The following is a 72,089-nucleotide window of genomic DNA, read 5'->3' as shown; positions in this document are numbered from 1 at the left end:
TGCACAAACACATCACCATCACCAAAACACAAATTTGTCATGAATCCATCTGCTTCCTTTGTTTAATATTCACATAGACCAAGGTGAGCGACACAGGCTCTTTAGAGCCTCTAGTTTGAAAAGTGCAAATTTAACAAAGACTAATAGGGAAAAATCAATGGTTGTATTACACCTACATCTATTAAGAAACTATGCGGGCATCATTTCCATAGAAATACCCAAACGAGGACATAGCTTATAAGAGCACTAGTGGTAGGGTGAAGTAATTGTTCTTCTTTTAATGTATCCTTGATATTTTCAGACACACCTTGGTGTAATTCTGAAAGTCTTAACATAGACTTCAATTTTTCTGCGGCAGATAAGGCATCCCCTATATTGAGTTCAGAGCTAAACTCTACATTTAATATCCCTTTGCCCAACTGTGTCTGCATTGTAAGGTGTCACAATATCTAGTTAGTTCTGGAGTTTGGTAAGCATTAGAGACAATCGTGGGTAAAAGTGATCGGTAAATGTAGAGGATGGGCTACATGAGAAAGGCTTTTTCTTATGGAAGAGCAAATTATCACTAACAATCGTTATCAATGAACTGACAGCAAGTTCAAATTCTAATTTTTCAGTAACTGTTTTACCTATTTGCACAGGTGTTGACTTCAATACGTACTTGGTAATGCATGGATAAATGATTACTCACATTAGTTAGCACAACTTAAAAGACTGTCAACACGTTTAGAGGACCCAGTTTTGTGTAGTTTTCTGGATATTTTTAAAAAGTTTTCTTTTTACACAAAAAAACTGTTTTCACATTCAAACTACAATGAAGAAACTGGGCGCGAGATTGTATAAAAGTGTCAGGTTGTGAGGATACATGTCGATCAGTTTGGTCACATATATGGATTTCTGTTGTTTCTAATTTAAAGTTCCCCAAGGGTGACTGGGTAAACGAAATATGGTCACTTTGTCTTCTCCCGACCGGCAGTAAAATGAAGTGGGGCGTCCGTTTGGCTGTGCGGGATGTATCAAGTTCGCAGTCAAGTCCGGTCAGAATTGGGACGTTAACTCTGTGTAAAGAAAGTGCAACGTTCTTTGCACGTTAAGAACCCTTGCAACAACTCTTTTTGGGATCCGTAGGTGGCCTGTTGCAATGGAAAATTTCTGTCCCAATCCAATATACCATCATTTTCCAGTGGCAGTCCAAATTTTCGCGACCATCATCCCGAATGGCGAATAATATGACAAGACCTACCTATTGTTTTGTTTGTTAACGTGTTCTCAGCCTGAACATGCATGAGATATTTGCCACTGGACGTTAAGCAACCAACAATCAATCTAATTTAAAGACGCAACAATTTTGGTGCAAGTACATGTAACATCACCATGATTTGCCCATGGAAAGTAACATATCAAGAGAAGTTGGTTGTAGCATCACCTTGTCACACACCAAATCTCAAAAGTACTTTTCCCCGACTTTTTGCATGCATAATAATTGCTCTGAGGTTAAACATTGACATACAATGTATTTTCACACAATATATGGTCATTATTCGAAGGATTTGGTTAACTTTTATAAAAAGTTAAAATTTTATTAACAAAAATATAACTTATTTACAGAAATAACACGAAAGAACTACTATATATATATATATATATATATATATTCAAATCACTCAAAAATAAATTAACTTCAAAATCTACATAATCACATCGGAACTATTAAATTCATAGTGAAGGAAAAAATAAATGGTGGAGCTGATTGACGGGTAGGAAATTTCCGTAATTTAAAAAGGTACAAATGATGTTTTTATTTTAGAGTTTTTGACAAATTGTTTGGAAATTGCCAAACAAAATTTGCATGCAGTATCGCAATAATATGTTTTGTCCTCTCAAATGTCAAATAATGTTTTTGAATCATATGCTTTCTCGTTTTCAAAGAAAAACGCGTTAAATTTCTATCTAAAAAAACAGACAATTTTAAGTTTGAAAGTTTTACTTGGAGATGGTATTATATTTATGTCTTCATCATCCCGATGATCCTTGATGATATGTGCATAGAAAATATTTACGAAAATAGCGGGAAATTTAACCAAAAAATGTATTTTTGGTTAAATGGGAACTACCCAAAACCGTAAATTGAGGGGTACCCCCATGAAAGGGATAAAATACAAAAATGTGAACATAGAAACTTTTTACGACCAGACGGAAATTAAAATATAGATATTATTCTATCATTTAAAACAATTTGCAGCCGTGTGTTATTCCGGACCATTAAATTCGTTAACTAAGCGCCTTTTTCGATGTCAGTTGCAGTACTATTGCACTTATTCCTCGAACGCCAACATAATTTTACAGGTAAAATATAGGTAGATCAAGGGATGTTGCCATTCAAGAAATAAACCACTTTGTAAATGTAAGTCTAATTAAAAGTTTCATCCTTAATATAAACAGCTTTGTTTAATTTGAGTTGAAAAGTTCATCTTGTCTTTTTTTTTTATCAATCTCAGTAATAGGGTATTGTATTCTTCTTTTTGAATATCTTCAGATCATATAAAACATCATAGCATGAAAAGCATTATGATTAATGACTATGATAGAAGTTCAGTTATGTTCTTCGTATGTGGTATTCATTTTTGTCTGATTTGTGATATTGAAAATGAGAGATGTATAAGGCGATTGTCATGGAAATACTTGTAGTCAACCAAATACCAATTAAACAATAAGTTTGTGTAATCATTCATTATAATTTGAGTATATATTTATGATTATTATGCTAATAATTCTATAATTTTTCGGTCATTGTATGGAGTAAAAAAACATTCAATGGCGGCGACATAAGACATTATCTTATGATGTGGATTTGACGGTAAATGTAAGCCAACTAATACGTTTCAACATGAAAACAGCATTAGAATAATGAGTTGGATGTTTACATTTATTTAAGGTTATTGTATGGAATAACAATGTTGCAAGTGATGAAAGTAGTTAATTTTGGAATTGTTGCTGTACTGCTGTTTTTTCATGGTTGCTCTATTTACATATTGGCTAGTACAAAAGAATTAAGGAAAAATCGTTTCATTGTGTTAGTTTTATACCTAAGTCTCAGTGATATAGCATTGGGTCTAGAATTCATCTATCACAATGTTCTGCGTTTAATGGATTTGCAAGGTGCGACATTCCAATATCAGTGCATGGTGATACTGCACCTAGCTTGTGGAACATTCATTTGGTCTCTTATACAGACTTTGTTGATTTGCCTCGAGCGACTTAACGCTACATTTACAATAAAGAAAGGATTATTGGTGCATTTAACCAGTAACAAATGTGTGGTATTTTGTTTTACACTTTGTCACTCCATTGCTGTGTTGAGAATTGGTATAGACATGATTGATGGACCAGTACCGTGTGACCCTAAAAACTCCACTATTCCATTGATTCTTTTTACACAGGATATTCCTTGTGTTGGTGTTGTGGTTTCAATTATCTCTTGTTACGGTGTTGTGGTTTACCGGATGACCCATCCGCATAAAAGTGTTCAAACAAGTGGAGTGACCACTAGTCAGTCGGCAAAGAAAATGGCAGACAAAATAAGAATGCGCAAAAGTATAATTACCCTTGGTTTGATTATAGCACTTGTTGTGGTGGTACTTCTACTACGTGGTATTGCTTTATTTATGTTCTACATGGGAAATGAATCTAAAATAAATGATACTCTATTTATGATTATCAACAATGTGTTCATTATGCTAAATCCTTTGCTAGATCCCGTTATCTACATTTTGAGGATCAAGACGTATCGTGACCATCTTCGATGTAAATGCATAAAACGAAATTCGGTTTCTGATGTGAGCAACTTAGCTACACATTCTTAAAATGAGTATACTGATTAAAACGAAAGCATCGGATGAACTATCTTACAAAACCAACGTGTTTTTTCTTCTTCTGAAAATATGGATTTCATAAGATTCAAAAATAAAATAAAAAAACACATTTAGAAAGTACTCTTGGCTTAACTGATGTTTCAAATATCTGAAAATCATAAAAATGCAAGAAAGGAGCGTCAAAATTTATATGTAGTGGCAATAGGATACATATACAATATACAGCCGTTCAAGTCAACCGTTTAATAACATTAATTGAATAACAAGTAGTGGTGATAAAAGACATATACGATATGAAGCTGTTGAAGTTAATTATTTGATAGCACCTTCTAGAGACTATCTCCCGAGCCGACGTAAATGACGTATTGACGTTGAAAAACGAAGGTGTAATTAAAGAGGAACAATGTTTGCACTATTTCCACGACATACTGTGCTCGCAAAAGAAAATAAATACAATTATATAGAATATAACCCAGCAGGCACTCAACGTTTAATAAACGTTGAAATGAGGTTGAAATGTGATCAACGTATATTCAACGTTGAAACAACGTAACATTTTCAACGTTGAGGAATGAACCAACATTCAACGTTGAATTAACGTTGATCATTTCAACGTTGTAATTGAAACGTTGATTCAACATTGAATCAACGTTAACTTATTTACTCATAGTAGGCCTATATAAAAAAATCATTATCAGAAGGCAATATATGCATAACTGTAGAAGTATATATTTATAAAGAAAAGAATGAAAAAGAGTTTCGGGTTTCACAAAACAGTATAGTACTAACTATTGGTCACTATTTCAACTTGAGTTTTGGGTCACCGTGACGGTATGAGAAAATGGGGGGGGGGGGGGGGGGTTAGTCGTTTGATACTAAATTTCTAGGGAATAAGAAATATAATTTATTAATTTCATTTCACATAACTTTAATTTGAACATAAAGATAACATGTAAAGAAATTTAAAATAGTTGATTATCAACATTGATCGCGATTTCTTTCATTCATATTTTCGCGGGATTTGAACAGGAAGTTAGATTGCCTATGCGCATTATTCAAACACGCACCTTTCCTGTATTTGAAAAAGAACAACAAAGGAGGCCCGAGACCACAATTAATTCCTCTATTAGTTCTTTATAACGTTTTGTCTCATAAAAAAAAATTGAACTGTTCTTTTTGGCAGATCTTTTGTGTGTGTAATGTACAGTACAAGTCCAAAAATATGTCCAAGTTTCAGAAACATTGCATGTTTACAACTTACAAATTTAGCCAATACACATCCATACCCCTATGGACAAGTCAAGAGATGTTCCGAAAACTGTAAATATCACCTTTTTGCACCTGACCTAATCACTCTTTCCATATCAAAATCAGTTAAAATAAAACATCTAAAAAATTATTTCACCTTTCTTCTTTCATTTTCACCTTATAAAAGCTAAGAAATGTTTGAGAAAAGGAAAGAAAAAAATTTAAGAAGAAATACACTTAAATTAAAGGGAACTATATTCGTGAACAACGAAAAGTGGGGTCATTAATTGTGGTCTTGGGCCAGGACGAAGTCGAAAGAGAAACTTCCCGTTTATCACGTATATTTATGGTATGTAGATGTTTGCATGTGGCTATCACTGTTTGTTATAGTTATGAATTGTGTTTAGAAACTCTGAATTGGTATCATATTGCACAATTAGAGAAAATTATAAAGTCAACATTGTATTCCAGAAAACAGATGAGAACACATGGAAGGTCCATCATATAGAATTTCCCCCGAGGAATTTCCTCCAATTATACTATTTCTAAGAGCATTTAATGTGGAAAGCATATTTAGTTTCATTTTAAAGTTTAGGTAAAGATTGTTACAATTATTATGCTTAAAGATTCATATAAGAAAAAGGGGGGATAAGCAAGTGTTTACATTATTTTGCTCAGGTAAATTTCCCAACATGTTTACTTTATAGTTTATACTATATATATGCGATAGTTTTAGTTTAACTTTAAGTCTTGGTAAACCACATACTTTTTGACGATCATATTAAACAATGAATTTCAACTGGACAACAAAGTATTGAATTTGAACGATCATGGAAAATTGATACTTTTATTGTTTTATTTTTACAAAAACAAGTCAGTCTGAGCCTTAAATGATCTTCAGGTGATCTCTAACTCTGTGTAATATGAGAAATGCTTGTTTACATTAATTTGTACGTAACCTGGTTTTGAATGTTATAGCAGTCCATTATCTGAGTGATATCATGAACATGTATTATTTATTTTACAGAAGCTTGTCAAACAGATCAATGGCTAAAAGGCATGACGTGGAGCAAAATTAAAATTCAGTTTTGGGAATTCCAGTCTTTAAAATCATCAAAGGTAGGTTTTTTGTCTGTATAGCTATATACCATTTGTGTTCAAAGATTAATCTTTTGTTTATTCTAATTTTGTTTACCTTACATACTATATTATGTTTGTCTTTAATTATACCAAAGCTATTCTAGTAGAGCTCTTTATTTTATGTTAATGGAATTGTGCAGTCATTAATAAAAAAAACCGTTTTACTTAGGTAAGGAGTTTTCATTGTTATCAATAACATAGTGAAACCCACAGTCTTACAAAACTCAGGTTAAAGCTTCTTCATTAACAAAAAAACTACTAATAGTAAACATTAATGTATATATTTTTATTAATGATTATCTTATTACAATATGTGCTTCGTCATTATGGTTTTATTTATTTTCAATGCTTCTAGAAACAAATTGAAAGTGGCTCAAATTTAAAATATTTTTTCAGGACATACAATTTATATTTATTATATATATATATAATCTGATTTTTTTCAGAGTTTAAATATACTGCAAGAGTAAAAAGATGTCACTTGGAAATACATATCTGATAAAGACCTCTCCTGCTTAAAATTTACCGCTGAAAGATCCCGAGGTGGTGGACGAATGATGACATGCAATAAGGACAAAAAGAGACAAATATAACAAATGAATTTATAAAATAAATCTTGTATCAAAAGAAATATCATTGTATTACTATTTTTGATATTATTGTTCCTGAGTGAATAAGTATTAATGTAATGGTTTTTGAGGGTAATATCTAACATATATGTATATATAATCAAGGACCTTTGTTTTTTGTGGATAGTTGTCTGGTTAGCAGTCATGCAGCATCTTCTTATTTTCGTAAATTTTGCGATCAACCTGAACACACATTGGATCTAATAATGTCTTCACTCTTCCTAGATATATATTTATACTACTTTCAAGAAGGGTTTAACATTGGATGGTCGTTTAATAAAAACTACTTTGAACTTGTGAGAATTGTTTAGAACTATTCAACATCTTCTTTCCTTTCTGTGGTGTCAGGGAATAAAGTGTATGTCTTAGTTTTTATGAAAACTGTGCAAATTCATTGAATGATTTGTCTTTTTATAGCTATTCACAACAAGAAAAACTATACAAGTAAGAATATATCAAAAATGATAGGTGTCCACTTATAAATTAAATAGATAATTATGTCTATAGTTATTGTTAAATACAAGTGGACACACACAATCATTTCAGCTATTCCTTCTGCCAACAGGATTTTAAGATGTGACTTTTATGGTCTAGAATTTTTACTTTGTACACACACCAAATGTTGTTTAAAGTAACAGTTGATGTATTTATTTAGATGTCTTCCATTTAACTTATCTATTTTGTTCATATGTGTATTGGTGAGAGGGAAAAACATTAAAAAAAACATGTACACACACACTGCCTGTTTACCATCTAACAACAGCAAAAATTTGGAAAGCAGGTAAAAAATGTGGTGTTTGTAGCTTTATCAACTACTATTCAACCTTGAATCAACGTTGAATGGATGTTGAAACTTCAACGTTGAAATGACAACGTTAATTCAAATTTTCAAAATCAAACATAAATTTGACATTGTTTCAACGTTGAGAAACAACCTTGTTTCAACGTTGAATCAACGTTGAGTGCCTGCTGGGAAGACACAGATGATGCCCCTATTTGCAAGTAACATTATAAAGGAATATAACTAAATTGAATTTCGTACTTGCTCTCCGGTTGTGGTAATAAGCATTATGTATAAGTTTCAAAACATTTGGTTGGGGCAAACTTGCATTAGAGAATGGAAACGAAAAATTCATCAACTTTCCATTTGCAAAGGGACAATATTCTAGAACAGAAAAGTTACGCCACCAAAATTCAAACTTAATCTGCGTTTTGTGTTAATAAAAATCGTGTGTATGATGCATGACAGTCTGTTGAGACAAACCTAAGTTGGAGAACGGAAACAAAATATTCCGCATATTTTTTTTCAACTTTTAAAGGGACATAACTCTAGGACGGTAAATGTGACAACATCCATATTTATTGTTATATATCAATATGTATGGTCAGATTATGTTTCTGTTTGTAAGAGAGAGTTGTTCCCCTTTTGTCAGTATTTTGTATCTATGTGTGTGACGTCATCTTTGTCTGATTAAAATGTAGAAAATGGAGATGTGTTTTTATGTGTCCGTATGTGATCGCCTCCGTCCATGCTACACGGGGTATTCCCCTAGTCTGTAATATGGTGGGGACCCTAAACGATCGGTGGATAAAGATTTATACGTTTTTTGGAGTTTTATTTTTTTTGGATTTTGATATTTTTACATTCGAAGTTGACCGACCGTTCCTGATGGATCCTGATCTATGCGGTCCGCCATGATGCTAGCATTGAACACTTTTAATTAGTTTTACAAATTTACAGCTGAACGTTTATTATAGTTTTTATTACTATTGTACCAAAATTTAAATTCATTATTGGAAAGAAGCAGAACAGACCATGTCTCGTCTCGTGTTCGTACTGTCTTTGTGAATTATTTATGAATGTCTACATGTATTCCGTTCGCAACTAGACATCACGTGAGATTTATCTCATTGTATCATACATAATCTATTTTTGTAATAGTTGGACCCTGTTTATAAAGATGCTACTTTAAAATGACTAATTATAATATTTAATTTGTATCGGTGATAACTGTATCTCCATGCATTCTCAAGTTTCGATTTCACCAGAAGAGCCAATTTTACTGTTTAGTGATGATTTATCCGTTGAACTACACGTGTGGTGTGTATTCCGTAATGTTGACTGTATTGCTGTTGTGTTTCATTCCACCGTAACCTATATTTGACTCTTTTAAAAACGTATTTATATTTACTATACTGTGTTTTGGTGATAACTGTATCGCCATGGTTTTGAAGAGTTCCAAGAAGACCTATTTTAAAGAAAAGCTAATGAATTTATTCTGTACGACAGCTATTTATAATGATATCAGTTTGTCTAGTAGGAAATGCCATTGTTATGTGTGTATCACTGTAATTGATTGTGTGAAAGTAATGAGTGCATAAGGTCATCCGAGGGAGGAGTCTGAGATGCCAGACTTTCGGTTTTGCAGCGTTGATACGTTTGTTTTAAAATGGTTACTAGAGTGTGACAGATTAACTTTATTCATGTAACCTTTCAATTTTTTAAAACACATCAACATATTGGCCATTGTAAAAATTTAGTAATTTTTTGTTGTGGGGGCGGGATGTTATATATCAATATGTATGGTCAGATTATTTTTCTGTTTGTAAGAGAGAGTTGTTCCCCTTTAGTCAGTATTTGTATCTATGTTTGTGACGTCATCTTTGTCTGATTAAAATGTAGAAAATGGACAAGATGTGTTTATATGTCCGTATGTGATCGCCTCCGTCCATGCTACCAGAGCTATTCCCCTAGTCTGTAATATTATACCCGATTTTTATACGACCGCAAAAATTTTAATTTTTCGTCGTATATTGTTATCACGTTTGCGTCGTCGTCTGCGTCGTCGTCTGCGTCGTCGTCGTCTGCGTCGTCGTCGTCGTCTGTGTCGTCGTCGTCTGCGTCGTCGTCGTCATCGTCGTCGTCGTCCGAATACTTTTAGTTTTCGCACTCTAGCTTTAGTAAAAATGAATAGAAATCTATGAAATTTTAACACAAGGTTTATGACCACAAAAGGAAGGTTGGGGTTGATTTTGGGAGTTTTTATCCCAACATTTTAGGAATTAGGGGCCAAAAAGGGCCCAAATAAGCATTTTCTTGGTTTTCGCACAATAACTTAAGTTTAAGTAAGTAGAAATCTATAAAATTTTGACACAAAGTTTATGACCAGAAAAGGAAGGTTGGGATTGATTTTGGGAGTTTTGGTTCTAACAGTTTAGGAATTAGGGGCCAAAAAAGGGCCAAAATAAGCATTGGTTTTCGCACAATAACTTTAGTTTAAATAAATAGAAATCAATGAAATTTAAACACAAGGTTTATGACTACAAAAGAATTGTGGTATTGATTTTGAGAGTTGAGGTCTGAAAATTTTAGGAATAAGGGGCCAAAAAGGGGCCCAAGTAAGCATTATTCTTGGTTTTCGCACCATAACTTTAGTTTAAGTAAAAAGAAATATATGACATTTAAACACAAGGTTTATGACCACTAACGGAAGGTTGGGTTTGATTTTGGGAGTTTTGGTCCCAACAGTTTAGGAATAAGGGGCCCAAAAGGTCCAAAATTGAACTGAGTTTGATTTCATCAAAAATTGAATAATTGGGGTTCTTTGATATGCCGAATCTAACTGTGTATGTAGATTGTTAATTTTTGGTCCCGTTTCTAAATTGGTCTACATTAAGGTCCAAACGGTCCAAAATTAAACTAAGTTTGATTTTGACAAAAATTGAATCCTTGGGGTTCTTTGATATGCAGAATCTAAAAATGAACTTAGATTTTTTATCATTGGCCCAGTTTTCAAGTTGGTCCAAATCGGGTCCAAATTAAACTTTGTTTGATTTCATCAAAAAATGAATAATTGGGGTTCTTTGATATGCCAAATCTTACTGTGTATGTAGATTCATAATTTTTAGTCCCGTTTTCAAATTGGTCTACATTTAAGTCCAAAGGGTCCAAAATTAAACTAAGTTTGATTTTAACAAAAATTGAATTCTTGAGCTTTTTTGATATGCTGAATCTAAACATGTACTTAGATTTTTGATTATGGGCCCAGTTTTCAAGTTGGTTCAAATCAGGATCCTAAATTATTATATTAAGTATTGTGCAATAGCAAGAAATCTTTTGCTTTATACAAACTAATGTTTAAGAACGAAAACACATTTGAAGGACAATTAAGGCTAAAATTTAATGTTCCCACCGCTACGGTGGGCGCATAATCTGAACTGTTTCTATTACAAACATATAATATATAATTTTCCTATTGTTCATAATTATATACTTGTTGTCATCTTGAAATTTTGTATATTGTATTTATTTGGAAAGGATTATGTTAAGTTGTTATAGCCAATGTAATTCATGTTAATTTAGACATTAGTATAATAAAATATGTTTAAACTGAAAAATAAAACTAAATTTGTTTGAATCCTATTTTTTATTTCTTTGAAGGCCATCTTTGAAACGCGCGTCTGGCGTAAATATATAGTTTTAATCCTGGTATCTATGATGAGTTTATTTTTCTATACCTCATTTGGATGTTTACAAAAATAGAGCACATCTTATTTTACGATAATTACTGAGCATGAAAATGAAATGAAGTAGATGTCGGCATTTGTTATACATGGAACTAGATAAGGGACGGATTTCACGTATATAACCAGTGTGAACTTTATACATAGATTTGATAACAGAAGTTCAAAGAGTTCGGTTTAAAGATATAGACATATGACTGTGTAATTGAGAGATCAATCATGCTAATAAAAGTTGATTGGAATAGTTTCCTTTTGGGTTCGATTTTTTTTATATAATTAAGTTGTCTTGAAAAATATGCTTTAGACTTTTAATTTCTCATTTCTAATTGATTTTTTTTTACCCCTTTTCAAGCATGTATTTTCCAGGCGTTTGACTCCCTAATTTAATTTTAATTTAAACAGATTTATTTATAGTGGATTAGGAAACAAGTTTTGCAACTTATATTAATCCCTTTCCACTTTGCGGGTGCGAGTGCTGCCTTGTAGCGACATTAGCCTGTTCTTTTTCGAAATCTACAAGGGTGTCTTTAACGTGCAAGAGATACGGCTCTCTCTTTTAACACGGGTCAGCCATTTATCGTCCCCTTCCGACAGACTATCATCGCTTCCTCAAGACCATACTCGCAAATGGTGTCAAGGGAGAGCCGAAAAGTTTGACTCCCTTGAAAGCAATACCCTGATCCTCCTTTTCCAGTTTATTTTGTTTTTCATTTTTAAATATTGAAAGGTTCCCGTTTGGGACACCACACATTGACATCGTTTTTTTTTTATCTTTTTCATAATGCTTTCTCAAAAAGACTCGTACAGTCAGCAGCATCGGTTATCCTGTTAATGTGTAAAATTTTAATCTTTTAAAGAGACCTGTAAGTAAATCAAGGCAACAGTAGTATGCCGGTGTTCAAGTCATCAATCGATTGAGAGAAAACAAAAAACCGAAAGAAAAACATCAACTATCAGAGGACAACATAGGAACAAAACAGGAACATTGAAGTGCAACAAAAACAAACGCCAACATACATATAAACGAACTATTTGATAACAACTGCCATATTCCTGACTAAGTTGAAATGACATTTTAAGAAAATATCGTGGGATGAACCTTGTATTAATTGATGGCTGTTTTTGCTGACAAATTGATTCCAGCTGTTTGTTAAAAGGATTTCATTAACTAACTTTTGTTTGATGTAAATTGATCACTAATAATGTAGCTGTCATGTTTGTTTAATTTGTGACATCTACGATTGAACAGATCCTAAGTTTAAATTACGGAATTTCAGATTTTATGAGGGCGCAAAGCGCCCGAAATGAAATATTGATTATATGATAAGATTAGAGTGAGATATAATAATGCATTGACCTTCAATTCTAATCAAATAACAGCTCTTTAAAGTACACCCCTGAATAAAAAATGTTACAATCCAGGTAATACCTTACTGCGCATGCCCATAGGTAACATCGTATACCTCGGGCTACAATAGATTGACTTTCAATGAAGCCAAACCTTAAACCTCAAACAATTATGTTTGATATAAAACAACAAAACCAATATCTGAACCAATAAAATATCATGTTCTTGTTCAAAAGATCTGATACGAAAGTAACCGATTCAGTAAACAATGGATATAGTTCACCATAGACATATTTCTATGCATCTGGATAATGAATAAACAAATTGACACCCAAAATACTAATTATCAGATCACTAAGCAAAAAGCAAAATCCAACATCTGACCAAACATCTGAATACTGAACTGTTTGGAATGAATAGATATAAGGCGGTTACTTAAAAAAATAACTACAGAAAATAATCATTTGTATTATCAAATGTACATCAAAATATTTCACAGAGTATACACGTTAAAGTCAGTAATTTCTTTATAGTCCACGAAAAAACTGCATACGAATGTTCTATATCATATTCCGCCACACTGCTACAAAACTGCAATTATTGTTTGGAATACCAGTCATATTCAAGTCCATCCAACTCTATCCTTTCTGAAAAATTTAATGATATAGATGTATATTTCAAGTTAGCATTCGAGAATAAACATTCTGTGTAATATTTCATATTTTATTGAATACTGCTTAGAAATACTTAGATCAAGAGTCGTCTTATTGTTATCATACCACATCTATTTGCAATGTATTTAATTTCTCTATAATAATGCATTTGGGTGGGATGGGTGGGAAATGCATTATTATATCTCACTCTAATCTTATCATATAATCAATATTTCATTTCGGGCGCTTTGCGCCCTCATAAAATCTGAAATTATATTTCTAAGATTTTCGTGAGATATAATAATGCACGTTTAAAGCAAGCTTACCATTTCTAAAACTTTATCTGCAAAACCCGCTTTTTCATTAGTCCTAAAATAAAATTTATTAAACGTTCTAGCGTTGGACCAATCTGCCATGGACATAATATCATCCATACTGATGCCACTCATCGCTGCCTTGCTAGTTGAGACCATGCGACAAGAATGTGCTTGAAACAATGAGATGTCGATTCCTGCCTCCTTCATAACCCATTTAATCCAATTTCCAACTGTCTGCGAAGATAGACCTTTAAAAGGTTTCTTAGTTGACCTTAATAAAGGATCAGGTTCATGTTTACTAACAGGCCTTAAATGTTCCGTTCTCAGTTCATATTCATGTATACAAGAAATAACACATAATTTTTTCTTTGAAAATTTGCAGTATTTCACTGATCTGTTATTGCAATCTTTTTGTGTTTTAGACAGACCCGGTAAATGAAAAATTATACTACTTTTGTTTCTGGACATGAATCTTCTGTCTAACCTTGCAATTTCAGATATCCTTTTCGGCGCTGCCAAAGCCAATAAAATTGATAATTTTTTACCTAAAACTGAAAAATCAAGTTTTTTGTTTATTGGTAAAGCGGATAAATATTTAAGAACAATATCCAAATCCCATGAAAATTGGTATTTTGGTAAAGGTGGGTTATTTTGTAGAACACCTTTCATTAATTGTTTTACTATAGGTAATTGACCAATTGGGACACCATCGATATATGGCAGGACTGAAGATATGGCCGAACGGTGAACATTTAAAGTTCTGTATTGATACCCCTCTTTATACATCCAAGTCAAAAAATCTAAGATAGCGGCCAAAGGTGCTGAAAAGGGATCAATTTCCCGTGAGCTACACCAGCTAGACCACTTATTCCAGGCACTATCGTAAGAAGATCTTGTTCCCGATTTCCAAGACCCAAGGAGTAATTCTTTAGTTTCCTCTGAAATTCCAATTGAGTTAAATGATCTCCGGAGACCGTCCACCCTGCTAGTTTTAATGTTTTGTTCAGAATCAGTGGGTGTGGCTCTTTCATGGGAGACAATACAATGTTGTGACTCATGGGAAGTAACACTGGATAATCTACTGACATTTGAAGTAACAGAGGGTACCAAGCCTGGGATTGCCAAACTGGAGTTATCAGAATTATCTGACTGTTTTCCTCCCGAGCTTTCGCTAGACACGTACTTATTAGACAGAACGGGGGAAAAGCATAACCCTTTATCTCTCTCCAGGATTGGAGAAGGGCATCTACCGCTTTCGCTTGGGGATCTGGCTTCCAGCTGAAATATTGATTCAGGTGAGTATTTGACCTGTCTGCAAACAGATCTACATTGCAAGGACCTATGCGTTTCATGAGACTTTTGAAAAGTATCGGACTTAACCGCCAATTGCTGAAATCCGCATAATGCCTGCTTTCCCAGTCTGCTATAACATTGCTTTTTCCTGGGATATAGTCCGCAGTGATTGTTAATTGCCTTTGAAGACACCAATCCCAAAACTGATTTGTTAGGGAATTTAGTCTTTTTGACACCGTTCCCCCCATTTTGTTTACATATACAATTGCTGTTGTGTTGTCCATTTGTATAAGAATATGCTTGTTTTGTAGATTTTTGGCATAAGATTGTACTGCGAACATTGCTGCTTTTAGTTCGAGTTGATTTATATGGAGGGATTTTTCCTCGTCTATCCAAAGCCCACCTATACTTATCTGTTGACATGTTGCTCCCCATCCCGACAGACTTGCATCCGACTGAATGGTTAAATGGGGTTCTGGTCTTAGTAACGCTTTCCCGTTCCAAGACCCCAGCTTGGTTACCCACCAATGCAACTCGTTCTGAACTTCCTCGTTTAACTGGATTTGGTGATCGTAATGGCCCCCCAAATGCAGGGCTTTTGTTTTCAATATTTGTAAACTGCGATAATGCAGAGGACCTGGAAGGACAGCTTGATTGGTTGCTGTTAACTGACCTATCAACTGAGCTAAATCTCTTGCTGACACTTTCTTGTGTTCTAGCATTAATTTTGAACTGTTCTTTATTTTCCCTACCTTCTCTTTCGGGAGAGACAAAGTCAACAACTTTGAGTTTACTGTATAACCCAGAAACTCCATTGTTTGTGAAGGTTCCATTACTGACTTGTTTGTATTGATCAGAAAACCTAAGCCCCTTAATATTGACAAAACTGTTGAGAGATCTGACAAAATTTTCTGATTTGACTGATTCATTATTAGAATATCGTCTAGGTAAACTATCAGACGTACACCTAAACGTCTCAATAAAGTCATGGGAACCTTCATCAGTTTTGTGAATATTCTTGGGGCTACTGCAATCCCAAACGGGAGGGACCTGAATTCCATTATTTTTCCCTGCCAAAAAAATCTGAGGTATTTTCTGTGTTCTTTTGCTATTTGCAATGTCAAATATGCATCGGTTAGGTCTATTTTTACCATCCAATCGTTCTTCAAAAGAAGATCTTTTAACAAATGAATTCCCTCCATTTTGAAATGTTCGTAACGTAAAAAAACATTTAGGCCTTTTAGATTTATAACAGGTCTTTGACCCCCTCCCTTCTTTGGTACCAGAAAAATGTTGCTTATGAACGAATCCTTTGTTAGGAAAGACTGTGTTATGGCCTTCTTGTTCAAAAGTCCTGTTATTTCTTTGTTTATCAAATCCTGATTCTCTTGATTGAAAAAGGCCTGATTTGGTATTTGATTTTGGAAAGGTGTTGCTAAGAAATCTAATTTTATTCCTTTTACACACTGGAGAACCCAAGGATCTTTTGTAATTGAGTTCCAATTCTGTAGGAAAAGACTTACTCTTCCCCCTACAGGAATAGAATTTTGATTTATTATGCAATTCATTGGTAATTGGAAATAGTTTTGTATATGACTGAAAGTTTTCTCTTGACCTACCCGTTCTATCGGTTTGCAGGTTTCTTGAACACTTGGTTGTTCTGAGGTTGAGTCTGGATTTGGTTCTGGGTCTGGTTCTGGCGCTGATTCTGGCGCTGACCATAACTGTTCCCCTGTCTGTTCTGTGACTGGTTTCCCTGCCAAGGTCTCTTCCCTGAAACTTGTGGATGGAGAGCTTGTCTGCCGCCCACAGACTGCAGGTTGTTTGTGGGCCCCTGCTGAAAAAACTGATCATTTTTTCTATTAAAATGAGGTTTACCAGCATGTTTTTTCTTGTTAGAAAACAACAACATTTCTCTAAGTTCTTTGTTATCCTTGTTTTCTTTAACCAAAGACTTTAGAAACTTATTACCAAAAAGTTGACCCTTAGATTTTGCCAAAGCTTTCTTGCCTTTCTTCTCATTTAAACCAGGTGCTCCGCAGGGCGCAGCTTTATACGACCGCAGAGGTCGAACCCTGAACAGTTGGGGCAAGTATGGACAAAACATTCAAGCATGATACAGCTCTGAATTTGGATTGTGATCAAATTTTTGACATTACATGGTGTTTTTTTTACACAAAACAAATGCCAAGATTTTACAAATCAATTAAAGATTTCTTCTTCAAACTTTTTAAATCTAAAATTAAATAGTTGACACAGCATAGGTTTCTGACACAGAATGAATGTGGTCTAATGAACTTAAAAGTTTTTTTTTGCCTTTGAGCAAATCACTATGCTGTTGAATATTAATCCTCTCAAAAAAATGTTTGAAGAAATTTTCTTTTTATTTATGAAATCTGAAATGAGAAAAATTTAACCCCCCCCCCCTTTTTTTTCACATCCCTGTTTCCCTTTTTCAAAACTGATATCAATTCAAATTTCTAATGGAGTTTGCAACAATAACTACTCATTTAAATACATCATAAAATATTAAGATGTAAAAAAACTGCTTGTTATCACTGAATGGTAAAGATTATTTAAATTTATCAGTTGGTAGTAAAAAGTGTATATACATTGTATATTGTATATAACAAAGATTTAAGTTGATTCTGGACAAAGAAAGATAACTCCAATTAAAAAAAATTCTTGCTATTGCACAATATTGTGCAATAGGATATTTCTTGCTTACTATTCTGGACAAAGAAAGATAACTCTAATTAAAAAAAAATTTGCTATTTCACAATATTGTGCAATTAGATATTTCTTGCCATTGCACAATACTGTGCAATTGAAAAGACTTGCTATTGCACAATACTTAATATAATAATTTTAGATCCTGATTTGGACCAACTTGAAAACTGGGCCCATAATCAAAAATCTAAGTACATGTTTAGATTCAGCATATCAAAGAGGCCCAAGAATTCAATTTTTGTTAAAATCAAACTTAGTTTAATTTTGGACCCTTTGGACTTTAATGTAGAATTTGAAATTTGAAAACAGGACCAAAAATGAAGAATCTACATACACAGTTAGATTTGGCATATCAAAGAACCCCAAGGATTCAATTTTTGATGAAATCAAACAAAGTTTAATTTTGGACCCTTTGGACCTTAATGTAGACCAATTTGAAAACTGGACCAAAAAACTTCAATAATCAAGAATCTAAGTACATTTTTAGATTCAACATATCAAAGAACCCAACCGATTCATTTTTTGTCAAAATCAAACTAAGTTTAATTTTGGACCCTTTGGACCTTAATGTAGACCAATTTGAAAACGGGACCAAAAGTTGAGAATCTACATATACAGTTAGATTCGGCATATCAAAGAACCCCAATTATTCAATTTTGATGAAATCAAACAAAGTTTAATTTTGGACCCTTTGGGCCCCTTTTTCCTAAACTGTTGGGACCAAAACTCCCAAAATCAATACCAACCTTCCTTTTATGGTCATAAGCCTTGTGTTTAAATTTCATAGATTTGTATTTACTTATACTAACATTATAGTGCGAAAACCCAGAAAAATGCTTATTTGGGTCCCTTTTTGGCCCCTAATTCCTAAACTGTTGGGTCCTAAACTCCCAAAATCAATACCAACCTTCCTTTTGTGGTCATAAACATTGTGTTTAAATTTCATAGATTTCTATTTACTTAACCTAAGGTTATTGTGCAAAAACCAAGAAAAATGCTTATTTGTGCCCTTTATTGGCCCCTTATTCCTAAACTATTGAAACCAAAACTCCCAAAATCAATCCCAATCTTTCTTTTGTGGTCATAAACCTTGTGTCAAAATTTCATAGATTTCTATTAACTTAAACTAAAGTTATGGTGCGAAAACCAAGAAAATGCTTATTTGGGCCCTTTTTGGCCCCTTATTCCTAAACTATTGAAACCAAAACTCCCAAAATCAATCCCAATCTTTCTTTTGTGGTCATAAACCTTGTGTCAAAATTTCATAGATTTCTATTAACTTAAACTAAAGTTATGGTGCGAAAACCAAGAAAATGCTTATTTGGGCCCTTTTTGGCCCCTTATTCCTAAAATGTTGGGACCAAAACTCCCAAAATCAATACCAACCTTCCTTTTATGGTCATAAACCTTGTGTTAAAATTTCATAGATTTCTATTCACTTTTACTAAAGTTAGAGTGCGAAAACTAAAAGTATTCGGACGCCGGACGACGACGACGACGACGACGACGACGCCGACGCCAACGTGATAGCAATATACGACGAAAATTTTTTCAAAATTTGCGGTCGTATAAAAATCTAGACTATCTGGCATTGTTTTAACTAACATTGCTTTTCTCCTGTCAGTGTTATAAACATAGTGAGCATTACCTGCTAGCACAATAGCCCTCTGTGTTAACTGAATTACATCAGAAGGGTCCATACCTTGATTATCTTTCTTAATCCTATGTGCTTCAGACCATAAATGGGACAGAGGACCCATAACATCTAGAATGCGTAGCTGTGTGTTAATTTTACTTCTCTCTAATCTAGCATTCCATTTTCTACCTTGAAAATAATTTTTCTTAAAAAATCTATCTGTTTCAAGAGCCTTTAATCCTTTAGACGAAGGAATAGGCCAATTCAAAGACATATCTTGTCTCGTCTTTTTACTTATACCCTTTAGAGCATACTTCTCTATATATTTGGTTACATGAGATGGTACTTTTTCTTTTTTATCTTTAGACAAAGAAGGTTCTGGGTCAAACGCTTCATTGTCTTCTGAACTCTCTGATTCAGAGTTACTAGAAGATGATTCACTGCTACTAGTATTTTCAGAGGAACTGCTAGAATGATTAACAACTTTCCTGTGTTTAATCTTACCTTTTCTGCTAGGTACGGAGTCGTCCCGTTTCCGTTTAGGGTTTTTGGTATCTAGGTCAGACCAGCTCTGTCTGACATCTTCTTCTGTCCCGTCGACTAACGACATTTCATCATCTTGACGAGAAGAGATATTTCTCCTCGCCTTGTGAGAAGAGCCCAAAGACTCGACTACCTTATCAGTTTCTACCGCCACTGCGGTAAAACTTACATTTTCATCAATGACCCTATGGTCTTCCGAATCAAGTGCACCGCTCTCTCGAGACGGTGTAGCCATCCCTAACGGAATGTCATTGAGTTGGGCGTTAGCTATGCTAACTAAAATAATAAACCCACTAACCTTTAAATAATTTGGAAAAAAACGTCTTTACTCAAAGAGAGCTAAATTGAAAGTCAATCTATTGTAGCCCGAGGTATACGATGTTACCTATGGGCATGCGCAGTAAGGTATTACCTGGATTGTAACATTTTTTATTCAGGGGTGTACTTTAAAGAGCTGTTATTTGATTAGAATTGAAGGTCAATGCATTATTATATCTCACGAAAATCTTAGAAATATAATATATATTCCCCGTGCAAAGCTCTGATAACTTTCCATATTTGGCTATACTAAATGACTTTTTTGGTTTGATCTGCTTTTTAACATTTATATGAGATTTTAGCTATTCAAATATGTTGGCCTGAACCTCATCACTGATGAAACATTAATTGTCGAAATACACATCTGGGGCATTAACATTTGTATCGTTTATAATAGTACGGCGGCTTTGTGAAAAATTGTGCACATCCTGCTACAAGCATGAAATTTGGCATAGACCTTCCTCAACTATTTCTCTTTTATTTCAGATAGGGAGGCATTTGAAAAAATTGCTTCACTTCCGGTAAAACCTAAAATGGCGGACATCATACTTAAATTAGCCCAATATCGAAGGCTAGTATGTGCAAAGGTGTTATTAACATGCTACTATCTTAATATTTGGTACAAACCTTTGTTTTGTACTACTTTTGGATATATGATATAGATAAGATGTCTTCGAAAACCCTACTTCCGGTAAAATCAAACATGGCGGATATAGTACTACAATAAGCTTATTTTTAGGGAGGAAAATTAAAATGTGTTTTAAAGTATTGCTACTATCATTATATGGTGCAGGAACATTTCTTTGGTGCTTCTCATGGATACAATGAATAAGACATATGTCTTTAAAATCCTTACTTCCGGTAATATCCAATATGGCGGACATGGAAATATTGATAATTTTTCATTTTTATATTCAACTTTTTTCAAACTGTAAATAAAATGATTTTTTTGGGGTTGTCATTAAACTTTTGGCTTTAAGTCATCCTCAAAACCACTAATTCTATTCAGCTGCATATGTTTCAATACAAAATTAACACTTCCGGTAAAAAACAATATGGCGAAAATTACAAAGATGAGACCTCAATCCATATATTCGATGTAGAGTTTTTGATAGATTTATTAAAACAAAATAAAATCACTAAAGTTGTTAAACATCTTTAGAATGACTTATTTATGGCCGCATATACATGTTTACTCACAATCGGAGAGCTTATTTTCCAAATTTACAAAGATCGTGGTATTGTTTCCTACATCTATAATGTACAAGCTCCTGATAAGATTAAGAGGCCTCAGAAAATAGTTGTTGAAAAGGGTGTCATGGATAATGTTTCCCCCTTCGCCATTCATAAGGGATGGACTAGTTAGAAAAGGAACCAATACCAAGCTTGTTACTCATTCACATCCGCCATTGTATATTGCACGTTTTACTTGCTGAAAAAGACTAGACCGAGTCGTGGGAATAGCCTCAATAAGTATTTCCTCTTCCAAAAACACATGTTTTCTTGCTTCGTTAACCACATCTGATAAGTTTGTTCGATCGTACAACAAAACCACGTATCGTTCTATCAATGACTTTGTCAAATCCATATCTGGTGATGTTGGCTGATCAATCATCATTTTAAATGATAGAGTCACATCTTTAAACACCATCCATGTCACCGAAGCAGTTCCTTTTCCAGCAAACGTGTAATATCTCAATGCCTAGTGTATTTGAAAGGTCATGGATAGATATATATCTGAAGCTTTTCCCACTTCCAAATGCAAGCCAAAGTTTGTCTGCCCCTAGGTCACTGAAAAGCGAAACCGCAATGACAGCAACATCAGTATCGAATGTTAGAGTCATGACTCAGTTAAGTCTGTGTTTCACTGCATCAGACACATGCATCTTGATTCAAGTGTCAGCCTCTTTACGTGAACATGATGCTAAGCTTGAAACATCACCATGTGATGGATAGCACAGAACATCCTGAGACAATTGTTGCTACAACTACCTTTCCCTCAAAATCTATTGAGCAAGCTGTTGCGAATGAAAACTTAAAAGTCCTTTCTTATTGTCGTAATCTTGTTTTGACTCTTGATTCGTCAGTGTATTCCCTTTCCCCTAAATGCAGCGCTTGCTTCTTATAACAAATGCTCAGGATATTCTATCTTATCTACCTCGAGATGTATTTCAAGTTTATCACCATGTTCACATTTAGAGGCTGACAATATAATCATGGTGCATGTGTTTGATGCAATGAACCACAAACTTACTCGAGTCATGATTCGAATAGTCGTTATTGTTTCGCTATTCCGTGACAGGGGTAGACGAACTATGGATTGTGTTTGGGAGGGCAAAAAGGTTTGGATAAATATATTTACAAATGCACCTGGCAATGAGTGATTACACACACTTATTGTGCTCCATGTCTTTACCAGTTGTGATATGGTTCTCTGATTGCTTGAAAAGGAAAATAAGACTGCGTGGGAGACATTGATGGCATTGAAAGATGTGATTTTGACATAAAGAATGATGATTGATCAGCCTAAATCACCGAGGCGTAACTGTAAGATCACACAAACTTATTAGATGGGGTTAACATGGTTAACGAATCAAGAAAATAACTATTTGCGCAAAAGGGAAGACTAATTGAGGGTAAAACGTGAAATATACTAAGGCAGGTGTTTAGGGGGACGAACTTGGAATTGACTCTTATGATACCCAGTTCAAGTGCTTATGAATGGCGAAGGGACAGAGAGGATAACTTTTAAATAACTCTTTCTAAGGCCTCATCATTTTGTCAGAAGCTTGTACATTGTGGATGTACTTGGGAATGTGGTTCAATGCCAAAACAGTCTACATCCTAAGCATCAGAAACAAAAGCCATAAAATCTACAGTTCAAATGGACACATACTACAACAAGTCAAGCATAACCCGTACCTATGCCTACAAATTTCTGAAGACCTCAAATGGACCACCCACATATGAAACGTGGCAAAGAAAGTAAATTCAACACTAGGCTTTCAAACAAGAAACTTGAAATACTGCCCACAAGATTGCAAAAAACAGCTTACATCTCGCTCGTTGGTCAACGATGGAATGTGGAGCCATAGTATGGGACCCAACATGGTAACAAACATAAATAAGCTAGAAAGGATACAACGTCAAGGGGCAACATTTATCACCATAGGTTACAAGTCAAGAGAGTACGTGTGTGTCTCCAATATGCTTGCCAAACTGGAACTACAAGACCTCCAGACAATTGCAAGACGAACAAGCTAGAAGTTGATATTTATGTACAAAGTGGTTTAGGGGCTGATTCCCGCTATTGAACCAGACGAATTTCTCCAAAAAGCACGTCCTTAGAGAAACATAACTGCAAAGAAGTTCAAAGAATACCACGCAACAAATATTGTGGAAAAGCAAGTTAAGAATCAATCTAAGTGTTTTGACATTCCACTAAGCAAAACACCACAATACTCAAACTCATTCTTTGTAAAGACAGTGGTCGCATCGAATCAGCAAAACGACACTGTAGTGCGCAAATCACTACAAGCGTATAGAGCGTCAAATCTGCTCTTACTCCTCGTCAATAAATCGGTGGCGCTCTCTCAAACCGTTATATTAAAGCCAGAATTGGTATTGACAACGCATTCATACAGATACAGATACAGAGGATGTCGCGGTCGTTGTTAATGTGGAAAATCGGGTCTCCCGTGCACTGTTTTGTTTACATGTGGTGGTGACTGTGGATAAACATGTATTTTCAGCCAAATAGTAATAATTTGAAAAATATTTTAGTACTTCAGTAATTTTATTTTGTTTTTACCAATCTATCTAAAACTCTAAATCAAAGATGTGTATTGAGGACTCATTTTTGAAATTTCCACCATCTTGGTTTTTTTTTAATACCGGAAGTATGATTTAAAAATTAACATTAGAAAATTTTTAGTGGTTTTGAGAATAACTAGAAGCCAATAGTTTAATGACAAGCAAAAAAAATCAACAAAAACATTTTCTTTACATTTTGAAAAAAGTTGAATATTAAAATAGAAAATTGATATTTCTATGTCCGCCATTCTAAATTTTACCGGAAGTAAGGTTTTTAAAAAGATATGTCTTATACATTGTATCCATGAGAGGCACAAAAGAAAGGTTCCTGACCAGTGTAATGATAGTAGCAATACATTAAACACATTTCAATTACCCTCCCTAAAAAAAACTTATTCTAGTACTATATCCACCATGTTGGATTTTACCGGAAGTAGGGTTGTTGAAGACATCTTACCTATATCATATATCCAAAAGTAGTACAAAATAAAGGTTGATACCAAATATTAAGTAAATAGCATGATAATAACACCTTTTCACTTAATAGCCTTCGATATAGGGCTGATATAAGTATGATGTCCGCCATTTTGGATTTTACCGGAAGTGAGACATTTTTTTCAAATGCCTCCCTATCTGAAATGAAAGAGTAATAGTTGAGGAAGATCTATGCCAAATTTCATGCTTGTAGCAGGATGTGCACAATTCGTCTGAAATATGCTTGTAGCCGCCGGACTATTATAGTTATATATATAAGAAACACTAAGTGGAGACTTGACAGCTTATTTGTCAATCAAACATAAATAGTTTTAAAAGGCCTTCTATTCCAAATTGAAAAGAATTGTAGCTGATGCTATCACCGAGGGTATAACCAGTCCAGTAGTCAGCACATCGGTGTTGACATGAATATCAATTATATGGTCATATTTATATATTTCCTGTTACACAACTTTGAATTTTTCGAAACACTCAGGATTTTCTTATCCCAGAAATAGATTACCTTAGCCGTATTTGACACAACTTTTTGGAATTTTAGGTCATCAATGCTCTTCAACTTTGTATTTGTTTGGCTTAATGACTATTTTGATCTGAGCGTCACTGATAAGTCTTGTGTGGACGAAACGCGCGTCTGGCGTACTAAATTATAATCCTGGTACCTTTGATAACTAGTGTACAAGAAAATAAAAGGATGTACAATAACTACAGGTACCAAAGACAGAAACTAAAATTAAGTATCGGAAGTATTATTCGACTTGAAAAACAATTTACCATTGAGAAACAATAATTTTTGAGATTAATGATGTTTGCTATAAATAATTGTTTTTAATAAAAGTCTGTATTTGACAGGGTTCTCGTGTAATCTGGGTGACAAATGTGTTGTGTATAAAGAAGGTGAAACAATACCAAGATATAGTTAAGCAGATATAGGTGAAATACCACCAACTCTTGGTACGTCACATCCGGTTGTATGCGAAAGTAGGTCTAAAATAATATTCCTTTTTTAAACTTTATACATAGATTTTTATTAAACAAAAAGTAAATCCCTAGTTCTATTTTATTTAAAATATAGATATGTGTGGAGCACTTCCTTTAGATATTATCACATAGCTTCCATTCATGAGGAAGTTCTGAACATGTACGAAATATATGTCCCTGGACATGAACCGAGAGGCCAAGTTTCTCAAGTATGCTTCGATAAAAAGTCAATGCCATGTTATTTTTCCTTGAGTATATCAAATAAACTGCTTGCCAAAGTTTATAATTATAGACATGGTGTTAGTTTCTATCGACTATGAACCACTTCGAATAATTGCGAATAATTTAATATCCATATTTAATGTCTTTTGTATTTATGTTAGTTTTTTTCATAACTTTTCCAATCATAGGAATCAAGCCTCTTTATTTGTATTACATGAATTATAATGCCGTGTTGCCACACTACTAATACTGATTATTTTTTGGTAATGGGAGAGTTTAGAGCTCACAGTCTAAGCTCGCCATATTCTTTATATGCAAGTGATTAAACCAGGAGCTTATAATTCATTAGTTGTCATTGCTTTTTTTTTATTTTCGTTTTTGGTTTTTAAATATTTTGTCATAATAATGGCCACTCTTGTTCTTGTTCGGTTAATTATTGCCCTTTTTTTCATGTCGGGACTGTACTGTATTGCTTTTGCTTATTGTAAAAACATGGTCGGTTGGCCATGTAGTTACAGACATTCTCGTCATTTGGTGTTTGGTGAAAAGTTGCCGTGTGACTGACAATATTACTACATCTCCTTATTTTGATATTATGTTGTAAGCATGTTGTCTTGATTAAATTTTGAATGATCTAAATGACTCAGCATTCGTCAAATAAGTTGTCGGGCTATTCTTTTTTAAAATAATGTAAACAACAGAACAATTCATTGAATAGATAAAACAGTTTATTAGAAATGGTAAAAATTGAGTTCAAAGATAACTTAAGATTTGATCATCCGACAGCTTGCGATATTGTTCTTACGTTACATAATTCTCGCCACTTGCAGTTTTCGATATAATTTCGATATATGCTTCTGACCTTGAGGTAAGGACAAAAATCACTGTCACATCCGGGTATTGTTACAGGCTGATTATTAACCATCATTTTCAGGAGATAATTTTCTGCTTCGTTTCCTCCACAATTATAAAGGATGAATGCAATGTTAGCAGAAAATGGTGTAGTTTTGCTTTCATAAAACATCCGGTTTTTCATGGCGGCATAGTTATCAGCTCGGAGAGGTTGGCTATCATGATAAAGTCCGAGAGCGGAATAAAACGTATCCATAGTATCAGAATGTCCGAAACGAAGATTTCCAAACACATACCTTAAAAAAGAAATGTGAATGTAATCAACTACTTTAAAATTGCTACTTAAATTAATTTTACGGAAGAATATGCGTTGTTTAATTGTAGACACAAAAGCACAAACAATCTAAAATTCGGCGCAATAAAATAGAATCACTGAGCATATCTTTTAAGACGGAAATTTTAAAACAAAATACATTTAAAAGAAAACTAGTCAAATATAAAATTATAGATACCAGCTAGAAATATATTTCGAGGATTTCTGATACTTCATTGTTAATAGTGTACTCATCTTCTGTATATAAGTTCCGAATGAAATGATTTGTGGTAGAACGAATGGGTATTTTGATTGAGAATAGCAACTAACTGTATATTAAAACAATATGTTCTAAGTCATGGAAGTATTGATGTTCTTATACTGAGCTGCTAATGCCTCTAGCAGAAAATAAATACATACGTTTCTCCTAGCTTGCGTTTGTTAATGGCATCTTCCATGGAAGCAAATAAGTCCTGCCATAATGGACATGTCAATTTTTGTATCAAAGTATGACCATAGAATAGGGAGTAATAATCCTGAAATAAAACATAATAGTAATCACAGGTACCAAAATTTAGGACAAATATGACAGACATGAACCAACTACAGACTCCTGAATCAGCACAGACAAAAAGATTGTGGTGGAGATAAAAAGGTTTAAAGGCACTAGCCCCGCCGCTAATCTGGGAAGGTTTGTATGTACTTCGTCTTGAGTTCAGCTAAAAATAGTATAATTGATATTTAAGGTGGTTAAAATTTACTTTACATAGGCGGATTTAAACCCATATCTTTACGAGATGGATGCATATTGTATCACAAAATATGTGACGTCTTTTCGGTATAATTTTGCTCTTCCATCATAGGGATTTGAAATCGTGCTTCTTTGATATCGTTACAAAGCCGTCTGTATTATGAAACTTACAATCTGAAACGCAAGTGGATAGTGGTGACTGGTTCCTCCCGTAGATTTGCAGATGTAAGATTGTTGGGCTAAATTCATTATGAAGCAATATTTGCCTTCGTTTTAGCACGTACATTTCATAGAAGAATTCATATAGAATTTAAAATCTTTAGATATTATTCTCTCCAGATAGCGACACTTACCTCTATATCACTTTCATAGTTGATTATCTCCCTTTCTGCTTCCGTCTGTAAACTACACCAATCTGTATTGTTCCGGACAGCAAGATCAGTTGCACATATCATAAACATGGCTTTAATGTCATCTGTAAATTTAATTAATTCGTGTACATGTCCTCAAGAAAATTAACAATCCAAATCCCGCCCTCCAAAAAACAACAAAATAAAAACAAACTAAACAAACCAATTCATTATAAGAATTAAATGGTGGTTGCTGTAGAGAGACAAAGTATTCAAATACCAACTGATAAACTTTATCAGTATGACTATCAGGACCACTTGTGCAAGGACACTCATATGGAAATTACTATGTACTAAATCATACCGTGATGTCAAGGAAATTGTGTGGATAGTTTTTACAATACGTTGAGGATACGATGAAGTAAACAAAAATCGTGTGGATGGTAGTTACACTGTGCTGAAGCATACGGTGATGTCACAGAAATCATGTTGTCTCAATGGTGATCATAACGTATCTCCTTATTTTACATCATACAAGCATACAAGACTTACCCGGCGTTAATGATACGTTCATTCCAAGTTTTTCATTCACAGATTTTATAACATTTTGGAAATAAGAAGAGTTCTGAAAGGCATACTGTTGTTGCATCTGTGTTTTGTTCTTTAGGATAGTTAGGTCGTAGTTCGGACAGTTGTCCCAATATCGTAACATTGTATTATTTACGACTGGATGTATGTCACTCAATGCTTTTCCAGTTACACGTCTTGAAAAGGCTTTGTAAAATTCTGCAGAGCTTGTTTTTGTTCTACGCTTTTCTGAAGCCGTCAGCTTTATCGTTGCAGTTGAAATATTTCCATGGAACATATCGTACAAACCACTTCCATAGAAATTACCTAGATGATGCAATTCCCAACGTCCAAGATCTTCAACATGGGCGTGCGTTTTAGGACTATAATTTTGCCAGTTTTTTATGAATGGGTAGCGCAGAATATTTGCAGAATGTTCAACAATTTTCGTTTTCAACTGATCAAAGTTGACAAAATCATCGGCTGCAGGCATCCTAGCGCCATGTCGACTAAGATAGTTGAACTGCACTGCATTGCAAAGTTTTCCATCCTGCTGCGCGACTTGCATAAGATAATTTTTCTGCATTGTGGTATTGGGAAATCTCCAGAAATAGGAACACTTGTGTCCAAACAGATTGTTTCCTAATCCCGTCAGCATATCAGCATGACACGTGTGTACCAGATATATCACCAAGATCGCAGTAAGAAGATAAGGCACCATTATGGTTAGTACCGTGCAATTTCTGTAAAACATGGGAAAAAACATTATAATTATGATTACGATGCGTTTTTCTTGATTGACTTTCCTTAAGAACGCTCAAGTAAAAGTAAGTATGAGAACCGAAACAGTTCAAGAGCTGTATGACCAAAAAGGACCTTTGAAAAAATGCCATACCCATCTAACATCAACTTTGTCCGAGGGAGTTTAAATCTTAGTTTCTTTCCAAATTATAAAACGGTCAATTTTAGAATGGTTCAATATATATCAGGTTATTACTGCAGTACTGACTACTGAGCTGGTGATACCATAGTGGACTGGTAGTCTACCAGCAGCGGTATCGCCCCTTATACTGCCAAAATAACACAGAAGAAATGCGTTCACAAAGCTTTTTTTTTCTTCAAGAACATACAAAGCCGATTAATTGAAAGCCAATGATGTTTATAACCTGAAATTTTTGTTTATGAATATTATTATTGTCGAGATAAGTGATTCAATTTTCAGCTGTTAAAGGGTTAAGGATAATTTTGTAATGCGTATCCCAAATGTTTATTTGAAGAACTAACAATTAAATATGATGAAAAAAAAAATGAAATTCGCTATCAAGCTGTAGATAATATTTATAAACATGATAAACGAGAGTTTGCGAAATATCAAATTATCAACAACAAAACAATTGACTGAAATATATAAAGTCTGAACATTCTTACCTTAACGTTAAAACATATTTTTGTAAAATAAGTATGTATATGAAATTTTGCACCAGATAATATATGCTTTCAGACTATGTGCATGTTCAGAACATGATTCTACAGAAACTAACCTGATCAAACCAGAACACCTTGCAACTTTGCAACAGCTACTATATGTGATCACGTATTATAATGTTAAGAATAACCCATACTAATCGTAACTCTTAAGCCTATGATATATTGTCAATACTACCACATATACTTTTTAAAATATGTTTAAGTTTTTAAAACTAAACACACCGGCTAAATACTTAGCATCTATTCAACTGTCTTGATTTAGCAAGGTAAAAACTTCGAAATAAGATTATTATCAATTCAATAAAACTTACTTACGAAAATTTGTTTTTGCAATTGTTGTCAGCGAAGCAATTCTTAATTGTGGAATTGTAAGTTACTAACGAAGTTAGTTTATATACATATGTCCATGCATTTAATTCGTGGCAATAGTATAAGACGACAAGGAGTATGAACCTAGGTCATAGTGCTGTGTCGTGGAAGACAATTTGACAATACCATAGATTAAGGTTGAGGGTGGCGATCAAGTGGTATATCATAGGACATCAAACAGTTGAAGGACTCCGGTCTCAAAATTTTTGTTTTGTTTCATATAAATGGCCTTGATCACATCTTTGACAAGAAGATGACAATAACAATAAAGCCATATTATACCAATTCTAGTTCATATCATATAAAACCTTATAAAGACGAAAGAAAACTCGCATTGAATTGCTACGGAATTACTCTTTTTTTATACCTCAAATCACAAAGCTCTGTAACGAATGTGTGTGCTTTTCTTCTTCCGCAATACACTGCTATTTTAACATGTTGAATATTCTGTAAAGTTGATAAGTGTAAGTAGCCAATGTGCCAATTTGTTAAATGCATGTTGGATTTTCAAAGCAATGATACAATAGACTCTGTTTTTGATACTTCTTGTTTGATCTGTTACTGAAAAATATGCGTCAATTATCTATAATACAATTTCATGAATCTAGGTTGTGTCTATATATTTGCATGAACTTTATAATGTATTGTTTAATTGTTAACACCACTGAGTAGATACCTCTATCAGTCCCAAGGATATCATCAATTCAGTCGTCAGTGATTAGGTCCTGACATGATTTTTAACAAACATATATAAATTTTGAAATCGTAGAGATACTAAGCTTCCAATTTGATTTTTTAAAATATAATAGAACATTTGTCATGTGATAGCAAATGCGCCCACGTTATTGTAAATTCACCTGTTAGTATATATTTAGTACTAATGTACTAACATCGACAGAGTTTCTGTTGTCCGTAATGGTTGAAAGATGTTTATTTTTACTCTCTCTGAACCATTGAACTGTAAGAACGCGTAAGGCGAAGAAGATTTTATTAAAGAGAGTGCAGGAGGATTTTTTCCCCAGTCACCAAAATGTTTTTCTAATCATTGTGAGGAACTATTATTTACTTTGTTCAGACAATGCTGTATGAAAAAAAAATATTTCAACATTTAGTGGGTTATTATTTGAATGTTGAAGCTTCCATTTTAGGTGTAATACCACCAAATCATAGTACGTCAGTTGTTCTCTTTTGAGTGGACCCCATACAGACTCTCATCCAAATATATAGCAGTGATATACAGTATTTCCTTCTTTTGTTAGCATTATAGAGTAAGTTCCTCTATAATGCGTGTAATATTTATGTATATCTCACTTATATTTGAGGGTCTGGATGGGGTTTTACAGAATAGAGATTAATGATCAAAATGTGCAGAATAAACGGCTGAAAATCTAAAGAATAGAGAAAAGGCAAACAAAAAATAAGAATAGAAAATAATTGGGTGCTGAAATGTAAAGATTAGAGAATATTCAAGAAAAGTATTTGTATAACAGAGAAAAATTGTTAATAATTTAGAGAATACAGAATTGAAGGATCCTAACAAGACCCTCATATTTAGCCCGGTGGTAAACATTTAAAATGATATTGAATATAACATTCAGCAAAAAGACTGCAACAGATGGGCATTTTGACGATGTCTGCTTCTTCAATGATGCATCAAACCATGATTTTTAAAATTCAAATAAAAGAATAATACAAACTTCAAGAGCTGTCAAAACCAAAAAGTACCGACATTAAAGAGAATTCCGTATTTCAACTAGTTAGCGTTTTCTTCTGCCTGCTTCTCTAGTAATACCATAGAAAATATCTTTTACTTTTTGAGAAAGAAAGAAAAATGATAAACATTTAATTTACTTTCTTTAAATAAAATTGATTGTTACGAGTGTCAAATTTATTCTTGAGAAAGGTGCACGATTTGTACTCAGCGAAAACCAATACTAAGTAGTTGAATCAGCTAAAAAAAAAAAAATCCACTTCTTTTTTTAAAGTATTTCTTTTTTAATTTAAATAAACCAGGAATGCAAAAAAAAAGTTGTATCATAGTTTTATAAAAGCAGTCATGTTTGTTCTAGAACACTATATAAATAACACATAGCTGAGAGGGTGATAGATCAGATTGGTAACCGAGAAAATATTGTCAACCGCGGCGAAGCCAAGGTTGACAATGCTTTTTCGAAGGGTACCGATCTGCTCTTTCACCCTCTCAGCAATGTATAATTATTTGATTTATTATACTGTATGTCCTATCATTATTGTCTTTTACAGATGAGTTTTATTTAAAAGTATGTTCTATGTAGTCACGTACTTAACAGCGTTACGGGTATTATAAAAACCAACAGAAGTGAAGAAAGGGACGTCATCAAATAATCAATGAAGGATAAAAAAAAACTTAATTCAAATAGTTTGGGGGGTGGAGGTCAACATTGCTGCAAGATTTGTTTAGTTGGCATCGATTTTATATATATCCTTTTTGGTCAATAAATTTTTCTCAAATTAAGTTAAGGGGGTGGGGTAGGGGGGTCAGGGAAAAAACTATATGAATTAAGTTTTTGTTTTTATCCTACATTAAAATTTTGATGTCGTCCCTAAATAGACAATATTATATTAATAGTGCATTGACTTGACATATCAACGATATATGAATTCGGACCAAAACGGGGGAAAAGCTCTGCTATCTAGAAAAAAAACTTTTATATTGTTGTTATTGTTATTGTTATTGGCATGCTGGCATTGCCTATGTAAATTTTAAAATTTTTTGCATGCACATTGAACGACAAATTTATGTGACGTATAAAAAATTTCTGACGTCAGACACACAAATCAATAAATGTGTTTGTAGAGTTAGATGTTTTTGTGTTCTGTTAAATTGTTATACGATGATGACTGATGTACCCATATTTTGACTATTTTATTTATTGTGTCTGTTTAGTTTACGCATCATTGTAAATATAACGGAATTTGACGAGACTGTCATCAAAGTGAGAGGGTTAGCGCTATAAAACCAGGTTTAATCCACCATTTTCTACATTTGAAAATGCCTGTACCAAGTCAGGAATATGACAGTTATTGTCCATTCGTTTTTGATGCGTTTTGTTTTTTGTTTTTTGATTTTGCCATGTGATTGTGGACTTTCCGAATTGATTTTCCTCTAAGTTCAGTATTTTTGTGATCTTACTTTTTACCTATACATTTGATTTAATTTTTTGGGGAAAAAAGGTCTCATATCTGGCGGAGAAGTCGGCGTTTTACGTTTCCGCAAATTGGCATTACTTTTCCGGAAAAAAAAGATGACGTTTCCGGAAAAAAAAGTTTACGTTTCCGCAAATAAATATCTTACTTTTCCGGAAAAAAGTTACTATTCCGGAAAAAATAAATTATTGCTTTTCCGCAAATAATTGAGGAATACCTGTTGATCGAAAGCAAAGCCACAATATAAAATGAATATTAAGTAAGTCAAAGGTCATCATAACATGCAAGTAAACTTCATCATTTAAATCTATGAAAACGTATGTTCAAAAGTCAGCACTAATCAGAAATATCTTGATATGAGTTCATAAGTCAGTTCTGGCAGAATATTTGTAGCCAACACGCCGCACAAAGTCCACAGTAGTACATTCACCGTTTACAAGTTTTGTATTTTGTTCAAGAACTTAAGGAAGTCCATCTTCTCCTTTTCACATTTCCAAACGGGTGCTTTTACAGTTAGAGTTCTCATCTTTATGTAAGATGTTGTTTGCAGTTTCAATTACACATCGATAAAAACAAACAAAAAATGTTAGGATGGCTAGCGTAAAACTGCTCGTTCAAGTGGGCATGAAAAGACTCGGCACTATTCGTGTTTTCGTAACAGCAGTATGCATTACACATTCAAAGTCATTATGAACTACCTCGGGCTGGAGAGTTATTCTTCGGGTAGTGTACACATCAATAAGCCGATCCAACAGTTTCGTGTAACATTCCTCGGATTTAAGTGGAAGTAACGAAAATACAAGACGAATGTAGTTACCATTTTTACATCCATGTATCGAATAAACTGAGTTGGTAGAAGAATTTCAAAATCATTGACTAATTAAAAGTTAAAATAAGTTTCAATTTTGTTAGTGTTCAAATCTATTTGTCTTAATGTCTCGTGAATTTCTAATCTACATTAGGTAATTTTGGAAACTGCTTTCGCCTGTCTCTGTATAAGGACATAGCAACATTTTTCAAGTCAATATATATTCAATTATTTATAGTTTACCAGGTAAATTTCCGGAAAAGTAATAAATACAAATTGCGGAAACGTATACTTTAAATTTGCGGAAACGTAGCATTGGGACTTTGAAAAATTAGCGGAAATGCAATACGCCCGGAGAAGTATACATCACAATGAAAATGATGACATGTATATCACCTGTTGAAACCAATCGATTGTGAACGGATGAGTTTAAGTATGGAATAAAATATCAACAATAACAGCATAACACACAATGATTTATAGGTTTTAAAGAAAAAATATTAACAAGTTAAATATATGTTTCCAACAGTTGTAAAAGAAATAAGTTTGAGTCGTTCCACGCTTCGTTGTATAGTAAATTAGAACTTTAAGTTTTGTCTTTAATGACTTGATGTAAATTCAATGCATTAATTGTCGTTTAAATTACCGATTTTTGATTGGTCTAGCCGAGAGGGTGACATTAAAAACTATTGTCACCCGCTAAGCCATGTGATAGAGTAAATTAACACCCTCGTATTAGCTAATCAAAACATAGCATTTTAACGTGCATTATAATAATAGAAATTATCCTATTATCTATATACAATGTGGAATATAGATACGTTAAAAGGTCAGAAACTGTGTAGTCTGTAATCGAAATGAAGGAAAAACTGTTCCAAATATTGGATAGACAGTTCTTATATAATCTTCACATAGTGGATTCACCAGTATTACCTGTCTGGTAAAATAATACGAAGTTATCTATATGACTTTAGTTTAAGGACATTCACGTCTTTAGACTTTGTTTAAGGACATTCACGTCCTTAGAGACATGCCCACTATAAATGATGCCGTTCTAAACTAACATCTACAAGGACTTGTTTTACCTGATTTTGAAGTCTTCGGTCATGTAGGTGTTTTGCTTTGATTAAAAATACGTGCATAAAGGTAAACTTTTGTAATGTTGTCAACCCTTCCAGCACTAAGACTTACATTTGAAGCATTTCGCTTTTCATTATAACATGGATTCTATAATATTTTTTTGTTATATCAATGATACTTCGCATATTAAGTGATCATTTATTAGACAATGATCATTCCACATGATACATGTAAAAAAAAGAAGATGTGGTATGATTGCCAATGAGACAGTTCTCCACAAGGGACCAAAATGACCCAGAAATTAACAACTATATATAGGTCACTGTACAGCCTTCGACAATGAGCAAATTTCATACCGCATTGTCAGCTATAAAACTCCCTGAAATGACAGTGTAAAACAATTCAAACGAGAAAACTAACAGCCTAATTTATTTATAAAAAGTGAACGAAAAACAGATATATAACACTAAAACAAACGACAACCACTGATTTACAGGCTCCTGTATGGTTACTAACTGGCCGACTTGATTTAATTTTCTTGTGCATGAAAATGTGCATATTGCAATAATCATAATCACGAACATAGAAAATCTGCTTCAGGTCGGATTCTCAGTTAACTTCAAATTGACACCAGTGACCACTTCAAACTAGCAACTTGGAAAAACGTTGCAATGACAATTGAATAGTTAATTGTACATTCCTTGGTTTATTTCCACGCTTGTACTGGCTTTCAGTGTATGATCTTGGTTTGTTAATATGTCTTTTGATTGAGTTAAGTCATTTCAATTGATATTTTATTGTGTGTCTTTCGATGTTGTGTGGTGTGATGCTATTGTTCCAAGTTGGGTGGCGACTATCAAAACGTTTAATAACGCTGCATTTGTTTGCAATTGTCTTTTGTCAGGAATCTGATGTTCAATGGCTGTCGTTTGTTGGTGTGGTTCATAAGTGTTTCTCGATTCTTGTTTTTTTTTTTTATTTAAGATAAGACCGTTGATTTTCCTGTTTGAAAGTTTTCAGTACACTAGTCATTGTTGGACCTTTAAAGCTTGTTGTTCGGTGTGAACCTATGCTCCGTGTTGGGGGTCGTATTTAGTCCTGTAACGGTTTACTTTTACAAATTGTGACTTGGATGGAAAGTTGTCTTCTTGGCACTCATACCACATTTTCTAAAATCTATTTATTAAAAGAAAATTTTCTTTAGCAGGGTTATACGAAATAACGACAGATATCGTCAGTAAAGCTTTTAAAGTCATTATACACCTGTATAAGGTAAAAAATCTGATGTGTCTGCTTTTTAATTCACGACAGACACGCTTTCGTGGACTAAGACCTATATATACCATGGTTCTCACGATTTAACATATTTAAACAAACGAATCCAAAGGATGAGTTTGTTTAAATATGTTAATGAGTAACACACATGGTATATGAAATTTGTAATATAAATAAAATGATTGACAACTTTAACACCTTCAACTAATATTGGATCACGTTACAGTTTTATCCAATGAAATGGAAGCTCGCGCAAGTCACTTTTGTGCCTCGTATATGATCTTCTGTGTATTTCATGTTATAGATCCCAAGAGTTTGCTGAAAATGTCAGATTTTCCCGATTTTTTTAGACTTGCGACCCGTGTATGCATGTATGATCGTTTGCGCAGGTAATTTCATAATGTCATCAGAAAGTAAACAAAAATGTCGGATTTCAGCGACAAGGTATCATAAAAATTTAATCATATCTTACAGGTTGTTCTTTTCATTGAAAAATGCATATTTATACATTTATAGTTTTCGTACAAACTGTTTTTTATTAGATTATTTTTTAAAACACAATTTTAATGATAAAACACTGTATTTGAATAGTGACGGAACCAGGGAGCATAGAAAGGGTACGTCCCCCTAATTGATCGCAAAAGAAAAATCATGTTTTTTCGCATATTTTTGTAGCAGATATTTATTCCTTTTTCTATAGTTTCCCCCCGCTTTTTGAATCGTAATTTAATTGAATTTTTGCAAAAGAAATGATAGTATTACATTTTATTTTTTTCAAAACTGAAAGAAACATTTAGTATTTTTTCCAAAATTAAGGGAACTCGTAACAATCCTATATAGTTTGAAAAAGGTTTCTTTTAAGTGGTACACACAATTTATTGCTTTTTGTTATAAAATGAAAACAAATCGGAAGATCTTGACCTTTTAGTACATTTTTCAGTTTCCTAAATATTTCAGAGGCGGATACCTTTAAAAAAAAAGGGTGGAGCTTCAGCCATGGAATAACATGAAAATGAACATGTTGTACCATAGCTAAGCTCCGCCTTTTTTCCTTTGTATTCTAGTTGAGATGCATATGTAATTAGCAAAGTATATGGCCGTACAACATCAATTTACATATATAATACATGATTTTCCCTTACGACACTTTTTAATCAAATTATTTCATTTAAACATCAAAGGAAAAAAAAATCCAATTTATGTTAAAAATTCTAAACATTTGCCGATAATCAAGAGTATGTTTCAAATGAAGAAAAGTGTTCTAAATGTCGGACAATTATTTATTTATTTGGTCATACTTCTTAAATACTTTATCTAGCCTTTATAACTTGTGAGCGTTACTGATGCGTCCGTTTTTGTAGACGAAACGCATATCTGGAAATCATCACAATTTTAATCATTGTATACATGGTGAGCTTATTTATATTCCAACCTTTCATCCTCCCCCCCTTTCTTGAGGGGTGGGGATAACAATGAAAGAAAACATTATTCATAACTCATCGATAGGGAATGTACACAAATACCAATGTACATTTTCTGCTCTTTACGGTGCTCCGAATAATGGAGTAGTCTAACAGTACATACATGAATGTAAATGTACATATGGCATTAATTTCTATCCCCGTTACTTGTCTTCCCCAAGCAAAAACAAAAACAAACGAAAGGTGATGGCAAAGTCGTTGCAAAGATTCATTGAAAATGATTTCTTAAGAGATCTTAAAAGTAATTTGTGGTCGACAGCATTCGTGTACTTAGATATTCAGGGCTGCAACGCACATGAGTTTCACAATTTTTCAACAGACACATGGGTAGACTTTGCCAATAACAAAGAACCCAAAGTTGTCGGAAGGTCTATTTGTGAATTGTTTAGAAGAGCATTCATCGATTTACTAGTAGAAACACAGATAAAAGATAGTGTTGAAATTTTCAAACAAAAGACTATTCGATGTCTTGAAGAGTTTTTGAAGGCTGTGGATGAAGGTACATGTAGTGTTAGACTGTTAGATCCAATTAAAATTCAATTCATTTGTAAGTTGAATATAGGCCATGTAAAAATGTCTCAGATTGAAGGGCCAAGTGAGCTTTGCTCATCACTTTGCGTCCGGCGTCATCGTCCATTGTCGTTAACTTTTACAAAAATCTTCTCCTCTGAAACTACTGGGCCAAATTTAACCAATCTTAACCACAATCATGATTGGGGTATCTATTTTAAAAAATGTGTGGAGTGACCCGGCCAACCAACCAAAATGGCCACCATGGCTAAAATAGAACATACAATGTAGGGGTAAAATGTAGATTTTGGCTTATAACTCTGAAATCATGTAAAATTGTTTATAAGGTCAAGATCTATCTAGCCTGAAATTTTCAGACATAGATATGTCCTATTTTCGGTGCAAAATATAGTTAGCATGCATTTTGTGTCCGGGGATACATGGACACGCATATATATAACTATATAAACAGATAAACAATCAATGTCTATTATCATGATTATAGTCGTTACAGTAGCCCAGTGTTATATAAAACTTGTGATTTAGGCGGACACAGCTGGACACAACGTTATTTCTATTTAAAACTTAAAAATCTGCTGGCTACAGGTATACACAGCTGGACACAGTGCTATTTCTATATAAAACTTCTAGAAATGAGGGGATACAGGCGGACACAAGTGGACACAACGTAACTTCTATATAAAACTTATGAAAACTGCTGGCTACAGACGGACACAGCTGGACACAGTCCTATTTCTATATAAAACTTCTAGAAATGAGGGCACACAGGCGGACACAAGTGGACACAACGCAATTTCTATATAAAACTTATAAAATATGCTGGCTACAGGGGGACACAGCTGGACACAGTCCTATTTCTATATAAAACTTCTAGAAATGAGGGGACACAGGCGGACACAAGTGGACACAACGTAATTTCTATATAAAACTTATAAAAAATGCTGGCCACAGGTGGACACAGCTGGACACAGTCCTATTTCTATATAAAACTTCTAGAAATGAGGGGACACAGGCGGACACAAGTGGACACAACATAATTTCTATATAAAACTTATAAAAATTGCTGGCTACAGGTGGACACAGCTGGACACAGTCCTATTTCTATATAAAACTTCTAGAAATGAGGGGACACAGGCGGACACAAGTGGACACAACGTAATTTCTATATAAAACTTATAAAATATGCTGGCTACAGGTGGACACAGCTGGACACAACATTATTTCTATATTAAACTACTAGAAATGAGGGGATACAGGCGGACACAAGTGGACACAACGCAATTTCTATATAAAACTTATAAAATTTGCTGGCTACAGGTGGACACAGCTGGACACAGTGCTATTTCTATATAAAAATTTTAGAAATGAGGGGATACAGGCGGACACAAGTGGACACAACGTAATTTCTATATAAAGCTTATGAAATCTGCTGGCTACAGGTGGACACAGCTGGACACAACGGTATTTCTATATAAAACTTCTAAAAATGAGGGGACACAGGCGGACACAACGCAATTTCTATATAAAACTTATAAAAATGCTGGCTACAGGTGGACACAGCTGGACACAGTGCTATTTCTATATAAAACTTCTAGAAATGAGGGGACACAGGCGGACACAAGTGGACACAATGCAATTTCTATATAAAACTTATAAAATATGCTGGCTACAGGTGGACACAGTTAGACACAGTCCTATTTCTATATAAAACTTCTAGAAATGAGGGGACACAGGCGGACACAAGTGGACACAACGCAATTTCTATATAAAACTTATAAAATTTGCTGGCTACAGGTGGACACAGCTGGACACAGTGCTATTTCTATATAAAACTTCTAGAAATGAGGGGACACAGGCGGACACAAGTGGACACAACGTAACTTCTATATAAAACTTCTGAAAACTGCTGGCTACAGACGGACACAGCTGGACACAACGTTATTTCTATATAAAACTTCTGAAAATGAGAGGACACAGGCGGACACAAGTGGACACAACGCAATTTCTATATAAAACTTATAAAATATGCTGGCTACAGGGGGACACAGCTGGACACAGTCCTATTTCTATATAAAACTTCTAGAAATGAGGGGACACAGGCGGACACAAGTGGACACAACGTAATTTCTATATAAAACTTATAAAAAATGCTGGCTACAGGTGGACACAGCTGGACACAGTCCTATTTCTATATAAAACTTCTAGAAATGAGGGGACACAGGCGGACACAAGTGGACACAACGCAATTTCTATATAAAACTTATAAAATATGCTGGCTACAGGTGGACACAGCTGGACACAGTCCTATTTCTATATAAAACTTCTAGAAATGATGGGACACAGGCGGACACAAGTAACGTAATTTCTTTATAAAACTTATAAAATTTGCTGGCTACAGGTGGACACAGCTGGACACAGTGCTATTTCTATATAAAACTTCTAGAAATGAGGGGACACAGGCGGACACAAGTGGACACAACGCAATTTCTATATAAAACTTATAAAAAATGTTGGCTACAGGTGGACACAGCTGGACACAGTGCTATTTCTATATAAAAATTTTAGAAATGAGGGGATACAGGCGGACACAAGTGGACACAACGTAATTTCTATATAAAACTTATGAAATCTGCTGGCTACAGGTGGACACAGCTGGACACAACGGTATTTCTATATAAAACTTCTAAAAATGAGGGGACACAGGCGGACACAACGCAATTTCTATATAAAACTTATAAAAAATGCTGGCTACAGTTGGACACAGCTGGACACAGTGCTATTTCTATATAAAACTTCTAGAAATGAGGGGACACAGGCGGACACAAGTGGACACAACGCAATTTCTATATAAAACTTATAAAATATGCTGGCTACAGGTGGACACAGCTGGACACAACATTATTTCTATATAAAACTTCTAGAAATGAGGGGATACAGGCGGACACAAGTGGACACAACGCAATTTCTATATAAAACTTATAAAATTTGCTGGCTACAGGTGGACACAGCTGGACACAGTGCTATTTCTATATAAAACTTCGAGAAATGAGGGGACATAGGCGGACACAAGTGGACACAACGCAATTTCTATATAAAACTTATAAAATTTGCTGGCTACAGGTGGACACAGCTGGACACAGTGCTATTTCTATATAAAACTTCTAAAAATGAGGGGACACAGGCGGACACAAGTGGACACAACGTAATTTCTATATAAAACTTATAAAAAATGTTGGCTACAGGTGGACACAGCTGGACACAGTGCTATTTCTATATAAAACTTCTAGAAATGAGCGGATACAGGCGGACACAAGTGGACACAACGTAATTTCTATATAAAACTTATAAAATATGCTGGCTACAGGTGGACACAGCTGGACACAACATTATTTCTATATAAAACTTCTAGAAATGAGGGGATACAGGCGGACACAAGTGGACACAACGCAATTTCTATATAAAATTTATAAAATATGTTGGCTACAGGTTGACACAGCTGGACACAGTGCTATTTCTATATAAAACTTCTAGAAATGAGGGGACACAGGCGGACACAAGTGGACACAACGTAATTTCTATATAGAACTTATAAAATATGCTGGCTACAGGTGGACACAGCTAGACACAACATTATTTCTATATAAAACTTCTAGAAATGAGGGGATACAGGCGGACACAACGCAATTTCTATATAAAACTTATAAAATTTGCTGGCTACAGGTGGACACAGCTGGACACAGTGCTATTTCTATATAAAACTTCTAGAAATGAGGGGACACAGGCGGACACAAGTGGACACAACGCAATTTCTATATAAAACTTATAAGATTTGCTGGCTACAGGTGGACACAGCTGGACACAGTGCTATTTCTATATAAAACTTCTAAAAATGAGGGGACACGGGCGGACACAAGTGGACACAACGTAATTTCCATATAAAACTTATAAAATTTGCTGGCTACAGGTGGACACAGCTGGACACAGTGCTATTTGACTGTTGATATTAGTTAGTGGCTTCTTGTGGCACATTTCACTATTTGTAGACCTTTCACTTCCTCTTTTGTTAGGAAAGGCATGACAATTAAATACAACTTGGTCTCATTAATAAATAAAAAGAAACAATAAGCTTTCCCTGTTTGTTAAAACGGCAAATGAATTTACCACTTAAGATAATTGATTGTATTCACTTATATCAAGATTTTGTTCTATGCATACAAAAACTGCAGTTGAATTTTACCCAAACAAATTATATTGTGACTGTTTTACCTGTGACTTTTTTTCCTATGTATTTTATGACTTTTTTCCCTCGTGACTTTTTTCGTTTACCATCAGGACACACCAGAATAATGTCAGTCATTTCTAAATTGAGAAAATGCACAATTTTAATAGATTGTGCAGGTTTTTCACCAAACATTTTTGTCGTGTGACTTTGGGTAAAGAAAGCGGTCTCCAGGGGCATTTTTAATTTATTTTTTATGTTCAACATTTTCTAGAGCACTTTTGTGTTACTTTTACCGAAACAGTTTACAAGGTCACATTTTTAAACTGGTGGCCTATAAACCCATTAGAAACAAAATAAAACAAACTCTACTGTTTCCTTCCATTTATTATGCGAGAAAACGTCAAAAGTCATCATTATCGTCTTTTTTTTACATATTAACCAGAACCAGTCAGAACCAAATCACCAGTACAGAAAGATTTCTTGCAGGACAACCTTACCCACTGTGATGTAGACATTTTTCGTATCGTATTCACTGTGTCTAAACCACACCGGCAAAATTTGTTCGGACTCGATGGTATCTAACATCCGGCACAATGACGGAACATTAATAGACAGAAGAAAGCTAGGTTTCTCCTTATTTTCTTATTTTTTTTATGATATCGAAGAATATAAATACACATACAACTATTTTCTATTGTGATATGCAATATTTTCTACAACCGTTCTATATTAATGGAAAAATAAGTAAAAATGCACGTCAAAATGACGAATTGAGTGAACCTTGCCTCGAAATTGTTTAATTTCTCTTTAAATTGTTCACATTGTACGGAAAGAAAGGTACGGGAAGATAGATATTGACACGGAGATTGCAAATTTAGTTATTATGAGCATCTCAATAATTGTAACTCTTTGTATGGAACGAAAGAAATGGGTCATGTCAAAATGGAACTGGCCGGTTTCGTCAATGTATACAACCCGGTTTCGTCGTAGATTTCAAAATGCATAACCCGGTTTGGTCAAATAAAAAAAATCATAATCGCATTACATTATAATTGATTATTTAACTTCAGCGTTCAAAATGAGTTGTGTGGGTCGTTCGAAAACAAGTTCGTTCACCCGACAGCGGCTTATTATTTATATGAGTCTCAGATTCAAATAAATAATAAGCAAATTCCTACTCTTATAGAACACAAATATTTTAATTTTACTTTGCATTCCGAACTTTTTTAACAGCATATTGAGATTAAAGCTCTCTAAATATGCGTTTTCTATATGAGTTATGGGAAAATATGTTGAACATGTTTAAACTTGAAATTAAAGTTTACGGTCTTAAAAATCGAAACACACAATTGATATGTGATTTTCTCGCACAAAAGAATGGACACCTTTATAAGTAATCTAATCATTCCATGTATGTAATCTTTTCTACCATCGTTAAAAATAAATCTTCTTAAGGATAAACGTTGATAATAAGACAAATGTATATGCATGCATATTCGACATAGAAAATGAATGTAGGATTACAACTACCATGCATTAAAATAAAATTTATTTATCACTAATTGTAACTATACTGCTATGTACAAATTAGTATAATAGTCTCAGGTCATCGATAAAATTCAATAATAATTATTTTGTTAACATTATTAAAAAAACCGAGTCTGTACTGTCGCCATTGTGTTATGATGATCGTACACTGACGTTGGTCAATATATTTTGACAATATATACGGACAGACGGATTCAGTTTATTTCAAAGTGGGCGTATTTCGAACAACCTTTACAAACCGCCGAGCGTAGCGAGTCGAACAATATTTTGATTATTTTTTGCTTTACAAAATCGTTAAATACAGGAATCAATATAGTTTTGGCAACCGAAGGTGGGGTCGGGGCGTGCAACCTATACGTCATCTAGATTCGCCACTTATCTTATAAAGTGTATACCGAATTAAAATATTGTAAGAAATGAGAAAACAGGGACACCCGGGAAATCGGATTATGTGAGTTGGATTATGTTTATTATAATAAATGCCGAATATCAAGTTTTTTTTTTATCGATTTCTATACATTTTTCTCAAATATATATAAAAGTTATATAGGAAAATGATAAGGCAGACAAATATACAAATAAATCGACTTGGCCGATATCCTAATAAAACTTATTGACCTTTAATTACGATTTTTTTTTCATTTCTTTGCGTTTTTACACGCCTGTCCCAATTTTGACAGGACGTATTATTGTATACACCCGTCTGTCCGTCCGTCCTTCCATCCGTCCGTTCCTCCATCTATCAGTCATTCGGTCCGTCCGTCTAGCTATCCGTCTATCTTTATGTCCAGCGTAAACATGTCTCACCGTAACTTGAGCTTATCTAGTTTTCATGAAACTTAACAAAGTTATTTCTTGAAATGGTCAAACGATTTGTAAACCTTTTAGTGAAAATCAAATTAAATCTTTTTGAGTTACAGAACTTTGTAAGTAAAACAGGAGTGTGTTTTTTGTTAACATGTCGCGCCATATCTCAAAATGATTTATCATTATTGCATCAAACTTTACACACTTCTTAGTAATATAAATCTTAACTTCTGCATACTTTATGGTGATGTTTTAAATTTTGTTTTTTAAGCGTTAATAAGGTTTTCTTTGTTAAAAAAAAAGAAAAAAAAAGGGGTCACATACTGCGATGTATCTCAAAACCTATATAAAAAAAATATCATAATGTTAATGTTAAAAAAATAATTAGATATCAGTGTTTGCTATTGAGTATTTATATTTCATTTAAAATTAGTTTGAAGATCAGTGAAATAACGGATACGACTTTCATTAGGAAAATGTGTAGTACTATAATTACCTATGTAAATAAATGTAAACACGCCAAGTTTACTTTATAATACATATATATTTAATTTCTTTCGAAAGACAATGTTCAGATCCGTGTTAACGTTGCTTTTCATTAATTGTTGGTTTTAAAAAAATATAAAAAACCGGGTGATATATATAGACGAAACCGGGTGTTGTGTAGTAAACAACAATGACGAAACCGGTGTATTTTTATTTGACATGACCTATTTCTTTCGTTCCATACACATAAATACCAGTATTGAGATGCTCATAATGACTAGTTTTGCAATCTCTGTGTCAGTATCTATCTTCCCGTACCTTTCTTTCCGTACAATGTGAACAATTTAAAGAGAAATTAAACAATTTCGAGGCAAGGTTCACTCAATTCGTCATTTTGACATGCATTTTTACTTATTTCTCCGTTAATATAGAACGGTTGTAGAAAATATTGCATATCACAATAGAAAATAGTTGTTTATGTATATATATTCTTCGATATCATTAAAAAATTAAGAAAATAAGGAGAAACCTATCTTTCTTCTGTCTATTGATGTTCCGTCATTGTGCCGGATGTTAGATACCATCGAGTCCGATCAAATTCTGCCGGTGTGGTTTAGACACAGTGGTATTGCACGCACGGAGTGTGTTACGAAAATGATTACAAAAACTTTAATTTTGATAATTGATAAATCAGTACCCACATACGATGAATGACAGAAACTGAATGGAAAACGCAGATGAATTCGTTTTTCAAAAGGAGTACATGTAAGTCCGGTAAGGACCGATTTTGTCCTCAAATTTCAGGTTCATCTGACGAAAGATTTCGACCACTTTTTAAACACTAAAGTGTCTATTTTATTTGAACTGATTAGTTAATGTGAAAGATTTCTACAGATATAGTCATTAAAAACGATCCGATTCAAGCTCAAATATGAAAAATCTACCAAATATGCCAAAAAATGTCACTTTTCAGATGGTTTTTGGTAAAAAATGAAAGTGGCCGCATCCGTGTTCATCCTCAACCTATATATATGTTATGTATTATCATCAAATACAACTTATATTTCAATATTAAGCAGGGTTGGCAAAGTATTACCCAGGCTGGAAATCCCGGGTTTTCCCGGGCTGGGCAATACTCCCAGAAATGGTTAATACTGGGTAATTCTTGGCAAAAAGACTTTTTAAGCTTATTTCAACACAAAATAGTAAAGTCTTGCTGTAGTTTCATAATATTATAGCTAAATATATACATTTTATACAGATAACCATTGAGAGTCATGTTTCTAGAAGATTGAAAATTCAATTTCATTCTTTTGTCCACTACTTCTATGTAGGCAGAATACAAAATTTGAATATTTTAGGATTATTAATACCTTGTTAATTTCCGTGTATTGTTTCAACTATCCAAACTATAAAAAAAAAAATGCATTTTATTTTATAGCAGTGTTTATTTGAATTATAAATTTAAATGTCTATGCAATCATATTGCTAAATAAACACCCTACAGGGTCAAGTCATTAGCCCTTATTATAGAAATGAAAAGGCTGAATATTGTTATATAAACATATGAATGTCCTAATCTGAATAATTACTTATTAATTAGTGATATACATTTAAAAAATGAATTCTTTGAATTTAGTAAGTAAGTAAGTAAGTAAGTAAATGTTTATTATACTGACATGTGTAATCACATTTCAGTAAAGTACCCATATATTACATACACAATAATATACACCCGACCCATTGGGTCTATAAGTCACTTTCAAATCATAAAACGTATAATTCTTTTATCACTGATTTCAAACAAATTAATGAAAGATAAGATTAAGCTAAATTTCAAAATAATTAATTAATACTGAAAAATTCAAACTTATATAAAAAAAAAATGAAGTTATTAGAAGATCGATTTAGTAAATGTCAAGTTGAATGCAAAATTAATAAAAAAAATGAAAAATTATAATGAATTTATTTTAACAGTTTGATCAATTTAGACGAGAGGGTGATTTAATAGACTTTCAGAAGAGAATTATTGATAAAGACAGATCAGGCCTTTTCCATTAATATTTGTGTAATGAGTGCCTACATGTTTACTTGTCTCATAGTTGCAAGAATAGTACTTTTTCAAATGTATATACACTTGTATTATCACTCTCAAACAAGTAAACTAATTTATAAATCAAAATGTGTTTATAAATATCTTAAATGTATTGCAATTGAGTTTGATCACTGAATCCTCTTTAAAATTCAGGCCAGTATTTTATATTACCCAGTATTGCCCAGTATTACCCATTAAAACCAATTAAAACCCGGGTTTTCCCAGTATTTCCCACTGGGCTGGGCAATACTCATAAAAACCGGGGTTTTGCCAACCCTGATATTAAGGATGAACACGAATGCGGCCACTTTCGTTTTACACGAAAACCGTCTAAAATTTAACTAAAATGCTAGAATTGTGAAGATTTCAGTAATTTAGCATGACTTAATGGTGCTAGTACCGGATATATGTGCATTGTATTGTCAAAAACAGCCCATATTTATGTAGCAGAAGCATTCTACTATCCAATAAATAATTAAAAAGTTACATTTTAACAATTTTGTAAAACTGCTATATTTTGGGGCCAAAAAGGGGTCTTACTGAACCTACTCCTTTAATCTAAATTCATTCAAGGCCTAGCTGTTAAACTAAGTCCGAATGCATCAAGCTTCTTAAAGTAAAAAAAATGTCTCGAAAACGACTGATTTTTATATAAGTCGTCGTCCTACGATTACGATAAAAAACAAAATTTGATGAGGAATTCTCTTTGTAATTTTAATAGGGGAATAGATCTTTCTTCGTAAAGATAAGAGCTAAGTACTATTTCAGAATTTCAATATTTCAAGAAATGTATTTATAACTGGACAAAAATGTATAGTTTAATGGATTTCTTTAAAAATAAATAACTAAATAAAATTTACAGGGTCCGAAGAAATACCACTAAGGATCTCCCTAGTGCACTTAGAACAAAAATGTGCACCAAGGACCTGATGGAATGTTACAAGTCAACTGTCACAAAGGACATTGCATATAGAAGTAGGCTTTGAAAAATTACATAATTTCAAATTTTATAATCATATCTTTTGAAATTAGAAAGTTATTTATTGTTTTATCGACACGCGCCTCAATCAATTGCTTGTCACCTGTGTAATTGATTCACGAGAAAACTAAAATTGTACATTTTAGAAATCCTTCTGTACAGCAGACAACAACATTGTTTTTATTTAATGATAAGCAGATATGTATTGTACAATGCTATCAATATCTGGGTTTACTATTAACTGAATTTTTAAATTATGATGTAATGGCTAAAGCTGTAGCCAAATCAGCGAACAGGGCATTACGTTTGATTATTGTAAAGAGTAAGGCCCATGGAGGTTTCCAGTACAGTACATTTACTAAATTATTTGATAGCCTGGTCTGGCCAGTAATAAGTTATGGTGCAGCCATTTGGGGCACCAGAGATTTTTCATGTATAAATGCTGTCCAGAACAGAGCTATCAGGTCTTTTATGGGTGTGGGTAAATATACCCCAAACGATGCAATTCAAGGGGATATGGGCTGGAGACCTCCAAGTGTTAAGCAGTGGACTTGTGTTTTTCGACACTGGGCTAGGTGTAACATAATGTGCACAGATAGATTAAATTATAGAATATTTAAATGGTGTTATAGAAATGCTCTTAATAAAAGAAGAAATTGGTGTTTTAGGATTATGTCTAAGTTTAAAGAAAGTAATTTAGATTTGTATACTGATTTAAATAATGTACTGTGTAAACAAAATATTATGCAGATAGAAGAATTTTTACTTGATAAGTATATAGAAAACTGGCAAAATAGAATATTAACACAAGATGTTGGTAAAAAATTGCGGACTTATAAATTGTTTAAAGACAGTTATGGAAGTGAATTATATTTATCTAAAAAATTATCTTATAGATATAGAAGTGCTTTTGCTAAATTTAGATGCGGAGTAGCTCCGTTGAGAATTGAAACAGGGCGGTATGAAAATAAAAATGTAGACGAAAGAGTGCGTTTTATGTGTAATGATAACATAGAAGACGAAAAACATGTAATACTATCATGTCCTTTATATGCAGATTTGCGCTTTTGTTTATATAGCGAAGCTATGAAATATAATGTAGATTTTAATGATTTGTCTGATGATGATAAATTTGTTTATTTATTTAAAAACATTAATTGTTATGATATGGTTGCCAAAACCTGCTTTGATATTTTAAGTAGAAGAAATACCTTTTTATATTCTTAAAATGAAATTATTTTAATAATCGTATGTATTTTAACTAGTTTTATATAGAAATTGTTTTATAGTCTCTCATAATTCTTAATAGAATGGTACTTGTAATTTATATTTGTGTATTGTCTGTTTTATAGTGTGTATATACTCTGTATGTACTGTATATTTATGTATTGCAAGTAGTGAGACTTTAATAAAATATTGGATCTGAATCTGAATCTTGATTATTACTGTGAAAGAAATTCCCGTTCGCTCAACCTTAACCCGGTTATAATCGAAACCTAATATTTCGCTTGTATAACATGTTTGAAGTATTTCAAAATGTTCTGTGTTTGTTGTTACTACCGTGTTTATTTTGTATTTCTGTGTTATATTCTTTACTTCTATGTAATAGCGTATTTTCTACTCTTATTTCTTGATTTTTTTTTATCCTTTGAATTTCGTTTGCTTGTTTGTTCTACTTAATTTTTTGCTGGTCTCTGGTAAAGTATGGAATCAGGGTCGTGTTTGGAATGAAGTTTCATGTGTTCCATCTGCACATGACTGTAGCATATTATTTCCACGTATATCACCAGACCACTTCAGCAACAAATTCGTGTTTATTAACCATTGCAATTTATTATATTTATAACATTACTTTTTTTATTACACAAAATACACAGAAGAATAACTATAAATGCATATGATAGGTTAGGAATACAACTACAATATAACGGATTTTTCTATCTTGAACAAGAAGTTATCTTTACTATTAACTTCTATACTACATTGTGAATATATTGGTTTCTTTTAATCACTATTTAAAGTAGGCAGTGGCTATATTCGTCCGGCTAGCCGGACAAATAGTCAAAAATGTCTATTCATCCGGCAAGCCGGACAAATAGCATTTTTTACGGTTTTTCGCTATTTTTCCGGCCCAAAATATAATGATGTAGATATAACTGTTTTGAAGGTTTTAAATAAAGCACAAGTTGTTTTCAATTGTATTGTCTAACATCTTTTTATGAAAAAGAAGTCATTCTGAAAAAAAAGAAATAAGTTTCAGACTTTTTTTAATTCTAATATTCTATGTGCGCATATATTTTCTGAGGAATAGGGCTTTAGTGGTTTAATGTGCATGATCTTTTGTATTCCAATATTTGTATTGATTCTAGTCATAGTTTTGTGTATCAATATGCAATGTCTTTATTTAATATAGATCATACGATCAAATTTATGATAATATTTTGACTCTGTACAAAATATTTTTTAACGGTTATCATTCTTATTTGACTGTCTAGAAAAAGATGGCCATCCATCCATCCATTTTTTTGGGTACTTGGGGGGGGGGGGGGATTCTCTCTTTTGTTGTTCTGCCTATGAATTAATATTTCCTGTAATATAAATAGTTTATTGTTTCTGTGGAGTTTGGTTAAAGTAAGGTCCTCATATGATTATGCACAATTCTTCACTTATTTACTAAATTGTTCGGCGATTTTTAATTCATAGGAAATTAGAGAAATGGTAGGCACGTGTAACCTGTCCCCAAAAGTAGCATTGTGTTTTAGATAAGATTTGTTTTAGAAAAAAATGTATATTAGATACAACAGAAAAAAGGGGGGATCCCCCAACCCTGGTGTCTTATTCCCAGTCTAGGCATATCAGAATGGTCATAGATCTCCGTTGTAGTATAACTTGAAAATACAATGCATCCAAGCAAGTTTGATATAGTATTTTTCCCGAATGCGTTTTGCCTCCATAAGGTAAATGGGGTAAATCATCAATTTCACTTTAATTCAATTAAGGCTTATATATTCCTCACAGTTAACATGTATACGCTATTGTTCTGGAATCACTCCTATAGACATTTGTTTAAAGCAATCACATTCTCTCTAGTTTTCTCTAGAACATCTTTAAATATAAATTACGATCTCCAATTCTCAAAATGTCACTTGCATACGCGCGTGTGTTATCCGACACCTCATCCGGGACACTTTCCGCGTCACATGATACTTTATTGATATTGAACATTTGTGCATCCGCAAACAGATGGCCGGACGAATAGAGATTTTAAACTATTCGTCCGGCTAGCCGGATGAATAGACACTCCGTTTAATATGGCATGGTATTGGTTGCAAAAATTCGATATTTCTCATTTAAATGCAATATTTTATATTTAAATGCAATATTTTTTCATTTGAATGTTATATTTTTTCATTCAAATTGTATAATTTTTCATTCAAATGGTATAATTTTTCATTCAAATGGTACAATTTTCATTCAAATGCAATATTTTTTATTCCATTTTATGAAATGTCATTTGAATGCAATATTTTCTATTCAATTGGTATAATAGTTTTTTTTATTTATATGCAATAATGATCAATAATTGCATCATGGGAAAATTTTTGACGCCTTAAGGTCAAATTTGCAACAGCGTTTGTGATTGGATTTTCTCCCCTTTCTTTCTAAACTTGAGTGACCAAGAAAAAAAAAAAACGCGTCAGAATATCGCCCCTCTAACTAAATTTGGTGTTCGTGCGAGTTCGTGCACTGGCAATTAATGCCAATAACGGCCAGGTAGAGCAAAAAATGCGAGTGACCAGTACACAACATGTTCATGGAAAGAAACAGATGCCTGCGTGCATTGCAAAAAAATCTCCAATAAATACCTTTTCTGAAGAAACTCCCCTACAGTCTACTAATTGAAATAAAAAAAATATACATAGCTGCCCCCCCCCCCCCCCCCCCCCCCCACTTTCCCCCCTTCTAAGTCCAGATACATGTTATCATGACGTTCTTTTGTGCTACATGTATATTATTTTTTACTTTTCTTGATCCTCAGAGACGTTGCAGGAGGGCAAACATGAAAAAAGAATAAAAAGCCTTCCAGGAAGTTATAATTATTTGAACTAAGCCACCTCTTTTTTTCACTACATGAAGAAAAAAAATCACCTAATTACAACAGGAGAACCAGAGACCCCGTGACAAGTAGAGACATAAGCTAAATATACTCCGGAACTAGTTCTTTAATACAGACACTTCAGGATAAATTGGAACCAGTTACTAACTCATGTTACAATAGTTCTATGACATAGGACTTCACTGTATGAGGCATGAACTTCATATTTAATTCTATCTATAATATGTTCAAATTTAGATATTTGTATAGAGATGTATATATGCGAGTATTGGCAGTACTGGTTATGGTGTGTGTGTGTGTGAGGAGAGGGTTTCAGATCGAAGATCGTTTCTATAATTCTATAATTCTATATCTTTTAGTTTTAACCATTTCACTCTATTCTTTATCCTTTGATCTCTATTATATTTGTCCTAAACATACGTGCTATATTTGCCACTGGACACAAGGCAACCAAAAATCAATTAACTTATTCTGTATATTTCATCATTTCTTCATTATGTTTTCTATAGGTTTGGTCCCGCCCCTTATCTATTTTTTATTTATATATTTGATAATGCCATTTTTTGGGGAAATATATAGGGGCAAGGCGTTTTTGAAAACATATTCATGGGTCGCGTTTTTTTTTTTTTTTTTGTTCTTCGGAAGTGAGCCAGAAGAAGTCTATTTCTGTTTTTTTTTTGCATTTGGAAGATCTTCTGGCTCTCTTTTATCTCTTCTTTTTTGATAGGTTATTAAGACGGCAGAGGCACATAAAAAACATGGCGTCGTTTAGACTAAAGCTAGGTTCACACTGCCGATCAGATCAACTCGATTAAGCCCGATCAAGACAAATTACGTGATCGGGAGACTGGTCTGAATCAATCGACAAGGATGTTCGGGTAAGTCTACCCTACTCGTCATCGATCTGACTATCTACCCGAGAGTTTTTGACATGTCAAAAACAATCGAGTAAGGACCGAGAAGCAAGTCACTCGAGAAGAGATTGAGAATTCGTCGAGTAGCTACTTTCAACACTATTGGGCTATTCCCTGGTGGTCAGTTTGAATTTATAAATGAAGGATGAGGAAGGGAAGGGAGGACATTATTATTCATTTCAATCTAACGCTAATCATGCCTATTTTTCAGCTCTTACAAGGCAACTATATTCATATATGAAATCCTTCTGTCCCCCACCCGAACAAATTGGTGAAGAAAAAATCATATGGTGGTGCGCTTCTTTTTTTGCTACAGCCCTCTGAAAGTACGCAATTTTGAAGATTTTTCCATTTTTAATCAGTTTTTACCCATTTTTGGGCTACTATCGTGAAAAAAATCACAGTTCCACAATTAAACTTTTTTTCATACTCTCAATAAAGATGAAGGGGACCAATCTGAGTAAATTCAACTCACAAAAACTATAGATAGGTGTTAATGTAAGAAAGTTTTATCAGACTTTGATGCTTTTTCATGTCAAATTTTCCATATTGACAATTTTGTAAATTTTTGATTTTTCTCTCTTTAAAGAACAAAATGCATATTTTTTCAACTCTCTTGTTATAAATGATTAAAAAAATACATATCTATGAAATTTGAAAAGAAAAAGTTATATGGAATGTTTATGTTTCTGGTAAATTATTTTTTTGTACCCCTCTACCATTTTTCTCAAAATTTCACTAAAAAAGACTAACTTGATTCGTAATAAAATTTGAAAATTTCATTACTCAAAAACTACTTATTAGAAATACACAATTCTTTCACAGAGTTAAGTTTGATTATATGATAATTATCAAATTCATTGCTATTTTTCACTTATATCACATGTTTTGGAAATAATTCTAGAACGAGATTTCAGTGAGACTGAACGAGACTGAAATGTCAGAAGAATACATCCTTAAGCTGGCATTTGGTTAAATTCCATGATTGGACTTCATTTCTAAGTAAATTATACATGAAAATATCGTCAAAAGAATTATTTCATCCTGAAACTTGCATTTGAAGAACTAGGGAGAGGTCATTGAGAAAACAGGCCACTGGAAACGTCTACTATTGCTTGCAGGAAACAGATTACGGTTCGGTTCCTTCCGTACAATATATTATTTGGTACTAACAACTCTCAAAAAAAAAATGTTGGTACTTGAACTTGCCGGGATCGTTTTTCTCCGCTCGAAACCGCCACCCCATGTCAAGCATAGCCGACATCCAGCATGTGGTGTTCTACACGCTGCAATTGTACTAAGGTAGAAAAATAATGAAAAGTAATATGTATTTTAAATTCAATTTGTTTTCAATTCGTTTAGTCTATTTTACAAATTATATAAACGTAAATTCAAGGAGTTTGTTTTGAAAGGTGACAAAAAGAGGAAGTAATTCAAATTGTTGTAAACCACTTTCGTACATACACTAGGCCGTTATATTATTTTTCTCGTTTGTATTGTTTTTACATCTATGTTTTGAATTGTCATTTCGGGGCCTTTTATAGCTGACTATGCGGTATGGGCTTTACTCATTGTTAAAGACCGTACGGTAACCTAATTTATGTGTCATTTGGTCTCTTGTGGAGAATTGTCTCATTGGCAATCCAACAAATGGAAGTGGTTAACGACGGCTTGACTGGCTATACAGTCCTCGCATGCACGGTCGGAATTGGCAATCCGCATACCACATATTCTTTTTATATTTGAAATACACAATTTATTTACGACCTAACGCTAAGGTAATTAGTGTGTTTGACACCAAAGCTGTCAAGTGAAGCCATACATTTAATGGACAGTTAATTTGACAGCACTCACAGCTATAGTTAAACGGCCCTTCCTGTTCATGGTAGCTAGAATTACGAATTTGCCGCCGTATTTCAAAGGAAAATTACTTATGAAATCAGTCTGATGGCTTAGGAATCATAATGAAAACGGATCATTTTCGGAATTCCTGGGTTATTTAACGACTAGCGGGTATCACGGGTAACCTTCGGAATTGTGAAACACCCACAGGATACAGGTCAGTTGACAGATATGCAACAGCCGCCTGACAATTTCTTTAATATAGCGGAAAGAAAGGAGGAAATAAAATATTTTTAGTAGTATGAAATAGTGTTATACTAAAATATTTTATATCATTTAGTGTTATACTACATATACTGCTATAAATATTTTATTTCCCCCATTTTTTCGCTATAATTATGAACATTAACGCCAGGCGAGTGTGAAACGTCTAATACGCATAGATATCTGATAATTGTCTAGGAATATAATATATACTAGAACACACCCGCGCAATCGCGGGCATTCAGAGCGGTGTTAAAAGTATGTAAAGTGTTGTTAGAAGTTTTATACCTCCTCCTCTTCATTTCCAAAATTCCCAATTTTTGGTTTTCTATCAATTTCAATATGAACATACATTTAGTATGTTATGAACATTTAAGTAAGGAGCCTGTAGTTCAGTGGTTGTCGTTTGTTTGTGTGTTACATATTTGTTTTTCGTTCCTTTTTTTGTACATTTTGTACATAAATAAGGCCGCTAGTTTTCTCGTATGAATTTTTTTACATCGTCATTTCGGGGCCTTTTAAAGCTGAGTATGCGGTATGGGCTTTGCTCGTTGTTGAAGGCCGTACGGTGACCTATAGTCGTAAATTTCTGTGTCATTTTGGTCTCTTGTGGAGAGTTGTCTCAACATGGCAATCATACCACATCTTTTTTTTTGTTATCAATGAATTTTGTAAAATATTTAATGAAAGGAGAATTTCAGAAAAGGTAATACTTTTAGCGCTTATCTGTATATTACTATATAAATAAAGTGTATTTATTTCAATTCTTAGTTTAGTAATCGATCCATGGTGGTCAATTGACATAGTTTACAGACCCTCTCCATTTAATAAACTCTGAACAGAATTAAAATACACTTTATTCGTACTATTTGTTTGTTCAAAGTATACAGAAAAACGCAAACCGGAAGTATAATCTGACTTAAAATTTCGTCCAATGACGGGACAATATCCGGATGCATTTTTTCTCGTTTTTCTCCCAAAATAACTCAATCTGAATAATCATATGAATGGATGACAAATGCGACTATGCACTGTACATATAGGACACAGAGTCGTGTTGATTAATTTATTGTGGAAAGAAGAGAAGCGACACCAAAAATGAGGTCTTCTCGTTTAATAGTATAGATTCTTACTTTGAAATAGTTGCATTGCCATTTGATTTTATTATCAATAGTCATGAGGACCAATTTAAAAGTCGGCTCTACACCTTCAAGTGGTTCCCCTGTACCCTGGATAAATAGATTGTACGTGCGCCTGCGCATTGCGTATTTTAAGTTCATTACAGTAAAAGTTGCAAGAATTTGGTCAACGCAAGTTTGTCCCTTTTCATACTTCATATAAGGGTATAATATTGTATTATATTGACGATTAATCCACTCTATATCTTGAATATAGCACACCTTTATCCAGGCATGATTTAAATATTAAATATTAGTATAGCCATTGGTGTTCTATATGGATGTGTCCGGTGCCTAAACACAATGCAAACAGAGATTTGCAGTATAATTTATTTATTTAAGAAAATTGAATCTGATTGAAATTTCAATTGTGTCATTTGTCATTTGGTCATTTATATTAAATCAAGCATCTATGATAAACTGAATTACTATATTTAATATTTGTAATTTATCGTTGTGTCCATGTGTCCGGACACAAAATGCATGTCAACTATATTTTGCACCGAAACCTTGCCACTAATGTTCAGACAAATCAGACAACCTGTTGTTGGGTTGCTGCCACTAAATTAGTAATTTTAAGGAAAATTTTGCAGCTTTTAGTTATTATCTTGAATATCATTATGGATAGAGATAAACATGGCCACAATCATCATTGGGGTATCTGGTTTAAAAAATGTGTGGCGTGACCTGGGGAACCAACCAAGATGGCCGCCATGGCTAAAAATAGTACATAGGGGTGACTTGTAGATTTTGGTTTATATCTCTGAAACCGAAGCATTTAGAGCAAATCTGTCAAGGGATAAAATTGTTTATCAGATGAAGATTTATCTGCCCTGAAACTTTAAGACAAATCAGACAACCCCTTGTTGGGTTTCAGCCCCCAAAATAGTAATTTTAAATAAAATTTTGCAGTTTTTGGTTATTATCTTGAATATTATTATAGATAGATTTGAACTGTAAACAGCAATAATGTTCAGCAAAGAAAGGTCTACAATTAAGTCAACATAACCAAAATTTTCAAATGACCCCTTAAGGAGTTATCGCCCTTTATAGTCAATTTTTAACAATTTTCATAAATTTATTTTTAGAAAATATTTTCCTCTGTAATTACTGGGCAAAGTTCATTATAGATATAGATAATTGAAGCAACAAGAATGTTCAGTAAAGTAAGATCTACAAACACATCACCATCACCAAAACACAATTTGTCATGAATTTATCTGTGTCCATTGTTTAATATGCACATACAATGTAGACCAAGGTGAGCAACACGGCTCTTGAGAGCCTCTAGTTTTTTTAGCTCACCTGGCCAAAAAGCCAAGTGATCTTTTCTCATTTTTAGCCATGGCATTGGCAGTTTATTTACGATCTATGAGTTTGACTGTCACTTCGGTATCTTTTGCCCCTCTTTTACATGTAAATAATTGATGATTAGCATCACAAGATCTACAAATATGTCAACATGACTGAAATATTCAGTTAATTCTTAATAGAGTATACACATGTAACGTATAACCCGCCACATTATTTATGTATGTGCCTGTCCCAAGTCAGGAGCCTGTAATTCAATGGTTGTCTTTTTTTTTATGTGTTACATATTTGTTTTTCGTTCATTTTTTTATATAAATACATGTAAGACCGTTAGTTTTCTCATTTGAATTGTTTTACATTGTCATATCAGGGACTTTTATAGCTTACTATGCGGTATGGGCTTTGTTCATTGTTGAAGGCCTTACAGTAACCTATAGTTGTTAATGTCTGTGTCATTTTGGTTTCTGTGGACAGTTGTCTCATTGGCAATCATACCACATCTTCTTTTTTATATTTATGATGATTTTTATTATAAAGTGACCATTGTTTAAGATGCAGGTAAGCGACTCAGGCACCAACATGTATATGGTTTGTAAATTTTCTTTAATGATAGCTAGAGTGGTGGGGCATTAATGTCTCAAAGAAATAAAAAAAAAATTCCTCTGAATATTTAACATGATGGATACCAGATGAACAATCCAGAATCCTGAGGACATACATTTGTACATGTACATGTAGATAACTTTATAATCCTTTTTGACCTGAGACCTACATGTAGGTTGTAATATTTCTTTTTTTCTTTTACAGGAACACATCACTACGAATGTCTGAAAGAAATGACAATGAAATCAGAAAAACTAAAAAAGGAAGATATTCAGGCTGTTTTAGCAGTACATCTTTTCACTCCTCTGTTATTTGAAGGTGAAGTTATTGCTGATAGTTTAGCCTACAAAAGTGAAACATCTTCAATGAAGAATGAAAATCTAGAACCTGAATGTCCATTTTGTATCGAAAGTGTTAATACAGGCAACACAAATTTCGGTAAGTCTAGCAGAGCTCTGTTTTCTACTGTCTATTTAAACTTGTAAACTTGCAGCTACAAACAAAATATATTGGGAAAACATTGTCTAAAGCTACATGTACATGTATTCCTCATTAACAATTAAACAAATTCTATGGAACTTACATTTGTATTTGGGCAACTCTATACCAAACTTGGATAAAACTAGATTAAATCTTAAATAGAATGACCAATCCTAACAGCAGACTCTTCCATTGTTATCAGTAAGGACGATATTAAAACAGTCAACAGTTATTGCTTATCTCCGTAATTATTTAAGAATTAATTTATTGACTTGGAGTCATTTATTTTAGACAACATGATTAACAGCAGATAAGTGGATCAGTTTGGTTTTTTTTAATCAAACTTCTCAGCATTTTTTTGGCCAAATATTGGGAAAATAAAATGCCATATAATTAAATAGACATAAGACGATTTAGAAAACTAATACAGAGTATTACATTATTATACTGCAATCAGCTATTTTACTATACAGATAAAGCTAGACGTATAAACCTTAGCTTTATACGTCAATGACCTCAATTACCGGAACTACTGTATTTCATCAACAACGTCACATCACAACCATGACAACGTGTACTAACAATGGTCATACTTTTATGAATTTAAACTTGTTATGTCTTCAAATTGGTAAATTATATACCATGTTCATTAAATGTTATTAATTAAGTTGATTTTCCCTTTCTAATTCTTTAAAATGTCAATGTCCTACCGCCTGTTCTACGGTCATAGGGAATACCCCAAAATGGTACCCCAAGAGGGAAATTCCAAACACTTTTTTTTTAACAATATTTGTTACATATTTTTTTTAAATTTTTAATTTGTTATCGATTTCAGTATAAAAACAATATACGTATAGTGTCTTGAAATATGAAATTTATTTGTATTCGGCACGAAACAGGGGAAATGCTTGGTAGAACCTCGCATTTCCCCCGTTTCTAAGCCTCATACAAATAAATTTCATATTTCAAGACACTACGTATATTGTCTAATTATATGTCATAAATATAAAAAGATGATGTATGAGTGACAATGAGACAACTCTCAATTTTGTAAAAGAAAAGCATAATACATCAAAGAACATCCTTCAAAACAGAACCTTGGCTCACATCAAACAGCAAGCTATAAAGAGCCCCCAAAATGACTAGTGTAAAACCATTCAAACAGGAAAACCAATGGTTTAATCTATATTAAAATGAGAAACAAAAAATACTTATGAACAACACCATTAAAGGACAACCACTGATATACATATATGTACATGTATCAGATTCCTGACTACATCAGCTTACAATACATGTACATATACAATTTCTTGTAGTCAGTTTTAATTATTATGATAATTTGTTTACTTTGACATGTACATATATAAGGAAGGTTTCCACACGTTGTAAAGTAACTAAGATCAGGTCCCACCAGAAAACCATGTTTTTATTGACAGCTACAATTAGATATTTATATACCGACTTTGACTCCGGAGTAGATACTTTTTGGAAAGGTTACCGATTATGGAACTGGGTCAAGTAAGAGCTACTTAAGATGAAAAAGTAGTAAAATCAAGCTTACAATACAGGTGAAATTTTTTGGAAAATGGACAGTTTTATAATATTATGTTTTATATACATGACAAAATTATCAGAAAACAATCATTTGTCCTCCAAAATGCACCAACTATTAGTTTGTTTTAGTAGGTCTTAATTGACCTGAAGTACAATGTATACGTACCAGAGTGTAAACCACAATGTAGGTGAATAGTAAAAAAAAAATACTCATGAGTTAAAAGTCAGTATTAAGTTATAAGCAAAAAGGTCTATGTGAAGGTTTAAACTTTATTGGAAGTTTTATTAATTATGTGAAAAATTTAATTAAAATTGTGAAGTATATTTTTTCGTTTAGGACCAGGTTTAGAGAGGAAACTAATCATAATAATTACATGCATATGTTTATGGCTTTTTTATGAAATTTTCCTTTGATCTTGCTGACTGATAGTTTCCTTTCTCATTGGCATGATTTGGGTCCAGTGATCATGGTGATTTGTGAAAAAATCCCGCTAGAAATTAAGGGGCTGGTGGCGTTGTCAATGAAACTGACATCAAATAGGGAACATCGTCATAGGTAAAATAGCAATGAACCAATTATCTTTGGTCATCTCAACTTGATTGCTTTTCTCACTTTTGCCGTACTGGCTCAAGCAAGAAACGCAAACAGGTTGAGATGATCAACGATAATCTATAAATATATGGTAGCAGTACTATAATTAACTTATATTTGATCTTTGTTCAGAAATTAAAGGCTCCATATTTAATATATATTTTGAGTTTCGATTAATTGGTGTACTTTAGAATTGTCCATTTTTGCTGCCAGTTGTGAGCTTATTTGAGATTCAAGTTGAGAGTGTTTGTATAAATAAAAAAATTCATCAGTCTTAAAATGTTAAATTTAATCATGTATCAGCCACAAAACGACTCTCTGATGGGGCTTCAATGTTGTATCTAATATTTTGTTTTTACATGTAGTTTACAAGTTACATATATTATTCTTAATGTTTTACCTTGTTTTTTAGACTTTTTTTTCTCTCTGATAAACCAATAGGAGACATTGTTGTCCTTTTACCTCTGAAGTGGCTTGGATGGACCTCAATCGGTTCCATTTGACAAATCGATGATTATGCATTCATTTAATTTTATTTCATTTCTTTAGATAAATGAACTTCTTAAGGTATCTACACATTATACCCTCCCCCTTTTCCCCAAAAAGTTTTGCATGCATCCATATGACACATACATGTAGCTACAAAATCTTCATGTGATCTGATAATTATTGTTGAATATTTTATACAAGCAATTTTCACATTTAAGAGTCTGTTACAAGTGTAAAGTTGACTAATTGTAAGAGGTTCATATAGTAAGTAGTCATTTGACTAATAAAATATTAAAAATGATATAGATTTAAATAAATCTTTAATATCCTTTTTAGTTTGAAATAATTGTATTTAGCTAGAATTTCTTTCATTTTTTAGATATATGTCTTATGTTAATAAAAGTCCTAAAATATGTTTTTTTTTTAAGTAAAAAAAAAGTTTTTATTTCTTAATAATTTTTATGAAAATTCATGATAATTTTAACCCCTAAATCTACTTTTTTCTCATCGAAAAGTAATAAAATGTTGCAATTTTATCAAGTTTTCTAATTATTATTTAGATCTAGATACTTATAAAACCATTTACAGTAAATAGTTGTGAAAACAACTATTGTTCTTATAAAACCATATAATTAAATAGTTATGAAAGCAACTATTGTTCTTATAAAACCATATAATTAAATAGTTATGAAAACAACTATTGTTCTTATATAAACATCTATTGAAATATTTTTGTTGGCGTTCCAGGAATAGGTAACTTATAAAATGTTGGCATTCGAGGAAGACACCCTACAAAAGTAGCTGTTGTTATATTCCAGGGTAAGTGTTTTCACCATTTTGATTTCTTAATAGTTTGGTTATTCGTGACACTTCAATGTTATACATGTATCAGTTATGTTTTTTTTATTACAGGATGCACAAGATTGTGGCATGGAAGAGCAGATATAGTAGTAAAAAACAATAGAAAATGCAGAAATGTTGTAACGGTGGCATCTGATCGGATAGAAAATATAGAAGAAAGACAAGGTGAACCTGTTTTGAAAAAGGCAAGACTTGAGCAGGATGTTGACGAACTCTTTGATTCAAATAGTTTAACAGAAGTGGAACCATCATATATACAGGATAAAGCAGTTCATCAACTTTTTTCTGAAAAAGAGTACATGGAAACCATAACTCAAACAATTGTGAATGCTTTTGTTGCTGTCAAACAAAACAAACAATTAGAGGATCATCTCATACCTTCGTTTTTTGTTACGGCCCATTGTTTGTTTATCAATTTTTACAATGTAAGTAAGGATATTTTACTCGCACAGAGCAAGCCTTTGCTTTTTTTCCAGAAAGGAAAAATTAATTATGACACTATAATTTCTCTATGGATGGCATTAAACTTTGAAACGTTAACAGTTGATTCTTTAGATGAGGATTATAAGACATCTGGTTTCAGAAAATGCCTAATTGAACTAGGTGTCCTAAATGAGTATGAAAATGAGGTTGAATCTGAGTTTATTTCGGCACAGAAACCGACAACAAGTTCTGGAGATACAGATTACTATATCAACATTGAAAAAACTTTTGAAATACTAAAAGAGTTTAGAAAGAAAGCAAATTTTCAAAGATAAAGCAAAGGCTCAGTTTACACTATCGTTGTTGTGATCTATAAATATCGAGATATGTCGTTCACTGGAAAAGGATTCTTTGTGACATCATTGACCAGATACATGAAGTTAGTAAGCCTGCATGTATCACTGAATAATGAAAATCATTGTGACCAAATTAGTGGTTTGAAGAACAGGAAAAAATATGACTCTGTAAACACATTCTTCAATAATCTCCTTTCTAAAGTATTTTTCCACTAAGTTGTCAGTTTTCAGCAGCTGCAGTTAATGTTGATATTGACAAAAAATTTCAGCCATTTTTTTCAATGTGTTAAAGTTGAAATTTGCAGTGACTAAAAATCTTTTTATACTTGTGTGTTGGTTTACTGGCAGTGGCGGATGCAGAACTTTTCCTAAGGGGGGCCCGCTCCAGTCATGCTTCAATAATTCCCTATATAATCAACCAAATTTGGTGGGGCCCGGGCCCCCAGCCCCCCCCCCCCCCCCGGGCCCCCCTTGGATCCGCCTATGACTGGTTAATCATATGTTATCAGTTACATGTTCCATTAATTTACATTTTTGGATAACACATACACGAATGTGTCTGTTTACTTTCTAATTATATTTTAAAGCTTAATGTCAGTAGGACTGTAAATATGAATTCTAAATGACATATTCATCTTATTTCTATTATTAGGTGAAAGAAGACATTTCTTTATAATTACTAATTTCTAAATAGTGCATAATGTATAGTATATCATTCTGAATTTGACTCTACACAATGTAAGTACAAATCTTGCAACTGAAAAAGATTTAAGGCTTGATAGAAACTATAATGTAACAGAACAATAATTTTATTTAAAATGATAAAAAAAACTTTCTTTTCCTATGTTATAACTGTAATGAAGTAAATGATTAAAATAAGCAATACATATCTGTACAACAATTAGTAATTTAAGCGGCAATATAAGAGAACAATCAGTTTAGGAGGGTACCAGATGACATTCAGTTGTTTGTTTATTTTACTATAGTCTGCAGGCTTAAAAAAAGGAGTCTCAATTTCCATAGTTGTTAAACATTTAATAGTATCAATCATATTTACCTAGTTTATACAATTCTTAACATTTTACAAGACCACATGTTTGTCAGTATGCAAGAATAAATTTAGTGGTTGAAACACAAGTTTTAGTTTTCTTTTCTTATTAATACTAGTGTAAACGTTGTACGTTACAACTTACATAAGATGAGGTGTGATTGCAAATGAGACCACTATCCACCAGAAACCAAAATAACATAGCCAGAAAATTACAAAATGTTAAACAATTCAAACAACAAAGTCAAACACGTATCTTCCTTCTAACCCGAGACAAACAATTCAAACAATAAAGCCAAAAGCGTATCTTCCTTCTAACCTATGACTGGGGTGTAACAGCACAAGGAATAAACAAAATTCAAAATGGCTTGATTCATCAGATCGACACTTAACACGAAAAGCTATCAAAAACACATATTACCAATCTGAGAGTTCTCACAAGTTCTGCAAGCTAAATAGATAAATCATATTATCCAGACTTAATCAATTCATACACATACAATGGTTACTACAAGCAAAAGATCAACTGTATTTAGTGTTCGCAATGGTTGTAAGCTTACATTTAAAGAATTGTTTCTGTCGGTTTTTTTGTTTTACCTCCTATACATTTCTAGGAATATGATTGGTTAAAAGCGTCCTCGTGGAAACCGTGTATATTTATTATTAGGTTAGTTGGGAGGCTGGGCTTATACACGGTTAGTAGTGGAGTTACGTCCCTTTATAATCCATATAAGGTAATAAGGAGGCGGGGCTTATTTCATACACGGTTAGTAGTGGTGTTACGTCCCTTTAGAAAAACAAAAAAGTACTGAGAAAAAATCTGAAAGGTTTCAACAGACGAAGAAAATGACGATAAAGTGAAATAAATTCATAAAACACATTTAAATCTAACAAGTTGTCATTGTTGGCATCTGTTTTTGTAGGATCAAAGGAAGTAGTTTCTTAATCATGTTAATGCTAACTGTATTGAAGACTTGATAGTCGGTAAGATAAATTCGTTACATAGTGTGCTAGTGACGTAATACGGTATATATGGGGTCAGGAAATTCCATATGGGGAGCGAATCCCCATATGGAATTTCCTGACCCCATATATACCGTATTACGTCACTAGCAAACTATGTAACTAAGAAATAATATTATACATGTTACACTCCAGGGTTTTTATTGATTATATCTTTATTAGTTTATTTTTAATTAATTTTACAATGCATTCAAGTCATCTGCCCCAGATGTATTTGCTTGCATCAAATTATTCTTTCAATGGCGTTTGGTGACAGATCTGATAACTTACAGTTAAACATAACACAAACAGTATCATTTTTTAGCGACAGATGTACATTGCGACAATAATTGTTTCCTCGGTGATGTTCAAGGCGATAATATTTGAAAATCCAAGGCGTATTTTTAATTTGAGGTGTCTTCAAAACAAACAAATCAAATACATTGTATGACAAAAAGATATAGCAAAAGTTGAAAAAGGAAACAGAGCTTGTCGTGAGGGAGGTACTTAAAAATAAGATGTGGTATTATTGCCAATGATACAACTGTTCACAAGTGATCAAATGACACAGAAATTTACAACTGTAGATCACCATATGACCTTCGACAATGTATCTTGAATGAAATTAAACAAATTTATTCTCCTCAACCACATTTTGGAATACTGGTATGTTTCTTTTGCAATGTACTATGGCATCACTATTCAAGCTTATAAGAAAATGGACCGAACATACAACAGAAATAGAAGAGTTTGATTCTTAAAAAGAAATCTTTTACAGCTAACACAAGGATTAAATGACAGGTAAACCTATCGCTTGTCCGATCAAAGATAGTTTTGAACCTTTGTAACATATACTTGTGCTTTCCCGTTGATATATTACAAATTTGTTAAGAAGCTTACTAGGTTCAAACAATCTCTAAAAAAATTGACCTCCTATGAAATTGGCAGTCTTGTTTGGGTTCATGAAAGTTTACACCCAAGCGTATTCATGCGGAGTAGAATCAAAATAACCAAATGTTTAACTAAGAGAAAAGGAAAACAACGGATATTTTCTCTATCAAGGACGTTAATCAAAAATCAGAGTGAACGAAAATTTAATTAGCTTTATAATGTAAAAATCTTTCTTTGAAAGCATTATAGGCGTTCGAAGTTTTATTCAAAGACGATATTCTGTAGTGGCTACATACAATTAAAACACAAGGTGTAGTAAAAAGTAAAATGTGGATTTTTTCCAGCAGGAAACTTACCAGATTTAGACCGTTCATACCACAGTAGTTTATCGATGTTAAAGGGGCAATAGCTACGATATATATATATAAAAAAATAAAGTATGATTTTTTTTAAGATCAATCATTAATCAAATTGGAATAATGAAATAATAATTTGCTTTTAGCAATCAATTTCCTTTAATTTTGTTGAAATAAGCGATTAAACATAATTTTTGACTGATTCACTTGCAAGTGAAAACGTCATCATCATTCTAACCGGTATTCGTGTGAACTTCAAGTTAACCCCTAGCTAGAGATTGACAACGCATGCATTGTACGTGTACTGGTTATTTAAAGAAAAAGAATGTCAACAATGAAACTGAAACTACGGTAAATCATTTGATTACTAATTCGATGCACATAAAATCATTCTTATATGGTTAAAAACAATGAGAAACATCTATTTTAATGCCCCACCTACGATAGTAGGGGGGCATTATGTTTTCTGGTCTGTGCGTCCGTTCGTTCGTTCGTCCGTCCGTCTGTTCGTTCGTCTGTTCGTTCGTTCGTCCGTCTGTCCCGCTTCAGGTTAAAGTTTTTGGTCAAGGTAGTTTTTGATGAAGAACTTGAAACTTAGTACACATGTTCCTTATGATATGATCTTTCTAATTTTAAAGCCAAATTAAACTTTTGACCCCAATTTCACGGTCCACTGAACATAGAAAATGAAAGTGCATGTTTCAGGTTAAAGTTTTTGGTCAAGGTAGTTTTTGATGAAGTTGAAGTCCAATCAACTTGAAACTTAGTACAAATGTTCCCTATGATATTATCTTTCTAATTTTAATGCCTAATTATATTTTTTTATCCAATTTCACGGTCCATTGAACATGGAAAATGATAGTGGGAGTGGGGCATCCGTGTACTTTGGACACATTCTTGTTAATCTATAAAATAAAATCATACAGACCTATAAAAATCCAATTGCACGTGTTGGTTTAATCTATTCGTATCTTTATTTTTGTTTACATCGCTTATATGGTCATCTGAGGTCAGATCGATAGTTAATTAGATGGCGTCTGGACTAAAATACACACGAAACGAACCTATATATTATCTACCCCATGCTCTGTAAACTATTATTTTAGACTTTTGATAGTTTGGATAAATGTTTTACATTGTTATAAACCAAATATGAGAATTTGAGTCAAATCGGTTACAATGAATTTGACAGCTAATGCCCCTTTAAAATCTTATAAATCGGTTAGGAAGATAAAAGTCTAGGAACAAACAATAACTGTGATATCGTTTGAAATTTGAAAAGAGGGAGAACGGATGTGTCGACAGAGTCTATACAAAACGTAAAACCTAAATCACAATCGTTTTCAAAATATTCGGTTCAAGACAGTAGAAGACACACAATTTTCGTTTTCGCGGGGATTTCAACATGAGGATTTTTTCAGCAATCTGCTTCGATGGTTGACATTCTGCATTTAACAGACACCACCAGTCCAGTACGTAGTCACCATTTCTGTGTTGACATGAATAATCATTGATATGGTCATAATGATAACGGTTTACAAAACTTTGAATTTGTGAAATATTAAGGCTTTTCTATCTCAGGAATAGATTACCTTAGCTGTATTAGTGAAAACTTCTAGTAATTTTTGTTCCTCAATGCTCTTCAACTGAGTATTTTATTTGCTCTTTAAAAAAAATATTCGCGCGTCACTGATAAGTCTTTTGATTACGATACGCACGTCTGGCCCATATATACATTTCAATCCTGGTATCTATGATGGGGTTATTTATCACACCAACCAATGATAGAAAATTTGGATGTGCATACAATTTGATAAAGTTCAAAAACGAATATCAGTTACGAAACAAATGGACCTGTATACGTTTTCATGCCACAAAACTAGTTCAACTCACCATTTTTTCATAAAATGCCCTGTACCAAGTCAGGAAAATGGCCTTTGTTACATTATAGTTCGTTTCTGTGTGTGTTACATTTCGGTGTTGTGTCTCTGTTGTGTCGTAGTTCTCTTATATTTGATATGTTTCCCTCAGTTTTAGTTTGTTACCCGGATTTGTTTTTTCTCTATCGATTTATGAATTTTGAACAGCGGTATACTACTGTTGCCTTTATTTCAGACTTTGCACAAAATAAAGTTGAGAAAGAAATTGCATTAGAAAATTATGTAGTTATGAAAAAAGACACGTTTCGTACACATTTTATTTTCCCAAATGATAGACTTGAGAAACTTACTAAATAGCCCTCTGTGACTGGTCGTAAGGTGAAATAACACACACCCTCCTTCCCTACTCCACAAAACAAAAGACAATCGACAAACACATTCCCGTTTGCACCTCCATCGATCCCACACACACTTTATATAACTAACAATTCCAATTTCACATTATATATGCCTCTTTCAGATTAATAAACGAATAAATAATAAACACTGCTACTTTTTAATGAAATTAAAACAATAATATGATAACAGGATTAATGAGATATTCATTCTTCTGGTATTTTTCTCAAAGTGTTTCGTTTTTGTTCCTTATAACCTTTGCATAATTCTGGAGGTTCCTGCATGTAACACATCATTAGTGTGGTAGAGTGGCAGGTACATCCATTACATCCATCATCGCATGTGAAATGTTCATCATCTCTGAAAACTCTTCCTCCATTGACACATGTACCTAAAACAAAATGATATATAACTACGTTTGTCTCATGTGGTAACAATGAACAGCCCTGAAGAAAAATGTGTCTAATAGTAAACTCATCATAGATAATAGGGTTGGAAATTTTCCTCATCAGTTATAATTAGATTTGAAATTTGTAATCAAAATGGATTTTGATATCAGAAAATACTTATCATGTTCTTAAATCGTACCAAAAATGAGAACAATAGAAGTCAAGCCATACAACCGTCGTTTGTTGCTGTTTATTATTTTGTACATATATCAGGCCGATAATTTTCTCGTTTGAATTATTTACATGTGTTATCTCGGGGCCTTTTATAGTTGACTATGTGGTATGGGCATTGTTCATTGTTGAAGGCCGTACGGTGACCTGTGTCATTTTTGGTGTCTTACGAAGAGTTGTCTAATTGGCAATCATACCACATCTTTTTTTTTATATACTTACTGTCCACATCAGTTATAATTAAATGGTAACTTTGAAAAAAGGTTGAAAGAATTAAAATTGAAAAAAAATCTGTAGAAATGTGAATGTTTGTTCAGTCTCCTTGAAACTTCGTATGTTAGTTTTGTTAACTTGATTATAAAGGAGTTAGTCTGTATTCTTTATATTTTAGCACCTCATATTCTCTATTCTTTTTTGGGGGTAAATTTTTCTCATTTCTTTATACCCCCCATTATTCTCTATTATGTGAAACTCCATCCACGCCAATATAAAAGGCATGCAGGTACATTGTCTTATAAATATATTCCACCTCTTACTCACCATTACAAAATGGACAACCAGTTTTTGGAACAATAGGGTCAGAACAGTCTGTTTTTGGGCAATCCCATTCAACACAGTAATTATTTCTGTCTCTAAAAATACTATGACACGTTCTGCCATATCTAGCACCAGTAGGGAGACTTGGTATTGTTTCACCTTCTTCATACACAACACATTTGTCACCGAGAATACATGAGAATCCTGTAAATTAAAACTTATCATTCCAAGCAAATATAATTAGTCTCAAATAAAGTTTCTTGAGGGTTGATTATTTTCAAATACTGCGATACTGCATCAAAAGTTTGTATACAATCCATTTATTTTCTTTTACAATAAACTCATCATAGATACCAAGATTAAATTTTGTATTTACGCCAGACGCGCGTTTCGTCTTCATAAGACTCATCAGTGACGCTCGAATCCAAAAAAGTTAAAAGGCAAAATAATGTAAGAAGTTGAAGAGCATTGAGGACCAAAATTCCTAAAAGTTTTGCAAAATACAGCTAAAGTAATATATTCCTGAGGTAGAAAAGCCTTAGTATTTCAAAAGTTCAAAAGTTTTGGAAACATTAAATTTATAAATATGACTTTTAATGATAATTCTTTTCAGCACATAAGTGTGGTTGGACTGGTGATACCCCCGGGGATTTAAAACTCCACAAGACATCCTGATTATTAATTTCAGTGATATCAAAGATTAAAGCAAACTTCGTCATTATATATATTTGCATTTTTTTATGATTGAGATTCCCCCCAACAAACACACACACTTTTTGTCATGCCAGTAAATTGTTAAGGTACATGTAAAGCATGCACGTGCTGTCTCTTGTTCAAAAAGATCGAACAGTTCAAACAGTAACCAAGGATATTTTTTTTAAACTGTTAATGATTCTGTCAGACGATTCCGGTTTTTTTTAATGCATGTGGAAACTTACTTTGTTCAAGTTATTCTAATATGGTTTAATTCTTATCACTAAAACAAGTAACTTCTCCGCCAAAATTAACTTTGCTTTATATCGATATCATTTTAAAATAGCGAGGATATTGCAGTGGTGAAAGCTTCTCTGTCTTACACATGTTACAATTATGAAGGTTTGATGGAAAAATCGTATCTTTAGCTTCATTTTTTTTAAATTAAAAAATACACTTATTATGTCCGGATGTAGGAATATGTAGAAACGGTCAGAGATGTATAAACAAAATGACAAACAAAAATAACAAAAATTTTGTTAAAACTTTCTAATTTATCACCGGGGAAGTTTATGAAGGTAATGTTAAGAAAAGTGTCATCATTTCAAGAGCACTGCATGTCTACTGAAATGATATCCTTAAATAAACGGTCAGTTTCAAAATCTGATTAGAACCACTGAGTTACAATGTGTATTTCTAGCATTAACAGACTATAATTGTTTTCATAACAGT

The 72,089-nt window shown here is 33.2% G+C and overlaps 3 protein-coding genes and 2 long non-coding RNA genes across 7 annotated transcripts in view; 2 read left to right on the top strand and 3 right to left on the bottom strand.

The window, feature by feature from the left end:
• The first annotated feature begins 5,422 nt into the window (after positions 1-5,422).
• On the top strand, positions 5,423-6,891 carry LOC139518445 (uncharacterized). The gene is made up of 3 exons (XR_011663345.1): positions 5,423-5,469; positions 6,148-6,239; positions 6,707-6,891. It is a non-coding gene; the product is annotated as an uncharacterized lncRNA (long non-coding RNA).
• A 6,322-nt stretch (positions 6,892-13,213) lies between these two features.
• On the bottom strand, positions 13,214-20,448 carry LOC139519709 (uncharacterized). 3 transcript variants are annotated; one of them, XR_011663656.1, is made up of 3 exons: positions 20,232-20,448; positions 16,644-16,883; positions 13,214-13,408 (listed from the first exon to the last, which is right to left on the bottom strand). It is a non-coding gene; the product is annotated as an uncharacterized lncRNA (long non-coding RNA). The 3 variants fall into 3 exon arrangements; XR_011663655.1 differs by having other exon boundaries at positions 16,644-16,870; XR_011663654.1 differs by lacking the exon at positions 20,232-20,448 and having other exon boundaries at positions 16,644-16,963.
• A 6,021-nt stretch (positions 20,449-26,469) lies between these two features.
• Positions 26,470-29,336, bottom strand: LOC139518444 (multiple inositol polyphosphate phosphatase 1-like). The gene is made up of 4 exons (XM_071309985.1): positions 28,578-29,336; positions 28,029-28,150; positions 27,345-27,460; positions 26,470-26,907 (listed from the first exon to the last, which is right to left on the bottom strand). Exons 1-4 carry the CDS (start codon positions 29,311-29,313, stop codon positions 26,535-26,537), a joined length of 1,347 nt encoding a protein of 448 aa, XP_071166086.1. The 5' UTR covers positions 29,314-29,336; the 3' UTR covers positions 26,470-26,534.
• Positions 29,337-38,411: 9,075 nt separating this feature from the next.
• Positions 38,412-64,047, top strand: LOC139519708 (uncharacterized). Its single transcript, XM_071311936.1, has 3 exons — positions 38,412-38,778; positions 59,381-59,614; positions 63,207-64,047. Exons 1-3 carry the CDS (start codon positions 38,466-38,468, stop codon positions 63,911-63,913), a joined length of 1,254 nt encoding a protein of 417 aa, XP_071168037.1. The 5' UTR covers positions 38,412-38,465; the 3' UTR covers positions 63,914-64,047.
• Positions 64,048-69,648: 5,601 nt separating this feature from the next.
• Positions 69,649-72,089, bottom strand: part of LOC139518443 (uncharacterized) — a 3,453-nt gene continuing 1,012 nt past the window's right edge. The window contains exons 3-4 of the mRNA XM_071309984.1: positions 70,668-70,868; positions 69,649-69,898 (exon numbers count right to left, since the gene is read on the bottom strand). Coding sequence (XP_071166085.1) covers positions 69,714-69,898; positions 70,668-70,868 — 386 coding nt within the window. The 3' untranslated portion in view covers positions 69,649-69,713. The remainder of the gene's footprint in view (positions 69,899-70,667; positions 70,869-72,089) is intronic.

The sequence above is a fragment of the Mytilus edulis genome, chromosome 4 (assembly GCF_963676685.1).
Source record: "Mytilus edulis chromosome 4, xbMytEdul2.2, whole genome shotgun sequence".
NCBI lineage: Eukaryota > Metazoa > Mollusca > Bivalvia > Mytilida > Mytilidae > Mytilus > Mytilus edulis.
Note: the sequence above shows the minus strand (reverse complement) of the source record. Positions and strands in the feature narration are given on the sequence as shown.

Bases quoted from the DNA above. Each gene is read 5' to 3' on its own strand.
- LOC139518444 (XM_071309985.1), bottom strand. From the start codon at position 29,313: ATGGTGCCTTATCTTCTTACTGCGATCTTGGTGATATATCTGGTACAC. The intron at 28,151-28,577 runs GTAAGTCTTGTA...TTAAATTTACAG, and splicing joins GAACGTATCATTAACGCCGG to ATGACATTAAAGCCATGTTT. The intron at 27,461-28,028 runs GTAAGTGTCGCT...GTTTTATTTCAG, and splicing joins ACTATGAAAGTGATATAGAG to GATTATTACTCCCTATTCTA.
- LOC139519708 (XM_071311936.1), top strand. From the start codon at position 38,466: ATGGCAAAGTCGTTGCAAAGATTCATTGAAAATGATTTCTTAAGAGAT. The intron at 38,779-59,380 runs GTACATGTAGTG...TTTCTTTTACAG, and splicing joins TTTGAAGGCTGTGGATGAAG to GAACACATCACTACGAATGT. The intron at 59,615-63,206 runs GTAAGTCTAGCA...TTTTTATTACAG, and splicing joins TACAGGCAACACAAATTTCG to GATGCACAAGATTGTGGCAT.